This window comes from Bidens hawaiensis, unplaced genomic scaffold (genome assembly GCF_021521415.1).
Source record: "Bidens hawaiensis isolate Kalapana, Puna unplaced genomic scaffold, B.hawaiensis_p1.1 tig00041714_1, whole genome shotgun sequence".
NCBI classification, from domain to species: Eukaryota; Viridiplantae; Streptophyta; class Magnoliopsida; order Asterales; family Asteraceae; genus Bidens; species Bidens hawaiensis.
Window position 1 is genome coordinate 90,716 of NW_027497387.1, and position 72,089 is coordinate 162,804.

At 37.5% G+C, this 72,089-nt stretch overlaps 2 protein-coding genes and 1 pseudogene across 3 annotated transcripts; all 3 read left to right on the plus strand.

The window, feature by feature from the left end:
* The first annotated feature begins 24,536 nt into the window (after positions 1 to 24,536).
* LOC143593134 (uncharacterized) lies at positions 24,537 to 35,069 on the plus strand. The gene is made up of 14 exons (XM_077072853.1): positions 24,537 to 26,843; positions 26,933 to 27,061; positions 27,132 to 27,281; positions 27,372 to 27,424; positions 27,963 to 28,179; positions 28,267 to 28,330; positions 28,443 to 28,550; positions 29,473 to 29,672; positions 29,762 to 29,977; positions 31,626 to 31,901; positions 31,998 to 32,145; positions 34,083 to 34,216; positions 34,288 to 34,374; positions 34,461 to 35,069. Exons 1-14 carry the CDS (start codon positions 24,714 to 24,716, stop codon positions 34,545 to 34,547), a joined length of 3,999 nt encoding a protein of 1,332 aa, XP_076928968.1. The 5' UTR covers positions 24,537 to 24,713; the 3' UTR covers positions 34,548 to 35,069.
* A 2,106-nt stretch (positions 35,070 to 37,175) lies between these two features.
* On the plus strand, positions 37,176 to 46,560 carry LOC143593133 (HIPL1 protein-like). The gene is made up of 6 exons (XM_077072852.1): positions 37,176 to 37,840; positions 38,135 to 38,351; positions 38,868 to 39,046; positions 39,513 to 39,542; positions 40,590 to 40,801; positions 46,181 to 46,560. The coding sequence occupies exons 1-6, from the start codon at positions 37,286 to 37,288 to the stop codon at positions 46,554 to 46,556; spliced, it is 1,569 nt and encodes a 522-aa protein (XP_076928967.1). The 5' UTR covers positions 37,176 to 37,285; the 3' UTR covers positions 46,557 to 46,560.
* A 1,735-nt stretch (positions 46,561 to 48,295) lies between these two features.
* On the plus strand, positions 48,296 to 55,047 carry LOC143593129 (transcription factor MYB92-like; annotated as a pseudogene). The gene is made up of 4 exons (XR_013146049.1): positions 48,296 to 48,427; positions 48,531 to 48,657; positions 49,213 to 49,355; positions 54,430 to 55,047. The product of XR_013146049.1 is annotated as a transcription factor MYB92-like (transcript).
* The last annotated feature ends 17,042 nt before the right edge of the window (positions 55,048 to 72,089 follow it).

The window sequence follows — 72,089 nt, forward strand, 5'->3', positions numbered from 1 at the left end:
CCCATCTGAAATTCCCACTTACCATCCTTCCGAGGAACAGGAAGTGCAGAGTAAGATCAAACAGAAGAATGGATCCGAATCATCTAGTTGGATGAATTGTCACTCTGATCAGAGGAGACGGCAATTTGGATCACCACCATCAAACTATCAATACCAAATCCCACCAACCACAATAGAACCAAGCCGTAAACCAAGGATGAGAGTCATCCTACCATACAAAAAGAGATTTGTTCATTCACCAATCAAGAATCCATATGAATCAGAGGAAGAACCCGAGGAAGAGGAGGATCCCGAGGAAGAAAATGAGGAAAACGAAAATCCTTATTCTCCTCCGTATAATGAACAAGCTAATGAGATCCGTGAAGAGGCAAACCTGATCGAGGAATTTTATACAACTAATATCCCCGATGAGGAAATGAATACATACGTTGCAAATCCACACCTTTATCCACAAGAGAACGCTTATTTATTCCCAGCTGCATCCGCACCAACGGGATACCCGAACTCGCCAAATTCAGTGATGGATGAGCTAAGGAATGAGAAAGTGGACAAAAAGAGAATAGGAAAGAAAATAGTTAAGAAATGTGACAAGAGGAAAAATCTTGTTAAAAAGTGGATTAAAGATTACGAATCATTATCATGTACTGTGTATACTGTTATGTTTCCTGTGTAAGATAAATAATGTAAAAGTTTGTCTTTTCTCTGAATCTTGTTTTATTCATGTAACAGCATGTCTAAAGCCAACAGTAATCAAGAAATGCAAATAAATAATAAAGAAAAGACAATAGCAGAAAACATTCAAGCGATACCGAAAGACTATGTGCTCGGTATTCGCGATTTAATCAAATAAGCTGTAACTCTGCTTTATGACTTAATGAAAAATGATCCAAGTCGAACCGCCTCTCATAAGAGGGCAAGTCAAAGAAAAAGCGAATCTGCTACTTCAAAAAGAGAATCAAAGAAAGAATCTAAAAAGGAATCGGAAAAGAAAGAAAGTAAGAAAAAGAAAGAAGCAAGTGATGAGAGTTCAACTGCTGAAAACGACCTCCGTGATAAAACCAAGAAGTTAAAAATACACGAGGGTTGTGATTTTAATGTGTTTAAAGTTTATAACCCCAAAGAGTTCCATGGGGATAAGGGAGCAATAAACACCCTCCGATGGTTGGAGGAAATGGAATCAATCGTATTGATTAGCAAATGTACAGAAAGTGAAAAAGTGCAATATACCTCCCAGATGTTCAAGGGGGAGGCATTAGTGTGGTGGAATACCCTGATCGGAATTAAGGGTAGAGAAAGTTTATACAATCTGGACTGGGCAACGTTTAAAGCTATGATACTAAAGAAGTTTTGCCCAATCAACGAAATAGAACAAATACAAACCAAGTTGTGTAACCACAAGGTTGTGGGAACCAATCTCAAGGAATATAACGCCAAGTTTCTTGAGTATTGTAGAATCGTACCTCACTTGGTCACTCCTGAAATCAATAAAGTGACGCGCTATATCTACGGGATACCAATAGAAATCCGTGAATTAGTCTGTTTACATATGCCGTCTTCGACGTAATCTGCCATGGAGTTGGCCGGGTATTTGATGGATGGAATGATAAGGAACCGTGATGAGAAGAAGAAGGATGATGGAAAAACAAGTGCGGGTGGAAAGATGAAAAAGACAGAAAAGAAAAGAGAGGGGGGATTTGTGTATAGTCGCCCCATTTGCAAGTCATACGGTAGGAGACATTTCGGTACATGTCTTCGACCAACTAACACCGTTATATGTGGATTTTGCAAGAAACCGGGTCATTCGGAAACAGATTGCATGAAAAAGACAACAGTATGTTTTGAGTGTGGTGAGAAGGGACACTTTAATACTGAGTCCCCAAAGAAGAAGCCGATGACAAATACGGTAGGTGCAAGTGGCAGCGGTGCCAAGACCGATGCCAAGAAAGGAAACACACGTGTTTTCATGCTAGACATTCAAAAGGCAGCCGACATATCGGACGTGATAACCGGTACGTTTCCTATAAATAATGTTTATGCTAGAATTTTATTTGACTCGGGTGTAAACCAAATCTTTATAGATTATAAATTTTCTAGTCTATTAAATGAACCCTTAGTTAAACTAGATAAACATTATGAAGTAGAAACTGCCGATGGAAGAATAAGTAGAATAACCGAGGCTTTAGATAATGACACGATTTCTTTAGCCAATCACTTCATACCTGTACGATTGTTACCCATGACATTAGCAGGTTTTGATGTAGTTTTAGGTATGGACTAGTTATCGTTTAATCAAGCCCGTATCCTATGTAACGATAAAGCCATCGACATTCGAACACCTAATAACAAAACCATTCGTATAACCGGAGATAAAGAATAAGGAAAGGTAGGAATCATTTCCAAGATTAAAGCAAGTCATTGCATAGGTAAGGGATGCCTCGCATTCATGGCCTATGTCACTAAGGAACCCGAACCAAAGAAAATGGAAGAAGTAACGATCGTGTCTGAATTTCAAGATGTATTTCCTGAAGAGTTACTTGGAGCCCCGCCTGATAGAGAAGTAGAATTTAGAATCGACCTCATGCCAGGAACTTCACCGATAGCAAAATCCCCATATCGTCTAGCACCTACAGAAATTAAAGAACTAAAGAAACAATTAGATGAACTTCTGGAGAAATGATTCATACGACCGAGTTCGTCACTGTGGGGAGCTCCAATTTTGTTCGTAAAGAAGAAGGAAGGATCGATGAGGATGTGTATAGATTATAGAGAGCTAAACAAGGTTACGATAAAGAACAAATACCCATTACCAAGAATTGATGATTTGTTCGACCAGCTCCAAGGAGCAAGTTGGTTTTCAAAGATTGATCTTAGATCGGGTTACCATCAGTTGAAAGTACAAGAAGAAGATATACCAAAGACAGCCTTTAGAACCCTATATGGACATTATGAGTTCACCGTGATGCCTTTCGGACTCACTAATGCTCCAGCAACTTTTATGGACATGATGAATCGAATTTGCAAACCGTACTTAGACAAGTTTGTTATCATTTTCATAGATGACATTCTCGTTTATTCAAAATCCAAAGACGATCATCAAGTTCATCTCAAGATCATACTTGAAACCTTAGAAACGAATATTTGTACGCCAAATTCTCTAAGTGTGAATTTTGGTTGTCCGAAGTTCAATTTCTTGGTTATGTTATAAATGAAAAGGGTATTCAAGTAGACCCGGCAAAGATAGAAGCCATCACCAAGTGGGAGAAACCCAAGACACCGACTCAAGTCAGAAGTTTCCTAGGCTTAGCCGGATATTACCGAAGATTTATTCATAACTTTTCTCGAATAGCCATTCCATTAACTTCACTCACAAGAAAGGCAATTAAATTTGAATGGGGACCGAAGCAAGATGAAGCATTAGAAACAGTCAAACAAAAGTTAACCAATGCACCTATCCTGGCTTTGCCAGAAGGACTAGAAAACTTTATCATTTATTGTGATGCTTCGCACACATGAATGGGATGTGCTTTAATGCAAGGAAAGAAAGTAATTGCTTATGCTTCGAGACAATTAAAAGTTCATGAAAAGAATTACACCACACACGACCTTGAATTAGGCGCTATAATCTTCGCATTGAAATTATGGCGACATTACTTGTATAGTATTAAGTTCATTGTATACACTGATCACAAAAATTTGAAACATATATTCGATCAAAAGGAATTGAATATGAGGAAAAGGTGATGGATGGAAACACTTAATGATTATGACTGTGAGATCATATATCATGAAGGAAAGGCGAATGTTGTGGCTGACGCCTTAAGTAGAAAAGAACATGAGAAACCAAAAAGAGTTCGAGCTCTTAGATTGGAACTCAAAGTTGATTTAGCTAGCCAAATCAAAGAAGCTCAGAAGTTGGCACTGGAAGAAGGAAACATTAAAGCTGAAAAAGAGAATGGTACAATCGACCAATTAGTCAAAGGTAGTGACGATATACTAAGACTTGGTACAAGAATTTGGGTACCAATGGTCGGGAGTTTGAGAGATAAGATTCTAGAAGAAGCACACAAGTCAAAGTATATTATGCATCCGGGAAGTGACAAGATGTATCACAATTTAAAAGATGATTAATGGTGGATCGGTATGAAGAAAGATACTGCTTTGTATGTAGCTAAATGCCTGACGTGTTCTAAAGTGAAAGCTGAACATCAAAAGCCGTTAGGATTACTACAACAACCGGAAATCCAGATATGGAAATGGGATATGATAACTATGGATTTCATCATGAAGCTACCTAAAACTCCTCACCAAAATGATGCGATCTGGGTTATTGTAGATAGACTTACCAAGTCTGCCCATTTTATTCCAATACAAGAAATGTTTAGCATGGATAAGTTAGCATACTTATATGTCGAAAACATAGTATCCTTACATGGTGTGCCGTTATCCATCATTTCGGATAGAGATAGTCGTTTTACTTCAAATTTTTGGTCAAGCATTCAAAAAGAAATGGGGACTCGATTAAACTTAAGTACCGCATACCATCCCCAAACTGATGGCCAAAGTGAACGTACAATTCAAACCATAGAAGACATGCTTCGAGCCTGTGTTATTGATTTAAGAGGAAGTTGGGATACCCATCTTGCCCTTATGGAATTCTCATACAACAATAGTTATCATACGAGTATTCGAATGGCACCATTTGAAGCATTGTATGGACGTAAGTGTAGAACACCTGTATGTTGGTCTGAAACAGGTGATAGTCAGTTGTCAGGACCGGAAATTGTTCAAAGAACCACTGACCAAGTCATACAAATCCGTGAACGATTGAAGGCAGCAAGGGATAGACAAAAGAGCTATGCGGACGTTCGTCGCAAGCCTTTGGAATTTAAAGAAGGCGATAGAGTATTATTGAAAGTATCGCCTTGGAAAGGTGTAGTACGATTTGGAAAGAAAGGAAAATTGAGTCCAAGATTCGTTGGACCATTTAAGATACTTGATAGAATCGGACCAGTTGCTTACCGTCTATAGTTACCCGATGAAATGAAAGGTATTCACGACGTGTTTCATGTATCCAATCTACGCAAGTGTTTAGCTGACGAAACTCTTGCCATGCCATTAAAAGATGTTAAGGTGGAACAACCGATACAAATAGAAGATAACATGATCAAGTTTCTCAAGCACAAACGACTAAAGCTCGTGAATGTCAAATGGGATTCAAGACGAGGACCCGAGTATACGCGGGAGCTCGAATCAGAAATGAAAAAGAAGTATCCCTATCTATTCCAATAAATCTCGAGGACGAGATTATTCAAAAGGTGGGGAGGATGTAACACCACGTCTCAAACCCTATAAGTTTTATTTTAAAATACTAACTTTTATAAGTATAGGGACCAAATTGTAAATTCTAAAAATCTTCTCCCATCGCGATACGCGACAGGGTAACATTTAACCCATCGCGTAGTGCGATGGACTTGCACAACAACCGAGACATGGGCGGCGTAGCGAAACGCTACGACCCAAATCACAACGGTCATCGCGTATCACGATGACCTTGTTGAGTCATTGGACACGTGTCCAACAACGTGTCAACACGTGGCACGATATGACAGGCCACGTGTCATCATCTGGTAAGGCGGCGACGAATTGTGGCGTCGCTATACGCGACGGGGTAAAAGGAACCTAACGCGTATCGCGACAGGGTACGATATCTGCCAATAAATAGAGGGTAACGGGATTGAACCATTTTTATCCCAAACACACCTCCATTTACACACACTTAACTTGAAAGGCGTGCCCCATTGCCTTAACAAGCCGACGTGATGTTTTCTAGAAGTTCGTGCAAGAAACAAAGTTATAATCATGTAGCAATCACATAAGCAAGTAGATCAAGATCCTGCCTTTTTCTTATCTATCTAAGTATCCGCATAAAGGTAGGAGTTATGTTTAAGTTATTTGAATTATAGCTTAGACTATAAATCAAGGCTTTGGCCTTTAACCTTGATCGTATTTTATAAACATTCACAATCAAGTTTTCATAAAAGTTACTTCATAGCAAAGTAATGTCAACAAAAGATATATTTTGACGGGAATGTAGTAACTGTAAGGGGGATATCACTAGTAGTAAGTTTCTTGCCTAAGGAAAAGTAATTCGTATAAATCCCAATCAACCGAGGGACCCGTTTACTTACCTGGAGAAACTTACCAACTTGTTATAACCTATTAAGCCAAAGCATGCTACATCAAACGTCACATAAAAACTAAGTGTTTTCATTCACAATCAAAGATAAATGATTTCAGGGTTAAGCTTAGCAATCATAGCTTAATCGAAACACCATCCATGTATTTATATGAACCTATTTATGTATAGGTTAAATATCATTCACAATCAATCAATCAGTCAAGGTTTTCCAACACCGACGGTACAGGTGAATACGTTAAACTTTTCAATCAGTCAAAACATATTTATACTCAATGAGACGAACGGGTGTTGGTCTTAACGACTCAATCAATGTCTACATGAGATCATGTAATCTCTAAAACGTTATAATACAAAGTAGAAAATAAAATCAACTCAGACCGAATACGCATGTGTCTGGATCCAAACATAACTGTTAAAGCTCAATCAATCAATCAAAGGCAAGATAGCCACGGTCTTAAACGGTCATGACCAGTTCTCTGTTCAGGGCCGCTTGGCTCGGAGAATACCTTTATGTGTGTAGGGCAGTGGTACATATACTGGAAGTAGTAATGCTTCCGCTGAGGTTGTCAAGAAAACTATGTTTGTATTGTAATCGTCATTCAAAATGTTTTATTGAGTCATACGTGTTCACCAGAATATAGCTGACGTATTTTTCCAACCTATTGCAGGTAATTAAGCATAAGTAGAATTAGCAAGGATTGAAGTCTTAATGAAGATAGAAGTTCGTACAAGATGGCTCCGTTTTGATAAACTAAATCCTTGTAATATGAAATGTATCTTTTGTAAACCAATACTCGGGTATTTAATTCCCGAGTAAATTTTCAATGTAAATTAATATTATATTCAAACCTAAAGTCTTCTGCTAAAATTAACCCATAAACTCTGATATATTTACAAATCAGGTACCAACTTGTGGTCACACGCCTGGGCCCTAAGCCGGGGTGTGACAGTTGGTTTGATCTAAACAAGTCAAGTTCTTGATATTGGTGTAACTATTTTTTTTTACCTTGTGTGTATTTCATTTCTCAAAATTATCAATTTTTTTTGCATATTTCATTTGTGAATATCGTTGCTCATATGTAATATATAAGTTTTAATTTTTATTTGCTTGCTATGCTTTTGAGTTCTTTGATTTTGAATTATTAAGGATAAAAAGGTGAGTTCTCTAATGATAAGGATATGTGTTTATCAAACTTTTTGGTGTATGCATTGATTTTGAATAATAGCCGGGATATAATTATGTTATATTGTCCGTTTCATAAATTGTGTTTGATTTCAAATACCTTTACAAAGAACACTGAAAACCAAAAAATCCGTTAATCGAACCGCATACATAACAAAAACTCCAAAGTACCAATTCGAATTGCAAATTCGGTTTTCGGTTATGTTTATTAATCGACCCCGAATTGCAAATCCTCACCTAAGGATATTCATAACTTATTTTCTTAGCCTCTTTACCATGATACATAGATTTATCATTAAAAATATTCTAACTTTCCTAATATTAGGTAAACATATACGGATTAAGGTAATTATTGAATTACATGAAATATTCTTACCTTTGGACATATAATTATTGAATTATATGAAATACTATTTAATTTGAGATGAGATAATGTAGGCACTTTTTTATGTAGGTTGATTTTCTTTAATTTGTTTGGTGAAGAGGTAAATTGATACGTTAAAAATTAGAGATTTAGTTGCCGGTTAAATTTAGATTTCGGATGAATTTTGACTACACGTTTTAGCTACATAACATGCACATATACGATGTCTTTTAGAATTTTTCATATGTTAAGTGAAAATGGCTAACTGTTGTCTTAATATTATATAAGATTGTTTAATACTCTTTACACTTTAAGGCCATATAATAACATGTTTTACCTGATTATGATATATGATCTTCAGTTACGGTCAATAATATTTTAATGACTTTTAACATTTTAAAAGTAAAAAAATTGGCTCAGAATTTGATACTGCAGTTTTTTATTTATTAAGTGCTACTCTAATTATAAAACAAAATTTAAGAAATTTGAAATTAAAATCTTTTCGTAACGTTCCCTTGAATTCGTGACATTATACAATTTGACATATGTTATTTTAAATTTGAATAGTATTTACTATTATTATTTCCATTAATTAATGAAATGGAATAATTTGTGGGAAAATATTAAAATCAAATCAATTAATTTTCCATTATCCATATAGTTACCAACTTTCAAGCGATAAATTTTATCTTCATGATAACTCGGTATTAACCATGAAGAATATAAAAAATAAGTGCAACTTATATTAAGTAATATTGATGGTCGGGTTTTTTTTATATAACTGGTTTGACACCTTCGAACAAAAAACTCCTTTCAAATTTCAATAAACACAATTTCTATTAGCATCATGTTTTGCAATGATGATAAATAAGAATCAATGCAGTCACAAACCATAGTAGATTTATTTTGAATCAACTAGTTTTACGCATGATCAAATGGACGTATCATTGTCTAGGGTAAAAACTATAGACCGACTCAAACTATTAAATGTATCATTGTCTAGGGTAAAAACTATAGACCGACTCAAACTATTAAATTTTGATAAGAACAATATGGTTACCAATAGAACTACAAATGTTGTATACAATGAGGTATTCATGAAGCAATAAATTATATACTAATATTACTTTTAAAAAATTAAATTTTAAAGTTGTACGGGCTTTTTGTTCGTGTTTAGTTGTAATTTGGTCATGATCAACAAACTTTTGAATTCTAAATTTATGTTACTAATGTAATATGCATTGATACGGTTCGGTATGACACTAGTATTTTCCCAATTTATTCCTTCGAAACTGGTATTGTACCATACCAAGTATTTTAGGTACTGATACCTATATTTGGGTACTTTCAGTACCAATATTGAGCTCATCCCTATTGATATGTTATATATATATATATATATATATATATATTTGTTAGACATCTTTTAATTTTTTTTATTAAACCCCGAGTAGTATAATAGTTTATCTTATTTAGTATTAATAAATAAAAATTTTCTTTGTGCTACATGACATCTAATTGTATCATATTTGTGTTACTTGATAAGTTTTTTGTTCAATCATTAAAACCATTTTTTTTATTTAAAGTAATCGGAGATCATGCTTTTATTTCAGTTATGCTTCTTAGAAATGTGGATAAAAAATTTGGTCTATGAAATGAAACAAGACTACATGTAAAAAAACTTTTTAATCATGTTATCGAAACTAAAGTCATTTATGAAGATGGTAAACTTTCAAACAACACTACATGTAAAATGAGTTTTTAATCATGTTGTGGTCAGCTGTATATTGCAGTACCCAAAGTTAAAACAAAGACAAATTGGAAATACTATTTTTTTTTGGAAATGATAAACTATCAAATAAGACAACAAATTATATATATATATTGTAAATGTAGTCAGTGTTTATGAATCACTATTCATTGTTTTTAATGCATACATAGGTTGTATAACATGCTACATGAGTTGTAAATTTGCATCACTCTCTGATATTTGACACGTATGTCTTACTCATTTTCTGGTTTTTGACACGTATATTACTGAGTTTTTGATTTTTGCCACAAATGGCAATTTACAGCTCATAAAAACTACAAAACATATTCTCACATTCACACACATACACTACGCTCACATATTCAGAGGGAGAGAGAGAGAGATGGGGGGTTGCCCATTTCCGGCAAGCCTCCGCATCTGAAGATGACGGCGATCGCAACCAATGCATGGTAGTGAAGACGCCTTTTATAACTTTAATGGCTTTCTTGACTTTAACAACAGGCACCCGTGAAGAAGAACGATGGGCGGTTGTCAAACGCTATATCTATGAAGAAGGACGGTGGCGGTGGTGGTGAAGACATAGAGAGATCAAGTAAAGAGGGACGGTGGCGGCAGGTGTGGCGGCAGAGTATGATCATGTTAAAGATCTTTTGTGGTTGATCATCGTTTTGTTTAGTAACCAGTTAATTGAACAATATTAATTGTTGATTGATTTAGGGTTTCGTGGTGGTGCGACGGCGGTTACCATCGCATGTGTTTGTTTTTGTTGGTTTGATCATCACCGGTTGTTCACCCCTGCTTAAGGGTTTATAAAAACCCAGCACCGGTTACATGCATGTGGCTATTTATGGTGTTATCTTGGTGTTGTCCACGGCCAATTCTGGCCGTCTATTGCGGCGGAAAAGGTACAACGATTACGGTGTAGACCTTGATCTGTACTTTTCCGGTAACCGACCTTGATTAATGTTGTTGCTAGGTTCTGTATCGGAACCTACGTGACGGTGGTGTGATGTTTGGCGGTGATATGGCGTTTAGAAAGTAAGAATAGACTATGTTGTGTGGTGTTATCATAGTGTTGCGGCGGCCATTTCCGGCCGTTTATGGTGGTGGAAATGCTACTACTGTTACGGTTACGACCTCGATTTCTACTTAACAAACAAATGAAGATTCTACAGAAAATTTACTTAGTCTATGTTGTTCGTTACTATTCAGTTCATTACGTTTGTCTGCATTTACTTTAACAAACCTTGAATGGTAATTCCTAGCATAAATATGTTTCTCAAATATGATTTTCACCTTAATTTGATTTGAGACTGCACTTGGAATTGGACACTGATGGCTTAGAAATGACTTCAAAATGGTTGAATATCTTTGTTGCTTTTGCATGACAATTTAATAGCAATCACAACAAGTTATTCTAGGAATTTCTTTGAACGAGTCACAACAAGCTATTCTAGGAATTTCTTTGAAGGAATCGGGTTTCACACCCCCGCATTTACTTTAACAAACCTTCAAGTTGTTGATGATAATCTTGTTGCTTGATTCTGCTTGACCATTGGCTTGCGGGTGAACTGGTGTAGAAGTGATCATGTTGATGCCCCAACTGTCACAAAAGTTAGTGGTTCTTTTCCCGATAAACTGGGAACCATTGTCACAAATAATTTCTGAAGAAATATCAAATCTAGTAATAATGTTTCTTTTAATGAAGGATATCACCTCTTTCTTGCGGACTTGTACAAAAGACTCTGCTTCTATCCATTTCGAGAAGTAATCAGTCATGACAAGCATGAGCACTTTTCCTCCTGGCGCTTTAGGTAGCTTACCCCAATATCCATACCCAACTTCATGAAAGGCCATGATGAGGATATAGGATACATAGGTTCCGCTGGTTGGCGCAGAATGTTGCTGTGTCTTTGACAAGCATCACACTTCTTTGAATACTCCATGGCATCCTTCTTCGTGGTTGGCCAGAAGTATCCTGTTCTTAGAATCCTAGAGAATTGGGCTCTGCCTCCAGTGTGATTACCACAATCACCTTCGTGAAAGTCTTTGAGCACCTCTTGGATTTCAGGTTCCTCAATACACCTCAAGTATGAACCTGCAAGAGATTTCCTATTTAGAATATCATGTAATAAGATGTATTGTGATACCTTAAGTTTGAAGGTTTTAGTATTTTCTGTGGCGGGGATCTCTCCGTCTTGAATGAATTTCTTGATCGGGAGGATCCAAGATCCTTGATTATTTGAGGATAATGGATCCCAAAGCACAATCTCTTTGTTAGTTATTATCTCCACAACTTCTTGTTATCCTCTTGCTGGTGAGAATATATGGATGATCGGGATTTTCGTAGCTTCCAGGACCTTCAAAGATGATGTTGGATTTTCTAAGGCGTCTGCCCCAACATTATCTTCCCTTGGTACCTGTATAATACTAAAAGAATCGAAGAATTTTGACAGTTCTTTCACAATGTCTAGATATTTAATTAGTTTTTTTCCTTTAACATCATATGATCCATTAAAGTGGTTAGCTATTAATAACGAATCTATATACACCTGAAGATACCTGATCCTCATGTGTTTTGCTAGTTGCAAACCTGCAATTAAAGCTTCGTATTCCGCTTCATTATTTGTGGCTTGAAACTCATAGGCTATAGACTGGGGTATTATGTCCCCCCATGTGGCGATTTCAGTAGAATGCCTAATCCTGTTCCTCTAAGGTTGGATGCTCCGTCCATGAATAAGATCCAAAGATCCTTGGTTTCCTCTAATTGTTGTACCTCAAATTCAGCTTTCTTTTGCAAGTCACTACTGAAATCAGCCACAAAGTCAGCTAGTGCTTGAGATTTGATAGCTGTCCTTAGCTCGTCTTGGATATCATATGCACTTAGCTTCATAGCCCACTTAGCCATCCTGGCTTCAGCATCTAGAAGACTTTTACTTACATAATAAACATGATGTTGTTCCCTTCATGATCCTTTACAAGGACAACACTTACTACATCACTGGAGACAGCTAAGTATAAGGATAGGGGCTCCCCATCTGTTGGCTTCATTAAAAGTGGTGATGAGGATAAGTAATCCTTCAAGGCTCTAAGCGCAGCCTCATGTTTCTCCTTCCACTCGAACTTTTTATTCTTTCTAAGGATATTATAGAAATCCTTGCACTTCTTCGAAGATCGGGAGATGAACCTATTCAAGGCTGCGATCCTGCTGGTCAACCTTTGAACATCTTTTGCATTCACGGGTGACTTCAAGTTGATGATGGCCTTTATTTGTTCCGGGCTAGCCTCTATACCCCTTTTAGTGACCATATAACCAAGGAACTTCCCAACTTTAACACCAAAATGGCATTTGGATGGGTTGAGTTTCATGTTATACTGGTCGAGGATGTTAAAGGCTACTTCCAAATCTTTGAGGTGATCTTCAGCCTTCTGGGATTTGACTACCATATCATCTATATAGACCTCCATGGTCTTCCTTGTTGATCTTTGAACATCATGTTGACTAAGCGTTGATAGGTCACACCAACATTTCTTAGTCCAAAAGGCATGGCAATATTGCAATATATTCCAGTAGGAGTCATGAATGTTGTGTCTTCTTGATCAGGTGGTTCCATCTGAATTTGTTGAAATCTAGAGGAAGCATCCATAAAAGTAAGCATCTCATGTCCTGCTGCATCCACCATGGAGTCAATGTGTGGTAATGGGAAAGGATCATTGGGACATGCCTTGTTTAAATCTGTGAAATCGACACATACCCTCGACTTTCCATTCTTTTTTAAACAACCAAAACATTAGTCAACCATCGAGGATACTTAACCTCTCTGATCGCACCGGCCTTAAGAAGTTTTTCAACTTCTTCTTATATGATCGCATTCCTCTCAGGAGCGAATTTCCTTCACTTCTTGTGAATGGGTTTTATAGAATTATCAAGGCCTGGTTTATTAGTAATTACCTCTTTTGATATACCTGTCATGTCAAAGCGCTTGAAGGAAAATGTAGATTTTCGTTGTTTAAGGAAGGATACTAGATCCTCTTCAATGTTAGTAGGGATACTGGATCCTAGGAAAAATTTTACGTCTGGATCCTCGGGGTCCAAGGATACTTCTTTAAGGTCTTATTTTCGAGCCTCCGGCAAGTTCCTAAGATGTTGCTGTAGTTGCTATGCTACCGTGTGCTTAGCCGTCGGTTTCATGGACGAGGAATAGTAGTTCTTAGCTTCCACTTGGTCACAGTCTATTCTCACTACCCCCAAAATTTGATACACTGGTGGTAAGTAGACGCTACAGCTTTCATTCCGTGTATCCATGGACTTCCAAGAATTATATTGCAACAAGATAAGTTATCTATAACACAAAATACTTTTTAAGAGTTCACTCCTTCAATGTATATAGGAAGCTTGATGTCCCCCATTGTGTTCTTAGTTTCGCCACTGAAACCAACGAGTACGGATGCTCAGGGAACGATGTCTGATTCTGGGATATTCATCTTCTTGAGTACATCATCTTGAATGATGTTAAACGAACTTCCTTCATCAACTAGGATCCCGTGCACATAATTATTAGCAATAAATAGAGTTATAATCAAAACATCGTGATGAGGATCCTGGATGCTCTTTCTATCTTCTTCGTCAAAGAAGATTCCCTTGTCATTGGTTAGGGTAGTGGATATGACAGGTCGCTCTCTGTTTTCCAACTTAGTCTCTTTAGCATGTCTCTTGGCCGAGTAGAAGGAGGCTCCACATATATCTGAACAATCGAAGATGAAATTGATGACTTGTGCATAAGGCGGTGGTGGAGCTGCTTTCTGCGAAACATCTTCAGGATCCTGAATCCTTGACTTCTTTCTTCCTAGGAGCTCCTTGAAGTGGACCTTTCTTAGAAGATACCCAGTTTTCCTTCTTAGACCGATGCAGTCATCGGTTAAATGGCCAAAATCTTCATGGAATGCACACCACTTGGATTTATCCTTGAAAGACGTTGACTTCTCATTTTTTCCGATGCCACCTTTCTTTTTCTCCAAGATCCTTCATAGCACAAATTAAGCCATGAGTATCAACAGAGAAGCAATACTCGGAAATACTTGGATAATCCTCATCATCATCGTCTTCTTCTTCGACCGCGCGGACTGATTGATTGTTGAACTTTGAATAAGACTTGGGTTGATGTTTTTGAATGAGGATCCTTGTTTCTTGTCAGGTGACTCCTGTTTTGTTGGAGTTCCCAATCGTTCTTGGATCTTCTTATCATCCTCTAGCCTTATAAACATGAGTTCCCTGTTTCTGACTTCATATAACGTCCTGCATGGGGTCATAACCAGATCATCATAAACTGGGGAGCCCTTATGTAACCCCATCTTGAATGCCTCAACAGCCGTAGCCATATCAAGATTAGGGAATCGTAAGGTCCAAGACAGATCTTTCAATATGAAATCAACTGATCTTGATATTGGTGCGGAAATCCAATATAAGATGATTCTAGATAATGAATAATAACACGTAAGAACACACGGGAATGCTTCAAAACACACGTTATATTAAACATCGGGTGCTTAAGCACAATACAATAATGTTCACTATGACAAGGTGAACGGCCAAAAGCTGCATAAACGAACTCAACAAACAACACGAAACCCTATACAATAAGTTCTATATATATATAGAGTACCTAACATGCTAGACCAACAATAGCCCAAAGCCCGCCGAGATCCATAAGGATCTCGGTTTACATACATATCCCAACAACTAAGTACAAACTAATTAGTCTAGGCCCAACAATATCCCTCTTGGTTTGTAGCTTCGTTCTTAATCATGCTCCATGTAATCAATGTCAGCATCCTTCAAAGCACCTGCCCAAAACCTAGTCCTAATAATGGAGGCTTCCATGCTTGTATATTCTTTTGTAGCCGCTTCAAAGACCGGGTCAGCTATTATCTGAAAAGTACTGAGGGTCTTGATATCTTTCTCCACAAACTTTAGCAAATCTCTTGGATCAACGAATCTGAACTGGCCCTTGCCCTTCTGTTAACGTATAACAACGGTGGCAGTCTCGCTATCATACATCCAGAACCTCATGTTATCCAGAGTACCATCTGGAATAGCTTTAGGCACAAGAATATGAGTAGCCTTATTTGTGGCAGGCCACATAACGTTGACCATGGTCTTTCCTGTCCTTGGATCCTTGACCCCCTTTGCTTTCTTCAAAAAGGATTCTGTAGTTGTCATGTTCGGAAAGCCTGTATCAACTTGGTTCCTCAGGAAGTTCCAGAAATCAATACCTCGTTTTTCATTAGTTGGGTTGTGGAATGGAGCGTTTATCAGGTCACTGAGATCCACCTTAGTCCAAGATCCAAAATCTTTCATCTTCTTATAGTACTCAGTAGCCCCGGACTTACGTTTAACCCACCACATGTTCTTTTCAGCATCAAAACCCCATTACACAACTCTAGAGGATGACCATATTTATCTGAAAATCCCTTTGGAAAAGTGACAACGAACCTGTCTGGATGATCGGATGATTCAATGTTTTGATTGGAGTTCTTCATCACGAGAAGCCTTTTCTGAATGTGATACGATTTCTCTTTTGGCATTGGAGGAGCAGACATATATTGTTCCAGCGTCTCAGATTCATCTATGTTGATAGTTGGACGACCGTTGAAACTGCCACCTTGATTCACGTCGGATACCTTTAAAGTTACATCATCACTTCTCTGGAATTCATCTCCAAACTTCTGAACAATATTTTGTTGGAGGTCTAGATGTATAGCAGTTAATTCTCCCATACTAGACTGAAGCTCTTTAATCTTCGAATCTTTATCAGTGTTACTAGCTTCCAGTTCTTGAATGCATACATCTTTGATGACAGAGTCTTGTTCGAGTTCAAAGACTCGACGTTGAAGAGCTTGTACATCAACGAGAGCATCCTCAAGCACAACTCCCTTACCTTTGTTCTGTAGATATTTTTCTTACATGGCAAGAATCTGAACAAGCTTCTCGGAGGCACTAGAACTTGACTAACCCTAATTGGTTGGGTCAGATGATCCAGAGGGAGCATCAATATATGGAATATAGGCCTCATTAGTATGTGGAATGTCTGCCTCAAAATCAAACTCACGAGAAATGTCATCAAAAATTTGATATTGAGTATAAGGCTCTGCGGTGGATGGGCTTGGATCAACATGAGTCTCAGGAACATTCGACTCAGGTTGATGAGGTTGTTGTTGTAGGCTAGTTGTTATTGGTGTTGTTGTTGTTGTTGTTGCAGCTTCATTTACAGCAATTGCTTGAGGAGGCTTCAGTGCAGTTGACTATAGTAATTCTTTAAAGGTCTCAAAATCTTTTAGTTGCTCAGCAGTCGGAGCACTCTTTGTGTCACGGTGTTCTGTCTCTTCATCTTCATCGTCAGAAATCTCAAGTGCAGCAACACGCCTTTGAGTTGGTGCTACATGTTCTTCAGCCACTTGAGCTATAACAGGGACAGCTTCTGTTACGGCAAACCGGCCAAATTTAACCAAATCATGAAGGCCTAGATAAAAAATATTTGATCCATTACTGGATTGCTTCAACCCAAAAGTGTTGGGTCCCATCGACTTCATATCTAATGTTTCAACATATTTGACAATGTCAGTGTAATGTGAGTCAAAAATCATTTGTAAAAATCGAGGATACATGAAAAACATCTGTTTCTTCTTTCCTTTCAAGTTGCTCATCATCTCATCGAAAACAAACTTGGAATAATTATAATTCCAATCCATGATCAGAGCAACTATGACCGACATCTGAGTGTGGCTTATTTCATCGGAACCTCCCTTTCTTCCCGACACACATGAGAAGAACGTGTGTATCAAGATCTCTAGTACGGGTGAATATAATCCTAACACCGTGGTGATTCAAGAACAATATAAATGAAGAACAAGATGAACACGATGTAATATGGTTTCAATGCATACGATTCTATTATCAATAAATCGTCTAATACATAAACCGATTCACACAGAATCTTAAGCTCTCTAGATGGTGGCTATAAAAGTGTTCAACAACTAGCGAGATTTCTTGTTCTGCTCACCAACCACTTAAACCCTATACATATATTCTCTATATGTAGGGAAGCTAAAAATAAAGCCCAAAGTAAAACCCAAAGCCCACTGAGATCTCTAATGGATCTTGGGGATTTCGGTACTACATCGTCATAACCATAATGCAATTCTTCAACTCGTCTTTTTTTATGTCATTTTAGTCTTGATCATGTCATGGCCTTTTGATATGCGCCAGTCTTCGTTGGAGATCTCGGTGGGTTGAAGAAGACTGCACAATTTCAAAGGAGAAACCCAAGGGGTTCTCTGTCCATAGCTGTCAAGGAGTTCTCGGTTGACTTTCGTTGACTGAGAACCCCTTGCCCTGACCGAGAACTCCCGTTAGTTCTCGGTTAATTTTGACCGAAATCATCCGTTCTCGGTTGACCTTAGCTGACTTTCATTGACTTTCGTTGACTGTTGACCGAGAACTCACCTCGTTGACCGAGATCTCTCCTGTTGGGCCTAGGGCTCACTGATTGGGCTTGACCTTTACTGTTATTATTTTTAATGGGCCATATGTTGATTGTTGGGCTATATGTTGAATTTTGGGCTATATGTTGATCTTCTTTGGGCAAATTCTTAAATCTTAAAGCCCAAATCAACTAATGATTTTATTTTTACTAACTTGATTCGTTTGATGCAGTAATGGCCGATCAGACTCCATTAAAGTTTGTTGATACGCACAATATAGCAGGACATTTATATGATCCACCACTGGCCCACAAAGAATTCAAGTCCATGACTGTCCGTCTCAACATGTGAAGGATTTATCACGTACTACGAGAAAATCCTGTTATATGCAAGAAGATGATCACGGAGTTTTGGAACAATGCCTCAATCAACCTACGAGGGCAATATGGAGTCGTGTCTATAGACTCCAAAATTCAAAAGAAGCCAGTTTGTATCACCGAGATGAAGTTAGACGTTCATAACAATCACTTTCATTTGTTTAACAATATACATAAATTAAGTTATTGGGAAAATAATAGCTTAAACTTTAATTAAACATCTCCAAAATGATGATTCATTACCATAAGTGACTTGAAATATTACTTGTTTATCAATGATGATTATATGTCACATATATTTTTAAAAACACTTGATTAATCATCTTAAGTCGTATAATTAAGTATTATAAAGACACCAAAGAGCTTAGAAGAAGATTTGGATAAAGGATTAAGGTGCTAGAACATAAATATGATGTGAATCAAGAGAGCTTAAAATCTTCAATATAAACTAACAAAATAAAGAGTTATCAAACAAGAGGTTTTTATATATTTAAAAGGGTATTTATAAAATCAAATAAACAAACTATTAAAATTGAAAAACAGATTTAAACAACAATTTGAAATTCAAAATACACTTAGAAGAATAAATCAAGATCAAAGAAGAGCAGACCCATATCTCTCTTGATTCTAACATTATTTAAGCATTCAATTAAAGAAAAGTCAAATCAAATATGAAAAGAAGAAGAAGCTTTACAACATCTTTTATACATTCTTGTAATTTTGAGGGATATCAGTAGAGTTTGTTCTAGTGATTTGTTAGATAAGTGGTTCGTCATTTTGTTGATGATTTAAGAGGAGAATACTATCTTGACGTAATGTTGTATTGTTGATCTGGGTTGGGAACACTATCTTGACATATTGTTGTGAGGCTTTGTAATCTTGACATGGTGAATGTTAGATGACTTGTAAAAATACATTATCTTGACATAGTGGGTTAAATAAGGTGATCTCTACCTGCAAGACGTTGTATTGGTGATCCCTATAGCTTATATAAATGATTACTGGAGAGAGTTCTCTGTCGGAGAATCGAGGGAGATAGCTAAAATGAATTGGTTAAGATTCACTTGAAATTCTATAAATACTGGTCAACTCTATCCATAAACTATTTACTTATTGCATACATCATCATTGACTTTTGAAAAGAGTTTAACAAAGCCATTAACATTTTTAATTAAGCTAAAATTTAAGAAAACCTGTTTACCCCTTTTGTTTCTTTTTACATAAACGACATTCACCAACTACTCGTGGAATGGAGATGTAACATTCTAGAACTTAAAATGACTTTATAGTATAACTTATTGCGGGAAACATGGCACCGACGGTTTTCTTTCAATAACTATGACGAAATTCAACTTTAGACACTTACATAAATGGCACATTCATAATAAAATATTATTATATAGTTATTCATAAGACACTAGTACACCGCTTCATAAAACAACTTTACACACCTTTACAAGTAATAGTAAAATTTCAACTTGATGATGTGTATCCTTGATTCGTTCCAAGCACTTGATCATCGTCTAACACCTTGTCCTCGATCTTTACCTACCGCAAAACAACACAACTGTTAGTATAAGTACATATAGTAATGTATTTAACTTATATACAACTCCCAAACTAGCCAACTTAAAAAATGAAAATCATAACATTCTAACGTTCCAACATAGGCTACATCAAGGTCAGCGTAAGCTCCGCTGGGTCAACATAACCCCCCCCCCCCCCCCAACTTAAATGTGTTATGAACTTGTGATTATAAACATAAACAAAACTAAGTATTTCATAAAGTAAAAGCTTGTAAAGTGTACTAATACATTATTTATTTATTTAATTAAAAGTAATATAAGATATTAATTCAAAATACTTGAAAATTCACATATTTGCTTGGTTATTTAAACTTTCATAACATGATTCTTTAGATATGTAAATTTATTGTGCTAAAAATATAAAAAAAAAGTGCACTCTGTATTATGAAAATTTTTGAGTAAATTTCTATTTAGGTTTATGTGATTTAACCAATGTTGTAAAAGTAAGTCTCCAAAGCTGAGTATTTTCCGAGTAATCGCTACAAGGCATGTTACCGAGAAGAGTTTCTTTAACGCCGCCTAGTTACTAAGAATCGATCAGATGTTGTTAACCTCAACCGGAATCAAATCTAGTCGGTCAACTTGGGTGGGTTTTGACTTAAAAAATAAAACATCATTCATATTTCTATAATATTAGAAAAAGAATATAACTTTTTTAGTCGACGATTAACAAATTTTAGAACAATTTAGTATTTGAAAATGTATTTATCTTATTTATATTGTATTCACTTATTTTGCTATATTTAATATTAGTGTACTTATAATTTTTGACATGCATATAATATACAAAAATTAATTTTCTCTAGATTTACCATTTTTGAGTAGTCTCCGAATACTCCCCGGGTACTCCAAGTATATCCAACTCTCCAGTCGGCCGCCTAGAATCCGCCTATCGACTTTTACAATTTAACTCATATGACCTATTATAGATTTTTTGAACTGCATTAGCCCTGACGTTTAATGCTAATAACGATTTTGGTCCCGTAGTCAAACAACGTTTATTTAAACCAGGAGGGGCAAAACTATCTCTTCATATCATAATATTACTTGGTTATGTGTATATATGATGATACTCATGAACTATATTATAATATTATAATAATATATTATAATACTAACTTTAGATTTAGAACCCGTGTGATACATGATATGCTTAAAGAAAATATAATTAAGCTATAAAAATTAAATGATTAGATTTTTAGAAAAAATATATATTTCATTAAACTATAATATCAAATTATATTTTCTAATGGAATATTCATACGAGGGTCAAGTTATTCTACAAAGGGGAACAAAAATGAGAATGATTTATAGCCACAAAAAAAAACCTTCAAAAAAATTAAAAAATAATAAATTAAAAATCATAACTCAAAATTTAAATAAAAAACAAAAAAGTAAAAACACAAAAATGTTTCCACCGTCATTCTCGTTCTCATAAAAACAACAACGGTAAGTGAAAAAAGTCGTTGTCTTGTTGTTTATCATTGTGTTTTGTATTTATTTTGTTCGTTGATTATGTCATTTTTCCTTGACATTGTGTCTTTTTTTCTTTATATTGTTTATATTACTCAACATTTTGTTATATTTTGCGATCTATTGTGTGTTTTTTAGTTATAATTGTGTCTTTTGTTCATTTTCGTCATTGTGTCTTTGATCTTGGTATTGTGTCTTTTCGTTAATTTTTTTTTTATTTTTTTTCGTATATTTTCTTTGAATATGATGAGGACGGAGACATTTCAATTTTTTTAATTTTTTTCGTTTTTTATTTATATTTTGAGTTATGATTTTTTTTATTTTTTTTAATCTATTTTAATGGTTTTTTGTGTGGTCACAAATTATTCTCACACTTCTCATTTTTGTCTCCCTTTGTTTTTTTTTAATTTTACCCATTCATACGAATATGTGGTGTATTCTTACACAATTTATTGATAATTATGAGAAAGATGCACATAATGATTTTATATGTAGTAATTATAATTTGTTTAATTGAACAACGAATTCTAACAAAAGATGATAAGATATGTCACTATAAATGACATTAAAAAAGAACAATCATATATAAAATTACCAGAATAAAACACGCTTTTATATTACATTTTCGAAAGAGATGGATGGAAACTCCTTGGATCCATGGAGGTTGAATGAATACGTGAGAATAGAATTGTTATTCGTTCATAAATTCTTCTTTATTATCTTAGATCTATAAAATATCCTTTATTGAATTGTACCACATTCATCTCATACACTAAACAATAATATATAAATTGATTTAATACAAGAAAGGTAGATACGATTTTCTAAATATATAAATATTGTGATTATATTTACATAACTACCTGCACATTTTTAATCTCTATAATTTATATAATTAGTTATTTGATTAAAGGATAAATTAATATGTTTCGATTTCATTGACACGTGTATTTTTATTAAAAATATAATAATAGTTTGAGCAGAAAATTTATGTGTGAATGAATCTTCAAGTAACATATATCCTTGAAATAAATAACTAATATCATGTACTAAATCAGATTGAACATTTATAACTATCAAGCTGTGAAAACCAAACCCCGACTTAAATATTTTGAATCTCAAACTGGCCAAATAGACTGACTTACTTCAACAAGTTTTAACAATTTGTAAATGATACCTCTCACCAAAAGTTAACTTTAATTTTTTTTGACGACCAATTAAGTAACGTTGGGTACTTCGTACGCGGCCCCAATTGGCTAAAGGTAGCCTGAGCCGGCTACGAGTCCGGACAGACGGAGCCCCTAGCGATCCACCTATCGAGGGATTCCCCGGATAAAACCCGACCCCCACACCCGCCAAACGGCACGACAGCGAGAAGCCGGTAAAACCAGGTGAGATCAGGACTCGAACCCTAGCAAGCCAGGGTCATCCCTCATATCTCTCATATAAATTGGTGATAGTGAGGTTTGAACCCCCTACCTCTCACTAGTAAAATGAGTGCTCTACCATTGAACCACATCCAATTCATCTCACCAAAAGTTAATAGCCAATCAAATAAAAATATACGGTTGCATTAAGATTTTCAGAGTTATAATAATTTATTATTATCACTCTTACAACAAGTTCTCTATCCACAACATTCTATCCACAACATGTCTCTAAATTTTAGTGAAATTTGTAAATTGTCACATATGCCAGCAAGTGGGTACTGTCTATTTAAGGGTCAAGTTATTCTACAAAAGGTTATAAAAATGATAAGTGTGAGAAGCCATAAATAATTGACATTTGTCAAGTGGGAACCAAAAGAAAAAGGGTATAGAGGTAATTATACACATTTTCTCTCTCCACATGTAATGCACATGCTAATACCCCTATTATTTTAGAATTTTTATAACTTTTTCGTATGATAATTTTTTTTTAAAAAAAATCATCATAATAACAACCGTTTTTTTATATTTAATTTGAGTATGATTTTTGTTATATAAAATTTAAGACAAAAATCACGTCATTGTGTCTTTTCACACACTATTGTGTCTTTTCGCTTATCATTGTGTCTTTTTTTGTCATTGTGTCTTTGTTCGTCATTGTGTCTTTTCGCACACCATTGTGTCTTTTCACTTATCATTATGTCTTTTTTCGTCATTGTGTCTTTTCGCACACCATTGTGTCTTTTTATCTAATACATAAAACACAATGCGTAATACATGTTACACAATAACTTGAAACGTAAAACACAATGGTGAATACAAATAACACAATGACCTAAAACGTAAGACACAATGGTGAATACGTATAACACAATGACCTAAAACATAAGACACAATGGTGAAAACGTATAACAAAATGACTTGAAACGTAAAACACAATGGAAATAATATATTACACAATGACACAATGAACAACAAAAAAACACAATTAAAAAAACCCATTATTTTTTTATTTTTATATAACAATATGATACTCATATTAAAGATAAAAAAACGCGTATTATTATGGTGAATTTTTTTTAAAAAAATAATGTAGCATGAAAAAGTTATGGACATTTTAAAATGATGGGGGAATTGACATGTGCCTTGCATGTGTAGAGAGAAAGTAAACAAAGATGGGTTATTACCTTCATGCCCTTTTCATCAATTTTTTTATTAAATTAATCTCAGTCATTCAAATCTAAGATCAATGGACTAGATTCCTTCTCACCGTTTGCATTTTTATTATCCTTTGTATTTTAACTTTACCTTCTATTTAATATATGATAAGACCTGTTAATTACAAAAATGAGATATGATTATTTTTTTTTAGTTTCTTAAATAATTGAAATTAGTAGGCTAGACTCCATCATTTTCTCTTATTTCAAACTACCTTATTGGAACACCACCACCGTCGGATTCCAACTCTCACTGTATCTATCAATAATCAGCAACAACAGTAAGTAAGTAAGTAAGTATTAATCATCTATCTATAACTATATCATCTATTCACTTCATGTATGTGAAATTAGGCGTCACTTGTACTCTCAATTGAACTGCAATGGGCCGTAAAAAGCGAAACACCGATAATCGCTCTAAACCTCCTCCTCCTCAGCCTCAGCCTCTCGACGGCGATGATGCTGATGTTACTTCACTCGATTCGACTGCGAATTATCCCTCCCTGCAACAATTAGCCCTAGAAAATGAGGTTTCTTTAGCCATTGACTCCGAGGGCTACTCGCTGTTAAAATCCGACTGCGAGAAGGCTTTAGTTGCACTTAGACGCGGGAATCACACTAAATCCCTAAGGTTAATGAAGGAATTGTGTTCGAAACACGAGAACACGGCTTACTTAGCGTTGATTCATCGGGTGCAAGGGGCCGTGTGTGTGAAGGTTGCGAATATTATGGATGATGTGAATGCGAAACAGCGGTACGTGAAGAGTGCGGTCGAGTCAGCGAAGAAGGCGGTCACGTTGTCGCCGAATTCGATTGAGTTTGTGCATTTTTACGCGAATTTGCTTTGTGAGACGGCTGCTGACGGGAAGGATTATGATGATTCGGTCAGGGAGTGTGAGCGGGCGTTGACGGTTAAGAATCCAGTGGATCCGGGGAAGGAGGGGTTGCAGGATGAGAGCCAGCAGAAGCTATCTACACCGGATGCGCGGATTGAGCATGTGCAGAATGAGCTTCGTGCGTTGTCACAGAGGGCGAATATTGGTTCTATTTCGAGCTGGATGAGGAGTTTGAATAATGGAGAGGATAAGTTTAGGATTATTCCTATTAACAGGGCTCCTGATGATCCGATGGATGTGACAGTGGTGCAAGCCAGACGGCCGAATGATATTAAGAAAGCAAGTAAAACAGTTGAGGAGAGAAAGAAGGAGATTGAAGTTAAAGTGGCTGCAGCACGGTTGTTGCAGCAGAAGATGGAGCCTTCTAAATCCCAAACCGAAGGGGACAAGGGTCTAGAGTCATCTTCTGGGCCTAGTCAGCGAACAGGTCAGCAAAGGAAAAGTGGGAAGGCGAAGAAGAATACATATAGTTCTCAAAGAAAAGACTTTGTTCTTCCTTATTGGAAGTCAATGGGTGCAGATATGAAGAAAGACTTGTTTAAAATAAGGGTAACGGATATCAAAAACCATTTTAAATCACTAAAAGATGGGTTAGCGTATGAAGTCATTACCGAAGCTTTGTTGTTTGGTGCGAGTCATAATAGTTGGAGGTACTGGATGTGTTGTAAATGCAATGAGAAATTTGCCGACCCTAAATTGCACCAGCAGCATGTTCATGAACACATGGAAAGTTTATCACCAAAGTTGCAGACAGTGTTGCCTCTTAATGTTGACCATGAGTGGACTGAAATGCTTCTGACTCATCCTTGGAGACCATTGGATGTCGATGCTGCAGTTAGAATGATTGAGTTGCAATCGGGTCCCTCAGTTTCTAACTCAGAGTTAGTTAACAACCATATCAGTGACAGTTATGGTTATCAGGATATGTGGGATTTATCATATGGACAAAAAAAGTATGAGGATGGTTTCAATCATGACAGCTGGCCATTATCTAATGACATTGAGCGAATAAAGCTACTAGAAAAGATAGGAACTTTATTCCATTTGCTTATTAAACATAAATGCCTTGCATCTAGTCATCTTACAAAGGTTATTCAGTTTGCAGTTGAGGAGTTGCATCCTCAACTTGTCAACTGCAATTTGGACCAATCACCATTTTGTATATGCTTACTTGGAGCAACAGAGCTTAGAAAAGTTCTCATGTTCTTACAAGAATTAACTCATTCTTGTGGATTAGGTAGATACTTAGAAAAGAGTAACAATTTAGAAGAATTAAACAGTGTCGTTCACGTGAACGAAATGGCTGAAAAATTAGTTTTTGATCAAGATGGCTCAAGTCTCTTGTTGAATGCAAACACTTGCCAAGATGATGATGATGATTCTTTCTTGTCATGGATATTTTCGGGCCCCACAAGTCGAGAGGAGTTGACTTTCTGGACAGGGACTAGAACTGAGAAGATGTATAAAGGGATGGAGATTCTAGAAACAATCAGTAAAGAATTTTCACATTTGCAGAGCTTATGTGATAGAAAGTTGGAGCTTATAACCTATGAGGAAGCATTGCAGCTAATTGAAGATCTTTGTCTAGAAGAAGATAAGAGAAGAGAGCACGCTTTAGAATTTGTTCGCCAAAGCTACGAATCTATTTTGATTAAACGAAGAGAAGAAGTTAGTCGATTCGACAATGATGTTACACATGTTAACAGGTTTGAATTGGAGGTCTTAACAAATGTCCTTAAAGAAACAGATTTTATGAATGTGAATTCTCACGAATGTGACTTAGAATCTGGTGAATATGACTATATCGGGCAATTGGATTCTTGCATAAAAACTGGAATCCAGAAACAGAAAGAACAGTTGTCTGTTGAGGTTTGTTTGATTAATCTATACATATTATGCAAAATTCTTATGTGCAGTCTTCCCAGTTTCCACTTTATCTCACTTTCTCAGAAATGCAGTTTAACAAAGTTGACGCACGGATCATGCGAAATCTCTCTGAAATGGCTAACTTGGAAGCCAAGCTGGGTCTTTTATGTGGTCATGATTTTGGACTCATAGTTGTGCCTCTTGTAAAGTCATATTTGCGGGTTCGTGTACATATTGCTATAAACTCCTCTCAAAATGTGAATATATTTGTTGACTTTTTTCATTTTTTAGGCACTCATAGAGAATTTAGCAGAGAAAGATGCCACAAAGAAGTCAGATGCTGCCAGAGAAGCTTTTTTGGCAGAACTTGCTCTAGATTCTAAAAAAAAGGGAAAGGATAAAAGAAAGAACAAAGAATCCAGAAAGACAAAGGATTCCAAGGTTTGAAATAGATTCTTACAACTTTATATGTTCTGTTATATTATAAATTGAGAATACAATGTAAGGTGATAATTATTGTTGCATGTGCAGCATACAAGCGGTGGTGAATTACATCTTTTACCCAATGACGATGCAGAAAATATGTATGTGCTTTCTTACCATTATGCTTGTAAACGAACAAACTATTGAACCCGAACATTTAAGTGTTAAATGAATGGAGTTTTCTTGTTCGTGTTCGTTAAGAACATTTTCGTTTATGTTTGTTTTTAATGAACATGACTGAACACAAGTGAATTAGCATAGATGGACGCACATAACTGACCGAACACCAGTTAAAAATAAACGTGAACATCAATTACTTGTGCTAAAATTAATAAAGTTTAAACTAAATTGTAAGAAGTGATATTTTAGTCTTATAGATTGTCGTCAACATAAATATTATAAACAAATATATAAACGAACAAACTAAAACAAATGTAGATAACAAACATTCACGAACACAAATGAACAAACCACTTGTGTTCATGTTTGTTCGTTTATCAAAATAAACAACATAAACAAACTTATTGTCGAGTGTTCGGTTCCTTCACAGGATTACTTACCATGAATGAATGTTGAACATAAGACTGCTCTTTATTATCCATCATGCTCTAATGTTGTGATGATGACTGTTTTCCTCAGTTCCTCAAGTCCACACGTGACAGATGAACAACCAAATGGAAGTGTTGCTTTTCATGAACAAGAAGATGAAGTAAGGCGTTTAAAGATTGAGCTTGAAGCTGAGGAAAGGAAGCTTGAAGCAACATTAGAATATCAGAGAAGAATTGAGGATGAAACGAAACAAAGATATCTTGCAGAACAACATAAAAATAGCTCAAGAATGACACCAATGAGCATGGTGAGCATATTCATGATGTAAAACAGATTTATAAGAAAAAAGCATCAAAATGCTTACCTTTTGCACTTGCTGATTTTTATCTTGTAGGAACCTATCAACCAAAGCAACGGGCTTTTGATCAATAGGGAAGATGGACTCACAGAGAGGACTGGTATTGATAATGATTGTGCATTTGTGCTTATAACTCATAATGGAAATGAGAACTAAAAAAACATTGATGTACACAAAGCATCTTTTTAACGGAATCTTTTAATTATTTGCAGCTACTTCTTCCAGAGATAATGAAACAAGAATCTTGATGTTGCAATCACAAGAAGATGATGAAAAAAGGTTCCAAGCTGACCTGTCAAAAGCTGTCCGCCAAAGCCTTGGTATATATTTATTTGCTTATCTCAAACAAGATATGGTATTGTGATGTAAAGTTCACTCTGTAGTAATGGAGTAGAAAATTGAAATATATGAACTTGGTAAGTAGTTGCAAAGACAGATTAAACCTAAAAGTTCTTAGCAAAGAATACGAAATCAAGATACAAAATAAAAAGGTTTAATCTTTTCACCTCTAAGTCTTGCATGTTAATCTACTAACATAGTTAGATCAGTTTGTGTGCCTTTAGGTATGCTAAATTTTGGGGCAATTTTATATTTACCCTTACAAATATGGAAAATATCATATATACCCATGCAAAATAATATCATATATGCCCTTACAAAGTAGTTAAAACATTGAATATACCCAATTCATCAAAAACAAATTAATAAGTGACCATAATACCATACTACCTTTATTTATCTAAAACTATAAAATTTCATACATGCCCCCATCTTTAACTTCAAACTTATTTATTTTCCCAGTTTTAGCTTAATTTTTAACCCATGTTTAACTTTAAAATTTTTATTTTTTATTCATAAACAATAGTTCAAAGTATTAGATTGCTTATTGTTTGATTATACCTGGTTTCGTTGTCTGATTCGAACAAACAGATTCAATTGTCATATTATAACAAAACAGGGGAGACCATGGTTCAGGTTGCTTGCTTATCAAAAATGTCATCAAAATCCAAATAAATAATATTGTTTAAACAAGTATAATGGAAGGGGGGTAACATGGTATATACGTTAAAATTCATTTTACTTGGGTGTACTTGAAATTCTTCAAGTCTGTAAGGGTCTATATCAAATTCATCCAAACCTTAAAGGACGCACTCTGCTGTGCAAACATGTGCTACAATCTCTAGTTATGTTCATGCAAAAATTTCTAAATATTTAATTTTGCTATTTTATATAATATTTCAGATGCATTTCATTCACACAAACAATATTCTTCAGTATCTGAATTAATGATGCCTGAAGAAAATATTTTTCTAGAAGGTCCCGACTCTATTGTTACATCTATTGAAGCCCCTTCAGACAAAGTAAACGGAAGTGAAGTATATGGTACAGGCCTGAGGAATGAAGTTGGTGAATACAACTGTTTTTTAAATGTTATCATACAGGTTACAACAAAAAAATGGTTTCTACACTTCTACCAACTTTTTTTATCATCTCAAGCATAAATTCTAAATCTTTGTAATTGAAATTGCAGTCTTTATGGCATTTGAGACGGTTCCGGGAGGAATTTTTGAGCACATCCACTTCTTTTCATTTTCATGTTGGCGATCCATGTGTTACATGTGCTTTATATGATATATTTAGTGCTTTAAATTCTGCTTCCATTGATTCAAAAGTTCAAGCTGTGGCCCCCACTCCTCTTCGGGTTGCTCTTAGCAAATTGTATCCAGAAAGTTGTTTCTTTCAGGAGGTATGCCTATTCGCACTGATTATAAATCTTATCTGGATATTACAAGGTTTTCTTATTGTGGTTACAAATGAATAGGGTTGTAAATACCTATCGAACATAAACGAGGGCTTGTACGTGATTGTTGTTGAGTTTAACCGAACACTTAAAGAACTGTTTTCTGTGTTCCTGTTCGTTGGTATAAGAAAATATGTTTGTTTCATGTCCGTTCATTTAATAAGCGAACAAACTTACATGAAAAACGTTTACATAGTCTTCATTTTTTTATATAATTGTTCATGCTTATTCGTTTAGGTATGAATATATTATTAGGTCATATAATACAATTTTTTTATTTCTTTATGAATTAGGGTGTGTTCTGGATCGTTTGTTAGTTTGATCGAACACTTAAAAGATTTGATTTATTTGTTCGTGTTTGTTTGTTAAGAAATTATGTTTGTTTCATGTTCGTTCATTTAATAAAGGAACACTCATACTTGAAAGAAGTTTACTTACTATATGTTTTGTTATATAATTGTTCATGTTCATTCGCTTAAGTATAAATATATCTATAAATTTTTTGCACACGAACACATATATATGTAGATAGAATGAGCTTGGAAGCTTGTTTGTGTTTGTTCATTTATCTAAACATGCATGATCTTTAGTCCATTTTTGTTTGTCTTGTAAATAAACGAACTTTCTGCCTTGGTTTAAAAAAGCGTTAGGCGAGGCGTTTTGGTTCAAAAAGCCGAAGCGCTAGGCGCGAAGCGAGAGCTTCACGTATGTGAGGCGCTCAATTTAAAAATTACTAAAATTAGTTATACATGACATATTCTACTTGAAAATCAATCATAAGGATAAAACATATTTGTAAAACTAAACATGAATACTTAATACGCAGGTTAAACATTATAAAAACATACTTAGAAGTTGCAAAACACTTAAATTCTTAGAGTAAAAAGTAAAAAGTATAGTAAAAAGTAATAATGAAGAAAAATACCACTTTAGTCATAAAGATATTTGTAATAATTAGGTGAGTTTGAACTGATTTAAAAGATGGGAGTATTAACTGAGGAGAAGATAAACTTGAAACGTCTAGAAGTTTGACATTTGGAGAAGATAAACTTTGAATATGAAAATTAAAGAGTGGTTTGAATTGAAGATAGAGTGATAAATATATATAATACGGCTGGGTAATGTTTTATGGATGAGCCCCAACGTAAATATTTTAAGCAGATGGGCCCAAACAGTTGCATTTTCAATCTAATTTAGACTGCATCACATGAGGCGCTGCCTCAAACGCTAACGCGCCGCCTCGGGGCGCCTCATGTATTTTATCGCCTTACGTAAAATAAGGCATTTTCAAAAACGCCTCGAGCGCCTCATGCCTGAGGCGCGCCTTTTTAAACCAAGCTTTCTGCCGATCGGTTCGTTTAACGTTTGGTTCATTTATAGCCCTACAAACAAAATCAAACTATGTGTGCATCTGCTCAGTCATGTCATGAAGGATTATATGTGTTAGCTTTATGTACATTACCTGTTAGATTGTTGGGTAACAAGATAAGTTGGTTAGACAGTTGGGTAATTGGTTAAAACAGGTCAATTCAGGTTGTATTGACGCAAAACACTTTTTGTCCAAATATTTTATATATGTGCTATGATTTTACAGGCACAAATGAATGATGCCTCTGAAGTATTAGGAGTAATTTTTGATTGCTTACATAAGTCATTTACTTCTGTTACCGACAATTCTGATACTGAACGAGTGGAAAACAATATCACGGGCTATTGGGAGTGTATAAACAAAGCTTGTACAGCTCATTCTCTTTTCGGTTTGAATATATACGAACGTATGGACTGTTATAATTGCGGGTTGGAAACAAGGTGTTTAAAGTACACTTCTTTCTTTCATCAGATTAATGCCAACGCCCTCCGTACCATGAAGGCATGTTTTTGTTTCACCTAGTGCTCAATTTCCATTGGTAAACCTTAAACAATATGCCCTGATGGATTTTGTGATTTAATGGTTTTACCCCTGCAGGTCATGTGTCCGGAAGGTTCTTTTGATGAGCTGTTAAATCAAGTTGAGATGAATCACCAATTAGCATGTGATCTTGATGATGGTGGTTGTGGGAAGCTCAATTACATCCATCACATTCTTTCTACTCCGCCTCATGTATTCACAACAGGTGTTTCTAGAAACCATGATAACTCGAGTCGTAACAGGTCAAACGGTTAATATTTTAGTGATGGTTCTGGACTGACCCTGACCCACACACACTTTTAAATCTTTCTTTTTGATTCAAAAGTATTTAGGAGAGTTTCGTATATATGTACCCTTACAAATTTGCAGAATATCATATATGGGTGGCAAATGGGTTGGGTTGGGTCGAAACGGGTTAGGGTCGGAACGGGTCAATTAAAAAGAGGGTTGTTTTAGTTCGGGTCGGAACGGGTTAGGGTCAACAAGTTCGGGTCAAAATGGGTTTCGGTCGTGTTTTTTTGGTTGAACGAGGACAACGGAGGAAACGCTTTAGTTTTTTACTTTTTTTGTTTTTTTATTTATATTTTGAGTTATGATTTTTTTATAAATTTTTTTGAATTTTTTTGAGGGTTTTTATTAAGATCAGAAACCCCTAAAAAATTCAAAAAAATTAATAAAAAAATCATAACTCGAATTATAAATTCATTTTAAATTGGGTATATATTAGATATTATCATATATATCATCATCATCATCATCGTACTCAGTATATCCCACCAATAGCAAAGCTATAGTAGGGTCTGAGGAGGGTAAGATGTAGACAGCCTTACCTCTACCCCATAAGGATAGAGAGGCTGCTTCCGGTGAGACCCCCGGCTCGATAGTAGTTTTGCATCAAGCCTTGGACATAAGGCACATAGCACTCAATTATCGGGACACCGGCTGATCGGTGCATGTACCCTTGTCTTTCGGCTATCAACGCCACTACATGATGTCTGATTAACCGTCCGTCACTTTTAACGTTATTTTCACGAGATTAGTAAAATAACGTCAAAATTAGTGCAATTTCACTTTTGCCCACCCGAGGGTTCACACATATATACATCATATGTGCGCACCGCAAGCAAGGCTAGAGATATTATCATATATATGGTATACCTAATCTATAACTATCATGCATACCCAATTTAAAATGAATTTTATGTTGGGTTCGTAGGCCTTGTTGGCCCGGTTTATTATATGAAGTCAAAAGAGGAGACGGGTGTGGGCGGTCGGGCCCAAGCCCGGCCCGGTTTAGATTTCTTGCATAATAATTTACTAACCCTAGTTCAGTCTCTATATAAACAACATTATGTACTTGTAATATTTGTCACTCAATAAAGATATACCTAGTTGCCACCCGTGGACGTAGGTCAGTTTAGACCGAACCACGTTAAATCCTCGTGTTCGTTTACTGCTTTCGTGTGTGTGTTCAGTTTCGTGTGTGCGTTTAATCCTAACATTTTAGTTTATGACCATTTTAGCCTTATCATGTATATGTTTTTAACCCATCAAACATATATGTGACTGGGTTATTACACATATGTAAACTTGTGATTACGTATATGTAATCACAAAGTTACATATAATAAGTGATAAAACTACCTAAAACTATCCTCAAATAATATTAAGTTTAAAAATAATTAAAAAAATGATTGGCTGTTCTTAAAGTTCATAAGATTTTTGAGTTCTGTTGGGAACCTAACTCTATCTATGTATGTATTGTATTTATGTATGCACATGAAAATGAGAAGGTTAAAAGCAACTTTATCTTTTATGAAATTGGTAAATCTCATATTTTAAGTTAAATATTGTTAAAAATGTAATTATAAAGTCACTTCTTGAATTATTTTTAATGGAATGGGTAAATTTGATATTTCAACTAGTTTTTAAGGACATATATGATATTTTAAATTTGGCTTGGTTATATATGATATTTCACAAGTTTGTATGGGTACATATGGAATTTAACCAAAATAGTGAATATATATTAGGAGGTTTTATGCATTTGAATACACTTTGGATGACTTTCAAAATGTTTGACCTAGGTCAACCGATTGGCACCTTTTTTGTCAACTAACTTACACTTGTTCGGTTTTCTAGTCATTGGTTGGCAAAACACATGTGAAAGTGTTGAAGACATAAAGGCGACTTTGACAGCATTATCTACTGAAATTGATTTAAGTGTTCTTTATCGTGGTCTTGACCCAAATAATGCACGTCGTCTGGTTTCAGTGGTACGATCTTTAACGTATTAACATGTTGGTGTTTATAACGTATTAACGTTTGTCCTTGCTGGTTACTTAAGGTATGCTATTATGGACAACATTATCATTGCTTTGCATACAGCCATGTTCATCATCGATGGGTGATGTATGATGACAAAACAGTGAAGGTAACGCATTTACTCAATTCGCTTTAATCGCTTATGATTTTATGACGTGTGATGATATATTTGATTAATAATATTTAATTTAATAGGTAATTGGTAGATGGGACGACGTAGTTTTAGCGTGTGAAAAAGGGCATTTACAACCTCAGGTTCTTTTTTATGAAGCTGTAAATTAGCCAGTGTACCAGCTTTATTGCCCCGGGATTTATATAAAAATGGTGGTCTGTGGATTGGCTCGCAAGTTATATAGTCGTGGAAGCTTGTATTATAAGGAAATTTTGTAGGAGTTGACCATCTTAGAAGTTTAATCCAGAAAAGTCAGGTGGTCAAAGGTGTAAGTCAAAAAAAGTCAAGTAAATCAGAAACGGAAAATGGGTTTTTGTTATTGTCATGGTTTGTATAGATCCGTGACGTGCCTGTCGCTATACGGTGCGGCCTTCAGTTGTGTACTTTGGGACTGGGGTTGGACCATTATGAGATTTAACCAATGGAAGTGGTGGAGAACCAAGACGAAAAGAGAGCGTGTGCTCGTTTTTTATGTTGCTAAAGTAGGACTACAAATTTAAACGTGTTATATGGGTCCCACCTTAACGGATATCATATAGTTCGAACTTACAATTGCTTGGTGTTATAGATGTAGTCATTGACTTTTACATTTACATTTGTGTAAGAAGACAGCCTACTCCGTGGCTTGTCCCTACATTGGGCATGTTTAGTTGGTCTAGATTGGTTACGGGCATGAAGTTAGTCTAGATTGACAAAACCATAAGCAGCCTGTGATTTGCAACTCCTTTAAATTTAGCTTGAGCTAATAGTTTTTGAGACGTGCTTTGGAGTTGTGTTAGAATGATATATGCTCATTCGGATAAACACCCTTTATTAAGAAGCCTCTGTATTGTTTATTAGAAGATCCTACATAAGTTAAGAAAGCACATAAAAACATAAAAATATGAGACCGGGAATGATACTCATTTTTTATTTATACTAATATAGAATGGCGAACTCGACATATGATTTGCCATGGGGCTTTAGCTTTCCATATACCCTTTTATTTGACTTAGCCTAAGTCTTGCCTTACTGTTAGTGTATTAGCCATTCTTTGGGGCGTGGTTAGGTATTGACATGAGGGTTAGTGCTTTCTTTTCTTGGACGTATGTTTCTTTTTTCTGTAGTTGTGTCTTTGATACTTTACTATTCACTCATTGTTTTTTCTCAGTAGTTTATAACTTTATTATTATTATTATTATTATTATTATTATTATTATTATATTAGTTTAGTATGGTTGTTTCACTAATTGTCTTAGTAAATTAAATGTTACACGAATGTTTATATATCTCACTTAAGAAAAAAATAATTTTTTTGGAGCCGAGGGTCATAGCTAGAGCAACCTCTCTCTCTATCTCTTGTGTTGCCCTCATCATACGCACGAATAGTTAATGCTTCGAGTGGTGAGATTATAGTTGGTAAGTTTGTCTTGTTCATAAAAAGTTTATAACTAAAGTGTATATAATATGGTATGATATGATATAACTAATAACAGCCAATGAAAAGCGTTGCTTTCATTTGGGGAAAACATGGCTGTGTCTGGAAATTTGGATGCAGAAAATCCTCGTATTTTGCCGAAATCCAGACATAAGGGTTTTTCTGTGTGTAGGGTCAATTGTATGCACTGGAATTTAGGTGAAAATATGGTTGAGATTGCTGCCTTTGCACATCTTAAACCTTGTGTTTGTGAAATGGTTGACTTGAGATTTGAGATTGATGAACACATCGAGAAAAGGGTGCTTGGAAGTGCATTTAATCTGAATCTGATGATGAATGTTTGTGATCATAAAATTTATTTAATCTTTAATTAGTGTGGATAACAATGGAAATTGAATACCTTCAAAATACACACCCGAACACTCCCTTTGATCAAATAAAAAGGTTTCTAAACCCAAACCTAACCGCTCCAAAAATTGGTTGGAGACAACCGAACTATCGGTTTGAGATCCTCTTCGTTAAAGTCGGGTTGTGCACCTTCACTCACTTCGTTTGTTTTTAGTCCTACCTAGGCTCCTTTGTGAATGTGACAGTTTTAGCTCAATTTCTTGAAAATGATTTGATATGGTTTGAAATTTGAACATTACATAATTATACTAACTCATATGATAATCACGCAACTTGTATTTAAAAATAAACACATATGTAATTACCCAACTTATATAAATAAATACCCAACTTATATGATAATCACACAATCTATTTTCATAATTATATATATTAAAAACCATTATTTGATTCCTCTCACATTTCAACTATTCATCGATGCACAAAATGTACTGCGCAGTCATGTACATTATATGCACAACACATCGACTTTTTTTTTAAACATTTTTTTAATAAGTAAATCAATATTATTCTCAAATATTATGCTTGATTTTATAGTGTAATTAAAAAAAACGTCATATAAAAAATTATTATTGTTTAAACAAATTGCATGAACCTGAAAAAAATCAACCATGGAAAGTACACTTTCTCTCTCCTTGTGTGGAAATTGATGAGGCGACGTCTTTCCATCATTCCATGTAGGGGTTCAAAAATCTTTCTTGCAATTTGTATGATGTATTTAAACCTTTACCCTAAAAAAATAAAGATTTAAAAAAACTTTGTTGATGAGTTAATTACCTGGCCTAAATAAAAAGTTCATGCTTTGACCCGTCACCCAACCTACCCGACCCATTTTACCACTTCTGTGGAAACTTTTTTAACACACGTTTTTCTTGAATTTTGTCACTATATATAACCTGTGACTGAATCCCATAACTTTGTAAACATAAAGTAGCAACTTTGCAGTACTCAAAATCCAAATTTGAACTTACCTACCTGATATGAAACTTAAGAACAACTCTAACATATCATTGTTCAACTGTCATGATTGGAATCACTGACATCCTTTGCATCATTATACTCTTACAGCTTCATTCATCATCCTCATCAGCTAATGTGACAAATGACAGAAACACCCTTCAACCGCCAACAGGCCTTTGTCTAGAAAAGCTTGGCAACAGCTCCTACCTCTGCATGGTCCCGCACCCAGACGGGTCCAACCGAGTCTTTGTATGCAACCAACAAGGTAAGATATGGTTAGCCGTGGTCCCTGAGGTGGCCTCTTCACAACCTTTGACGGTAGATGAATCCGACCCCCCGTTTCTTGATTTGAGTGATCAAGTTCAGTTTGCAACCGAAATGGGACTTACTAGCATTGCTCTTCATCCAAACTTCACTCAGAATGGGAGATTGTTTGTTGTGTTTAATTGTGATAAGTTTAAACAGCCCGGATGTGAAGGCAGATGTTCGTGTAATACTGACGTCGGTTGTGATCCTTCGAATGTTGAATCTATTCAAGAATCTTATCCGTGCCAGTTTCATGTTGTGATCGCTGAGTTTACCGCCAATGGGACTACCCGTTCTTCAAAAGTTTCATGGGTAGTTACTAGTTAGTTAATATAGTTGCCTTTTGAGTTCTTAAAGTTTTTCCCAAATTACCCTCCAATTTTCAAAGTTTTTGATTGAAATTTAAAAACTTCGATGGTTTTTAAGAGTAAAGAAAGTTGGCTACTTAAAATGAAAATTTGACCCTTGTTGACCACCTTTCATGCTTCTGAAAATAGATTTGACTTTTAAAGTCAAACCTAGTACATTGCTATATTTAAATTAGACACATTTTATGTTTTTTGATTCTAGAATCATTGAACATATTTTTTTGATCATATTTTACAGACGGGCCATGCTAATTCGGTTGAGGTGAGGAGGATATTCACAATGGGCCTCCCGTTTGAACCATATCATGCGGGCCAGATTCTTTTCGGCCCGACTGATGGTTACTTATATGTCATGATTGGAGACGCTTCACACGTTGCTGACCCGTACAATTTTGCACAAAACAAGAAGTCATTGCTCGGAAAGATATTAAGGCTTGATGTTGACATCATACCGAGTACGCATGAAGTCTATTGTAGATTCATACAATGTTCTAAGCAGCTTTGTCAATGATTTAGAATATTGTTGTAATGCATTAGTGTTATTTTTTTTATAATACATATATAGGTGAAGAGGACGCCCTGCTTGCGGTGCACGCATATAATGTATATATGTGTGAACCCTCGGGTGGGCAAAAGCGAAATTGCACTAATTTTGACGTTATTTTACCAATATCGTGAAAATAACGTTAAAAGTGGCGGAAGGTTAATCAGGCATCATGTGGTGGCGTTGATAGCCGAAAGACAAGGGTACATGCACCAATCGGTCGGTGTCCCGATGGTTGAGTGTTATGTGCCTTATGTCCAAGGCTTGATGCAAAACTACTATCGAGCCGAGGGTCTCACCGGAAGCAGCCTCTCTATCCCTATGGGGTAGAGGTAAGGCTGTCTACATCTTACCCTCCTCAGACCCTACTATAGCTTTGCTATTGGTGGGATATACTGAGTACGATGATGATGATGATGATATATAGGTGAAGAGGAAATAAGTAGGCTTGGGTTATGGGGAAACTATTCAATACCAAAAGATAATCCATATGCGAATGATAAGGAATTTGGGCCCGAGATTTGGGCCTTGGGCTTTAGTAATCCGTGGCGTTGCAGTTTTGACTCGGGCAGACCTTCTCGCTTCATATGTGGAGATGTCGGTAAGGTATGTCTTTTTAATCAATTTTCAAGGCGGGGAAATGGCATGTTGGATAATGGGTAAAAATGGGCCCGGGCCTAGAGACGGTAATTCTTGACATGGCCAGAACACAACACGAAAATAATCAGGTGTTTTGGGTTGCCAAGTATAGCCCATTTTTTAAAAGGGGCCATGTTTGGGCCGACCCGTTTTAAAAACGTGTCGGGGTTGGCACGCTTAAAAACCGGCCGTGTTCGGGTCGGTTCGTTTAAAAACAGATCGTGTTAGGGTTGACCTGTTTAATTGTAGGTAATATTACTAATCACTTCTTTATTTTACAAAAAATATTTATTGTGTTATTAGAGTTATATTTATGTTAGCTAATTTAAATGTGATTTTGTAGACTGTATGCATTAAAATTACATATTGGACCAGAAAATAGTTAACAAAGAATTTGTCTACAAACTTATGATGCTAGATTTATTATTTATAGGATCAATACGAAGAGATTAATATAATTAAGGTGCTGTTTGTTTTTGCAGACATAAACTGTCTGCAAGCTGATTTCATCTGTTTTCATGTCTGCAACTGAAGATGTGGTCTGAAGATCTGCAAGCTGAAAATATAAGACTGTTTGTTTTTATAAGCTGATACTGTCTGCATAACTGTCAAACTTATCTCACAAGATAGAAGTCATTTATTCAAGTTACATCTAGTTTTTAGTCTTTGCTTGCCATGCCGATTTGGTTTTGGTGGGTGGTGGAAGGTGGTGGTGGTGGATGGTGGTAGTGGCGGCGGACGGTGGGTAGTGGCGGTGGATGGTGGTGGTGGACAATGGGTGGTGGTGATGGATGGTTTTGGTTGGTGGTGGACGGTGGTGGTGATGGATGGTGGTGGTGGTGGGTGATGGATGGTGGTGGTGGCGGTGATGGATGGTGGTGGTGGTGATGGATGGTGGTGGTGATGGATGGTGGGTGGTGGACGGTGGTGGTGATGGATGGTGGTGGTGGTGGCGGACGGTGGTGGTGATGGATGGTGGGTGGTGGACGGTGGTGGTGATGGATGGTGGGTGGTGGACGGTGGTGGTGGCGGTGATGGATGGTGGTGGTGGTGGCGGTGATGGATGGTGGTGGTGGTGGGTGATGGATGGTGGTGGTGGCGGTGATGGATGGTGGTGGTGGTGGCGGACGGTGGTGGTGATGGATGGTGGGTGGTGGACGGTGGTGGTGATGGATGGTGGGTGGTGGACGGTGGTGGTGGTGGTGGCGGTGGATGGTGGTGGACGGTGGCGGCGGGGTACGGGGGTGGTGGTGGCGGCGTACGGTGGGTGGTGGTGTTGGCGGACGGTGGTAGGAGCAGTGGATGAGAGGGTGGCTGCAAAGGGAGAAGAGTAGGGTTTTTTTGTGAAGATGTTTTAAGCAAGATTTCCTTGCTTTTCTTTTAAGATGAAAGAAGATAACTTCAGATCTGTTTTAAGAAAAAAAACAAACAGTCTTCAAGGGTAATGTCTGCGCGCCTGCAGACATTAGCTCCTTGAAGATGTTTGAAGAAAAAACAAACACCCCCTAAGAAGGGCGGAAACTACGGGTGGCGCGTATACGAGGGGCCATATCTCACTCACCCGTCATATGCTCCCGGGGGGTACACTCAACCAACCGCCATAACTACCATATTTCCTGTGACGGGATACAAACATGACAATATTGATGCAAGCAAAGGCCCCACCTCGATAGTGGGTGGCTATTTCTACCGGGCCAATGCTGACCCGTGCTTGAATGGCTGGTTAGTATATACTTACATTATGATTTTTGTGTTTTGACAAAAATTAACAGGTTTAGTATATGTGGTTTTCAGTTTGTAACATGTTTGCACCCACGCTAACTTTTGTTAAAACTTATGTTAAATGTTAAAAAATGATAAGTTTGCCATTTTAATTGATATATTAATAGTCCTTAAGTTTTACTTTTGTAACATATTTGGGTCTGACGTAAGGACTATTTGTAATCATACAAATAGTGCTGGAACATAAATATGTTACAATATTAAAGCGTAAATATTATGTATGCACTTAGATATGTTTAACCTTAATCAATCCTTAATCTATAAACAGATCTCAGATCTGTATGTATACGGTTAATTCTTAACTCGGATCTAGCTCATTGTTACGTTTGATTGTATGTTATATATATATATATATATATAGATTATCAGTAGTAGTATGTGTATGTATGTATAAAATTAAGATGAAGATTGAGAGAGATTGGACAGGGTTTCGTTAATTAACTCTCAAAACTTAAATAACTTGTGAACAGTGTTCACATATAAATAGACGATGGAGTAATTCGTTAACATCCCCTAACGAACTAATCTCCAATTCGTCATATACATTAAACAAACATAATCTACCTAACGAATCACCCCCTGATTCGTTAAACATCCTTAACGAATCAGGAGGGAATAAACTTAAGTCTTAGTTCGCTAAACAACCTTAGCGAACTAGACATTACTAATAACGAATTACAATATAACTTAATTGTTTATTACATTAAACATAAACGACAAATACGTTAACAATAAATACAAAGACTCGAGAAGCAAAACCGTGCACTAACAAACACCCCCTCGTCTTGAGCTCTTTGTCTTTAAATTACTTGAAGCGCTTGGCTTGCCAGTCTCTGCAACTATGAATTCCGTTTTCATAACACACACGCACAACGCGTTGGAATTGCATAGCCAGGTCATAGTCTTCATTGCGCTCAATAAGAATCCTGTTCTTGTGTAGCACATCATTGTTGGTCTCGGTTAAATTCACCAACCACATCGGGTCAATGATCTTTATTAGCTCAGTCTTCAACCCTGTACCAAGAACAATGACGGCCTCGCCAGTACGATTATCGTAGTACCAACGGTTGAAGGATAAATGCATGTGTTGGTTTAGTGTCTTCACCGGCACCCGCTTCATCGTCTTCGACGGCTTTACTTAAAAAACCAACTTCTTCCAACCCGTTTTTGGATCAATCTCATTGAGACGCTTGCGGATAGGAATTTGTGGTTTAAAAAATTTGAACCCGTGATCCACTTCAAACAACAGATGTTGGTGAAACCAACTTGCATGTTTATTCCCACCTCTATTAATGAATGGACGGTATGCTAGAGTACGTACGTCCCATCTCGGTAATGAAAGAACATCAGACATCCTTTGTTAGTGCACGATTTTTGACTGGTGATTTGCAGTTAAAATATTCAAGATTAAAGTATTCGATAGCTACGGAAAACTATTTCGTGCACTAACAGATTCGTTATCCATAAATATTCACTCCATTCGTTACATTAGTTCGTGCTATCCTTTCGTCAACCAATAACTCATTCTTTACACACTTAACGAATCAACTCAATTCGTTATAAATTACCATTCTTAATTCGTTATAACAATCCTCATTCGTTATAACAGTTACACGCCATTCGTTAAGAATTCCAATTCGTCATACACATAACCTTAATTCGTTACCAATACCTTAACGAATCACCTTAACGAAATAACTTAACTAATTGCTTTAATTCATTATCTTTAACTTCACAAATCAGCTTCACGAATTGCCTTAATTCGTTCCATTTTCCTTAACGAATTAACTTAATTCGTTAAATTCCCATAACGAATTGCTACAGTAGATTCGTTAAACTTCCTTAACGAATTAGCTACAGTAATCATAACGAATTAGGATCTGAACTGTTCGACGGAAAAACGAATTTTGCCGGAAAAATCAGTTACAGTGGCCGGAAAAGGTAGATCTGGCCGGAATCTGGAAATTTGAACTTTAAATACATCGATTATACAATATGATATGAATACTTTAAATACATAGTTTATTGATAAATAATGAATAATTACATAATAAGTTATATGGAGAGTATTAACTTAGATCTAGATTTCTCTCTAAATATGTACATCTACAAATGAGCATGGATATGCCTATTTATAGGCCAAAGCACCAATTCGTTAAGTTAACTCTAATTCGTTATGCCTCCATAACGAATTAGACTCCATTCGTCAACATTCCATGACGAATGGTAATAACTTAACGAACTAGCCCTCATTCGTTATGCTTCCATAACGAATGGACTTATACATTAACGAACTAGCCTAGATCACTAACGAATGGACCTTATTCGCTATACAAACCATAGCGAATGGGCCATTTACAATAAATATTCAATCTAGACTATGTATAAATTATTCGAATGCTACGGACAACAATTTCGTGCACTAACAGACACCCCCTTTTCGTAGCTATCGAATACTTTAATCTTGAATACTTTAACTGCAAATCACCAGTCACAAATCGTGCACTAACAGACACCCCCTTGACTGATGATTTTCGGGCTTGTGCAGACGGACAATCTTTAAATCTTTTCAGCAAACCAATAACTTGTAGCTTTTCATATCAGATCCCCCCCTCAAAGTGAGCAACTCTTGGAGATCATCCCGATCATCCACTGGCGTATGATATGGTTCAATCTTTCAACAATCAGCAGCGAGTCATCAGCTATCCGTCAACACCGGTAAAGAAAAACATATCTTTACGTTTAACCTCGTTACACATCTTCGTGAACAACTCGATCATTCAGCATCTTTCACTTCGGTTTTCCCTCTCTTGATAACGTATATTCCAAATATACCCTTTGAAGCTCTTCCACATCCCATTCGCAAAGATGCACTAATGTTTGGGCATAAGATTCAGAGTTCCAACCTCCATTAATAAACTCCAAATGATCAAATTCTTCAATCAAATGACAAGACTCGTATATTCTTCAATAAGATCAACCCATTCGAGAATCGTCCCCTTCAACAGAAGTAATCCGCTGTATACTCGTAGCCAACATAGTCAGGATCAAAGTCCCTCAGAAAGAAGTAAACGAACAGACACTCGTATCCCACATAGTCAGGTTTCAATCTTTGAACAAATCAATCACCAATCGAAAAACAATTACAGTCTTGAACTCAGTCAAACGTAGCTTTGCAAGCATGAATTACCACCCGAAATGCAGTAATTTTTCTAGAAACCATGCAAATGTAGGAAGAGACATGCTTAAATAAACTCAAATGAAAGTTTTTATCTCCCCCTTTTCTTGACAAATTCAGCAAGGTCTTGAATAATATTCAAGGTTCACAAACAAACATTCTCCTTCTTAAATTACACGAGATCTCCCCCTCGCCCAGCCGAAACACGTAAACAGTCGGCCGGAAAATATATTACCAAAATTTACACGAAGAGTCTCCAATACCTTAGGAACATCCCAGAAAAATTTCAATTAAGAAAATTTTTCCTGATTTTCCCGCCAAATATTCACCGAAAGTTCTCGAAAAATAAATATTATCGACAAAATTTTCGAGAATGAAATCTCAATCACGAGAAGTATTCAGGAAAAAATTCGCGCAATAAAATTTTTCCCGCCAAATAATTTTTTTTTACGAATCAACTCTCCATTCGTTATACATATCCACCATTCGTTACACACTTAACGAATCTATTCAATTCGTTATAAATTACCAACTGTAATTCGTGATAACATTTACACGAATGGCTTCCCATTCGTTAAGATGTCCACACTTTATCAAACATAACGAATTAGTCTTAATTCGTTACCCATACCTTAACAAATTCACTTCACGAATCACCTTATTTCGTTACATTTACCTTAACGAATTAACTTAACGAATTGCCTTAATTTGTTACCTTTAACTTAACGAATTACACTAACGAAGTACCTTAATTCGTTATCATAACCTTAACGAATTAACTTAATTCGTTAAATTTTCCATAACGAATTGCTACAGTAGATTCGTTAAACTTCCTTAACGAATTAGCTACAGTAACTAACGAATCAGGTGGTTGAATCTGAACTGTTCGCCGGAAAAACGAATCTCGCCGGAAAAATCAGTTATAGTGGCCGGAAAAAATATATCTGACCGGAATCTAGATTTTTTGAACTTCATCAATGGTGAAATCATCTAAACACCATAATTACCCATGAAAATCACCACGAACACTCGGTTTTTCATGCTAATCACGAATATATCAACCATTTAACTTAACAACCACTGATTTATCACCAAATAAATCAACCCGAAACCATGCTCTTTCATGGCAAAACCTTAAATATACCATAATTAATCACCAGAATCCACAGAAACATGCGGATTTCAATCATAAACACAAATCCATCATCCAATTAACTTTACCATCACTGAATCATCATAAACCGAATCAAAAGTTAACATGCTCTTCCATGGTGAATTCTTCAATACACCATAACTTAACACCAAATTACACAGGAAGTTCCCTCTTCCATCAATAAACACGAATTCACCAACAAATCCACCAATAACACACTAAATTACTCCAGATCTGACCAAAACCCGACGAACACGAAGAACACGAAAAACTCAGATGCATACCTTAATGTTGATGCATCGAGAGCAGCTCCTGCTCTGATACCAATTGTAGAAACCTTCCAAGATCTAGCCGCGTCGATACATCGATTATACAATATGATATGAATACTTTAAATACATAGTTTATTGATAAATAATGAATAATTACATAATAAGTTATATGGAGAGTATTAACTTAGATCTAGATCTCTCTCTAAATATGTACATCTACAAATGAGCATGGATATGCCTATTTATAGGCCAAAGCACCAATTCGTTAAGTTAACTCTAATTCGTTATGCCTCCATAACGAATTAGACTCCATTCGTCAACATTCCATGACGAATGGTAATAACTTAACGAACTAGCCCTCATTCGTTATGCTTCCATAACGAATGGACTTATACATTAACGAACTAGCCTAGATCACTAACGAATGGACCTCATTCGCTATACAAACCATAATGAATGGGTCATTTACAATAAATATTCAATCTAGACTATGTATAAATTATTTTGAATGCTACGGACAACAATTTCGTGCACTAACAAGATACAAGGTTAAATTTGTCATTTTTTATGTTTTTAACTGAAGTTAGTGTTGGACACTAAGCATGTCACAAACCGGAAACCACATATCAAACATGTTTCTTTTGAAAATTAGACCCCAAATTAAGTTGTCAAATCACATGAACTGTTTTTGTAATAACTCTATATATTTTGTGCAGGTACATATACACAAACTTGTACAGTTATGACATATGGGCAGCTATTGAGACCACTGAAACCAGTGAAAACTTAACCGCTTTCAGTGTCCCTTTCGGTTGTGCTCATGACTCACCAATGGAATGTGGGTTCAAATCGGGGGCTAACAATGTGCCTGACCTTGGCTACGTGTTGTCATTAAGTGAAGATAATAATAAAGACGTGTACTTGTTGACAAGCAGTGGTGCGTATAGAGTTGCAGCCCCGAGTCGGTGCGGGTACCATTGTGCCACAGAAAGGTATTCAAACGTGACTAGAGTTGCATCATCTGGAAATTTATTGGAGATTGCATCTTTAGGAGCATGTTTCATCTCTTTTATGGTGGTTCTTTTTCTTTAGTTCTTGAGGTAAAATGATTTACATATCCACAAGACCAAAATATGGTGGCATTTAAACTTCGACATGAGTCTGTAAGAAAGGATACTGAGAGAGCGTTCTGCATGCGTCCTCAAGCTAAAGGGGAACAACATGAGCTAGGTCGAGCAAGAGCTTAGAAGTTGAAAGTAGTAAGCAATTTAATGTATGCATAGCATACATTATATTATACTACGTAATAAGATTATAGGGGATGAATGTCAATTCATATCATATCCAATTGGTATGGTGATGATGAAGTTTAAGAGGATCAACCAAGTTACAAACATTGAGTCAACAAAACTTCAACGTTATTCGAAATGGTTTAGTGAACATGTGTAATTTGTTAAACATTAGGTGCCAAAAGTTTATTCTTGTGATTCCCACTTTCTTTACCTTTCCTTTCTTGCATGTAAAAATAATTATCAGAGGCTAAAATGAAATTTTCACATCTTCTTTTTATTCATTTAGTCTTATTATTAATTATTTACGGTTTTGTTGGGTGTTTGATCTAGTGAAAAATGGTGTATTAGCAAACGAAATTTTATCGTTTATTAACCAATCATATAACTTTATAGTATTATTTTGCGTTACCAATCTTCACATAAGAACTAAAAGGTAGCACAAAATCAAGATTGTTGGTTGTCAAGTTGGTTGGACTCTTCATATATAAACTTCTTTTTATTAGAACAAGTTGAAAAGATTAGGATTGATTCAACCATAGCTAACCCCATATCATGGGTTTTCCGTTACTAATTATTAGGGTATGCAATTAGTTTAATCTAACATCAATAATTTAGGTATGCAATTAGTTTAATCTAGTGTTTAACCAAATAATCCACCAAATATAAACCTATTCCTAGACTCTTTTGTTAGTGATTTTAGTGTAATTGGAGATTATGTTGATCAAGTTAATTATAATATAATTCTTAATAAGTCTGGTGCGGAGTGCACACTTATTTAATCTTATTATAATTGGAACTTAGGGGCGAAACCCTTAAGTCATGGGGATTCCAAAGGGGCAACGCCCCCTTGGCGGGGGGTCCGGGGGCAGCGCACCTGGTAGCAGGGTTTAATGGGTGGTAGCCCCTGACAGGGTCCAAATAATGAGCGTATGTTGTTATATTTTCTACCCTTCCAAATAATGAGCGTATTTTTATTTTGACATATGCTGTTATATTAAAAATGCATTAGATATTTAATTATTATTAAATTTCGTAATTATTTTTCATGTCAAGATAATGAGCGTATTTTATTTTGAAATTCAAAATCTGATAACTGCTTATGATAACTGTAAAACAGTTATCATGAATTCTAACCCTAAAACCATCGTTTGATCACACGATGAAAACTTCTGGTTCAATAAACTCTCTCATTCTTCATACTGATTCTTGCACTCAATATGAGTTTTATCCGGTCAAAACATTTGGGAACCAACAATTAGTTTTGATCTGAAAGCGTTTCACGACTCTCAGATTTTCCTAAGATATATGATTACAGAAATTCCCAACATCTTTAATCCAAATAGTTTTAAATCCATAATAGTTTTTGAAGAAGATGTCATATTATCATGAACTTTAAGTTAATTAGAGCATGCTTTTTACGCCTTATCTTCTACCCTTCCATTAACTTTCTTTTAAGTTCATCATCTTTGAGCATTTCTATTATTAGAATGCATAACCCATAATGCAATATTTTTCTTTTCCGGTGACTTGTAATCTATCATACGGCCTCCGTGTTGTGACAAGATCAATATGAGAAATGGACCATGGAACGAAGAGGGGGATGAACATACTAGGCCTTTGTAAACAAACTAACAACAAGTAATTGGCAAGTTGGGGCTCCTAGAAAACTAAGTTATTTGTTTTTAACTTTTGACTATATATGAACTAATATCCTACATTGCGTGCAATAATCGGTCCTTTGGTTCTAATATTTGTGCTTTTTTAATACTAAAAGGTTTACGAATATGTGGGAAGAGTTGTAGGTTAAAGAAAACAACCACTACGAGGAATGTTAACAACAAGCTCGAAAACTTTACGTCTCAAGAAGAGGAGTTGATCGTCAAGCTCCATTCCGCTATAGGCAGCATACTTTTCCCTTTTTCTTCAACATTTTTTTTCTTGTTACTTAAGTTAAATAGGATGGTTATTTTGGTATTTGATCTAGATGTTAAAACATATGACATAAACAAGTCAATAATCATTGAAAATGAACACATTCATAGGAATTTTGATAAAACCACAAAAAACTTCTAATGCAAAAAAAAGAAAAAAGAAAAAATACAATATTAAAATACAAAATGTAAATATCTGTTAGTAATCCTTAGTGATTACAGAGGTCTAAACCAGAGAAAACTCTGTAAAATATGTTGGTGAACCACTGGTAAATTCTTTACCCACATATTTTCCGATATACCACTTTCATCAAGAGATTCCAACAGATGTTTCCCTCGTGGAAACCCCTACTTGTTTGTAGGTAGTGTAGGAAATGAAATAATTACTCGCAGTAGCTCCATATACAATTATACATTTGATCCCATTGAAGTCAATTGCTCAGTACAAGTTGTGTTTCACTTGATTCTGTAGGGATCGGTTTTTTGGTAACGAGTTCTTACAGTTATTGATGTTGTATGTTTCTTTTCTAGGTGGCCAATTATAGCCCAACAACTTCCAGGAAGGACGGAAAATGATGTGAAGAACTATTGAAATACTAAACTAAAGAAGAAGTTATCATCATTGGGAATTGATCCAGTCACTCATAGGCCATTCTCTCAGATGCTATGTTACGGTTTATTCGAGACAACCGTCAATCTCCCAAGAACACAAGAGAAGAAGAGAAAAGAGACCCAAAATAATATTTCTTTCTTATTCTTTTTCTCAAACAATCAGTCAATCAATCAATCATACCCAGTGAAGTCCCACCAACAGCAAAGCTATAGGTAGGGTCTGGGGAGGGTGGGATGTAGGCACACCGTACCTCTATCCAAAGGGATAAAGAGGTGGCTTCCAGAGAGACCCTCAGCTCTAAAAAATATATGTATGAAACAATACAAAGGAAATCAAAGTTTAACAGTAATAATAATAATAATAAAATAATAATAATAATAATAATATATATATTTATGAAAAGAATATACTATTATGGTGTGAGACCAAAATAAGTTAAATAGAAACCCTAAGTTATTCCTTTCTCCCTAAAAATCCTTAACTTTAATTCTACTTCTCCACGAATTCCTATCCTCAACCATGTCCTCGGAGAGGTTTAGGTCTATCAAATCATGCTTAATACTCTCCTCCCACGTCAATTTAAGTCATCCTCTACCCCTCCTCCCTTCTATAGTAATGTTTTCTACGGATCTAACATGATTCGTCGTTTGTATTCTCTTCACATGTCCAAACCATCTCAATCTCCACTCTCTTATTTTATCTGCTATGTTCGCTACCCCTAATCTCTCCCGAAACACAACGTTTCTTATTCGGTCTAACCTTGTGTGCCCACACATCCAACGTAGCATTCTCATTTCTGCTACCTCTATCTTCCGTACTTGTGCCTTCTTGACTGCCCAGCAGTCTGTTCCATATAGCATTGCAGGTCTAACTGCAACCCTATAAAATTTTCCCTTTAGTTTAGTTGGGAAACTCTTGTTGCACAATATACCTGTGGCTGCTTTCCATCTACACCATCCTACCTGAACTCGGTGTGTCACATCACTGTCTAATTCCCCATCGCTCTGAATAAATGATCCTAGATACTTGAACTTCGTTACCTGCGGCACCACCCGGCCTTCAATGGTGATCTGTACGTCCTCATTGTCAATTCCCCCACCAAAATCACAGTGGAGGTACTCCCTCTTAGAGCGACTAATCCTTAAACCTTTTGTCTCTAAGGTTGTTCGCCACTCCTCAAGCTTCATGTTTAGATCTTGTGTTCTCTCAGCAAGTAAGACAATATCGTCTGCGAACATCATGCACCACAGAAGCGTCCCCTGGATCGACTTTGACAACTCATCCAAGACTACTGCAAAAAGAAACTGACTCAGCGCTGGCCCCTGGTGAAGACCTACCTCTACCGAGAAGAAATCAGTGTCCCCCACTGGCGCACGGACACTTGTTGCACTTTTGGTATACATATCCATAATTATCTCTATGTATTTCCTGGGTACTCCTCTACCCTCCAAGCACTCCCAAAGCACATGTCGTGGCACACTATCGTAGGCCTTTTCTAGGTCAATAAACACCATATGAAGGTCACGCTTTTTCTCTCTATATTTTTCCATCAATCTTCTTATAAGGTGTATTGCCTCTGTGGTGGAACGCCCCGGCATGAAACCAAATTGGTTCATCGTAACCTGAGTTTCCCGTCTAAGTCTAACCTCAATCACTCTTTCCCATAACTTCATAGTATGGCTTAGTAGTTTGATTCCTCGGTAGTTACCACAACATTGGGCGTCTCCTTTGTTCTTATAGATAGGAACTACAACGCTGCTCCTCCACTGGTCTGGCATCTTGCCAGATTTGAGGATGATATTGAACAGAGTAGTTAACCACATGACTCCTTCCTCACCCAGACACTTCCATACCTCGATGGGTATGTTGTCTGGGCCAACCGCCTTAGCCCTTCCCATCCTCTTAAGTGCAGTCTGCACCTCTTCTCGTGTGATCAGTCTGCAGTAGCAGTTATTCGGTTGTTTTCGTTGGACGGTTGTGTTGTCATGTTCTTCTTGGTAAGCTCTCCCATTGTTAAAAAGATTGTGGAAGTAGGTTTGCCATCTTAGCTTGATGTCCTGCTCCTTGACCAATACATGGCCATCAGTATCCTTTATGAACTTCACAGTCCCTAGATCTTGCCTTCTACGCTCCCTAGCTTTGGAAATCTTAGACATAGCATGTTCACCATCTTTTGTTTCTAAACGTTCATACATCCGTTTATAAGCCGCGTTCTTTGCTTCCGCCACTGCCTTCTTCGCCTCTCTCTTGGCCGTTTTGTAGATTTCCCTCAATTCTACTCGCTCCTCATCATTCGTGCACCTTGTAAGCTCCCTAAAGCATCCTTGTTTGTCTCTTATCTTATCTTGTACGACCTCATTCCACCACCAAGACTCCTTATGCCCACCTACCTTTCCTGTTGTGACCCCGAGAGTCTCCTTTGATACTTGAATGATATTTGTCGCCATATCTTCCCATATATGAGTTGATTCCCCATTTAGTCTAGCCCGCGTCTGCAGTATGATTTTATCCTTAAACAGTAGGATATTTTCGTCCTTCAAATTTCCCCATCGAATTCTAGGTGTACCTTTCTTCTCTCAAACAGTCAGCTTATTTCTGAAGCCTATATCTGTCACTAGCAGTCGATGTTGAGCCACAACTGTCTCCCCAGGTATGACTTTGCAGTCCTTCCACCAACGTTGGTCTCCTTGCCTCATCAAAAGGTAGTCAATTTGCGTGTCGCGTCCGCCACTGCTAAAAGTGATCAAATGAGAATCTTTTTTCCTAAAATAAGAATTTATAATACCTAGATCATGGGCCACCGCAAACTCTAGGAGGTCTGTTCCGGTCTCATTCCTATCACCAAAACCGAAACCCCCATGTACGGTTTGAAAACCATCGTTAGCCTTACCAATGTGTCCATTAAAATCACCTCCTATACAAATCCTCTCACCCCTAGGTATGCCCCCTACCACTACGTCTAGGCAATCCCAAAATTTTCTCTTTTCCTGGTCCCCTAAGCCTACATGAGGCGCGTAGGCGCAAACTACTGCCACTACTTCCTCTCCTAGTACCAATCTCAGCACAATAATTATGTCATTATGTCTTATCACCTCCACCACACTAGTGTGTAGTTCCTTAGCCACTAGAAACCCCACTCCATTCCTAGCTCCATCCAACCCCGAGTACCACAACTTATACCCATTACACTCAACCCCTCTATTCCTTTTCCACTTAGTCTCCTGGAGGCATGCTATTTGAACCCTACGTCTTTTAAGCACATCTACCAATTCTAGCAACTTACTATTTGATGTTCCTACATTCCAAGAAGCCAAACGCAATATATACTCCCTATCTTTACCCTTTCCTACACCCCTCGTTTCAGGACATGGTCTCAGGTAATAGTCATGGTTCCTACGCTCTATGATTGCAACTAATCACACAAACGCAAACAATGGAACACCCAATCAAAATGATGATAGTAAAATTAATAATAATAATAATAATTGGTAGCAATAATAATAATAATAATGTCAGTGGAGAAAGTTAATGATTCTGAAAGTTCAAAGTTGGAACGGCCTACCTGGTTGGGAGTTCGTTGACCGGAAAAGGGAGAGCCTATGGAAGAAAAAGATCATAAAAAAAATCTCTCGAACGGTGACAAAAAAGCAAAAATAACGTTCTCCTTTTAGAGCAACAATTGGTTCTTGCCGGTTCGAACTTGATCCAGCTTGTCCGTTCAACTGAGATGTTCCGCCGGAAAGAGACCTGCACAAACAAGAGCGCACCTACCTTTTGCCGTGTGGAGCTTATGGCCGAAGCAAGCTCCCGTCGGAGAATATGGCCGTATCAAGCTCTAGCCGGAGAAGATGACCAGAGAGGGATTTGACAATTTGTAATGGAGCGGCTGTGATGGAGCGGCGTGGTGAGGTCCCAGGTGGTGGAGTGACGGTGGTGAGGAGCTGCGGCTCGGTGTATAGATCGGTGGCCTGATGGCCGGAAACTGTTTGTCCGGCGGGATAGTGTTTGTGTCTTTTTTTCTCAAAGACATAATAACTGGAAAAGATAAACAAAAGGAAACCTAATTATAATACAATAAGGAAACTAAATAAAAGATAAACTTAAATAATAATAATAATAAAATAATAATAATAATAATAATAATAATAATAATAATAGTAATAATACTTTTATTATAGGATCGTATCAATTCCTGACCCCTTGAAAACGTCCTTGTCCTCAAGGACAGAATCACGTTGCCATGGTGGTCGCCACTCGAGTCGTACAACGACAAGTGGGGCGGTCTCAACGTAGCACCACGGTGGCCGCCATTCGAGTCTTCCGGTGTTATTCGGGTCAATGTCAACGGACCACCACAAGGGGTGCAACACGGGTCGCCTTGTTGTACCTTTTATTGGTGTTGGCGCCAACAAGCTAATTTTATTGTTGTAGATTTGATTGACATCTTTATTAACCATCAAATTACAACTTTGTTGCTTATATTTACCAGTTTCATGCCCACCTAATGTCACATCCCCCAATCCTTGAGTAACTTCCTCATTAACAATGGTTTTGTGATCAGACTTTGCAATTGCATTGACGGAACTAGCGTGAAATTGAGTATGCATTGTTGTAGTGAAACCATCCCAGGTGAGGAAGTCTGAACTACGAAGCCAACTATTGAACCACCAGAATGGTTCATTATCGAAGGATTCAATGACATAGGGAACCGCTCGTCGCCATAGATCGCGTAAAAAAAATATCGCTCTGCTTGAGAGATCCATAGGGCGGGATTAGATCCAGTAAAACGAGGTTGTTGTGGATGCTCCCACAAGAGTTTTTCCAAAGCCATCTAGGCTAAGGCTCAATGAAAGCACCAATTGATACGGTTTATTCGAGACAACCGTCAATCTCCCAAGAACACAAGAGAATAAGAGAAAAGAGACCCAAAATAATATTTCTTTCTTATTCTTTTTCTCAAACAAGATTACAATATATAGGAAAACCAAAGACATAATAACTGGAAAAGATAAACAAAAGGAAAACTAATTATAATACAATAAGGAAACTAAATAAAAGATAAACTTAAATAATAATAATAATAATAATAATAATAATAATACTTTTATTATAGGATCATATCATGCTAGCCGATTATGGCAACATAAGTGGACTTACAAGAACCCAAACTGGAATGTGTTCACTTGGTAAAGACAACAAGAACACATTATTCACATAGGATCAAGAAATCCAACAAGTCACTTTGGATACATTAATGTTTCCTAGTTTCAACAACAATATTGTCAAACTCGAACTACTGGAAATCATCAAAACAACCGATTCGCTAGATCTTTTAACTCAACTCCAAGCTATCACATATGCCAAGGACTCATCAACGAACCAAGAAATCTCTAACCCATTCCATGTTTCTGTAGCATCATCTTCTTCTAGCACTTGTTCAACCTTGAATGAAACTATTCCACAACAAACATTTAATTGGCGTGATTATTTAACTGATAATGCACAAGATGGAAATGGAAATGATGAAAACCTCAACCTAGAAGTAGTTGAAGGATTTGAGGTAGTTAAAGGTAACAGCCACACTATATTGTTAAATGGTGTTAAAGAAACTATGGAAGAAGCTTGTGATGGGTCATTTGTCGAGGCCATGCTAGACGCAGATCACGACATGCTCTTGGACTTTCCCGGGCTTATGAGTGAACCATCTTATTATTAAAATTCGGCTTGGTTCGAATACTAAAGGGTTAAAATAATGATTTGTTTAATTTATTAAGGTACATGAACCTTTTACAAAACCCTTTTGGAAAGCAATAGCGAGTAAATGGAATCATTTTTCGAAGCGATTTAATTCAAAGTAAAGAAGGCAGAGCAAAATGTACGTACTTGATATGCATATATATTACTATAGATGTAACAAGTTCAAATTTGGAAAAGAGACCATTATATATTACTAGTATGTTGATGATAAACAAATACAGTTAATGCTTCACTATTGATGAAAGTTAATGTTTGGAGTTAACTTAAAAGCGATCACACACTCCTCTAAAAGTTACCTCTAAAATCATCTATTGTTTATTTTACGGAACTTTACCTTCACCACTTTGGTGGTGATAAACAGTACACACCATATGCTAGATTGCTAGTTGGAAAAGGGACAATTGGCTAATTTTGATTTACTTAACTTCTAAAATATCACTCTTTGAGAACATCCATTTTGTAACATATTTCCCTATGGCTAATGAAAAAAAACAATTGTGCATATTTCAAGTCTTGATGATCATATCACTTGAACTTCCTGAGTACACACATCTTAATAATAAACCAACTTTTTAAACGTTGATATAGAAAGTGCCTTAGTTAATAAATCTACCAACTCGTTAAACAACAATACCTAAACTGTTCAGCAATCTAATAGTGAAATAAAGTTTGACAGATATGCTTGGTTTTTACGCTTTTGATTACGTACCTTTCCTTAAGTTTGAGCAATGCATGTTGCATTATTTTTAGTTTAGTGGTATGATGTCCCTTTCATTGATGTGAGGTTGCGAGTTCAAATCCTTAAAGTACAAGATTCGAACGATTTTATTTATATGGAAAAATTTGCAGTTTTAAAAACTAAATTATTGGTGGCTTGGTGTCACTTTGCCAAAAGAAATTCCAAATAAGCAAAAGGTCCACAAATGTGTCGTATTAGATTTGTCAACAAAACAAATTCTCTACTTGCTTCACGGATTGCCATAATCGATCTAGATTATTAATTAAGTAAAGCAGGAGGGGGGGGGGTAGTGAACGAGTAGTGTTACCGCAAATCGCACAGCCCTGGTTGTTCTAACCAAACAACTTCGAGTATCAACATCTCCTTCATCATAGCTCCGTGTGGACATGATTTGGTTTGTTGTGAAGATTTCACACAATAGAACACAAACCCATAAATAGTTATATATCACTGCATACATAAATACAATTATATAAGTCCAAAGTTAGTGAAAACTTAATTCACTAACATTTTTTCTAGCATGATCAACAAAGGAAACCTTAACTTTGAGAATCCCCAAATTTGAAGAACTTCTAGTGTAAATGCCAACAAGAATCCCCAAATCTAGAGAGAACTTTTAGTGTGGCCGGTGTACAAAACAAAATCACCCAAAATCCCAAATATGGGTTTTGTGAGATCAATGCAAAACCAAATTACCCTAAATTCCCTAAAACCAAATGAACCTTAAGTCCCTTTGGTTGGAACTGAAATTTGAAAATGATATTATTAATTAGCTCCACATTGTTGAGCGACAGTTCTTGCGACACTAGAAGTGTCGCCTTGACACTTGTGACACTTCATGAATTCTAGCAACACTAGAAGTGCCACTGAGACATATAGTACACTTCCTAGCTAGTGTTGCTGAGACAATTGGTGAATTGCGACATTAATGGGTTCTTCAGCTAGAGGAGACATGGGTCGGAGAACAAGGCTCAAGGGCCTATAAATAGAGTATTAGGGCCTCATTTGTGAAGGTTGGTCATTGTGTGAGGAACCACCTCGGAAGAACTCATCGGGGTGGAAAGAAAGTTATGTAATATTTGTTTAAGTTTAATGAAAATCATAATTTTTATCTTCTATTTGTTCATCTATCTTCATGCTTATGATTGTTTGTTTGGCTCGCAGCCACTACCCACCCTTCTCTATAAAAAATGTGTTTGAAATCTAATAACAATCAAAATATGAATGAGAGAAGAACAAAAGAGTTTGAATCTTTGATATATTGATCAGTTGTGTTTTTCATTACAAACAAAAATAGACTAAAAAAGAAGATTTGTAACCTTTACAAGGAAATAATCAAAATATGGAAAAATTGCTCCATGATTTAATCTTCCAACGGTCCATAGGAGCTGTACACAAGTTATCAAAGTCCAAATTGGGAAATAAGGTTAAAGCATATATCTTTGACATTTTTATTTTTATAATGGTTTTCTAACACTCCCCCTCAAGTTGAGCAGTCGGGTCTCCAATGCTCCACTTGCTAAGACAATTGCTGAAAATTCTCCAATTCACGGCTTTGGTTAATATATCTGCTAACTGGTCTTCTGATCGGACGAATGGTAGCTGTATAATTCCTTCTTCAAGTTTTTCTTTGATGATATTCCTATCAACCTCTATATGCTTTGTTCGATCGTGTTGAACCGGATTTTCTGAAATTTGTATAGCGGCCTTGTTGTCACACATAATCTTGCTTGCTTCGGTTTGGAGAAAGCCAATTTCTGTCATAAGTTTATGTATCCATAGAACTTCTGTTACGCCTCGTGCAATTCCTCGAAATTCTGCTTCAGCACTAGATAAAGCTACCACCTTCTGTTTTTTGCTTCGCCATGTGACAAGATTTCCGCCAACTAAGGTGAAGTATCCCGTTGTCGATCTTCTATCATCTTTATCTCCTGCCCAGTCTGCATCCGTATAAAGTTGAACTTTTAGGTGATTATTTGGTTGAAAGAGAACCCATGTCCCTGTGTGCCTTTGAGATATCTAATAATTCTCCATACTGCTTCCATGTGAGATTCTTGTGGTTGATGCATAAACTTTCTAACTACCCCCCACTGCATATGAGATGTTTGGACGTGTATGAGAGAGGTATATCAGCTTTCCTACCAAGTGTTGGTATAATTCTTTGTTTGCTAACTTCCCTTTTTTTTCCATATGTAGTTTATGATTAACCATTATTGGTGTGTCGGCTGGCTTGCAGTCAATCATTCATGTTTCGGCAAGGAGGTCAAGAATATATTTCTTTTGACATATAAAAATACCCCTTTTAGATATTAGTACTTCAATTCCAAGAAAGTACTTAAGCCTTCCCAGGTCCTTCATCTCGAACTCTGTGAGTAGATTTGCTTTCAACTTCTTCATTTCTTCTTCATCGTTTCCTGTAATGATCATATCATCAACATATATAATTAAACAAGTCACAAGGTTACCTCTGTTTTTAAGGAAGAGTGTATGAATGAGTTGGTTTGTCGAAATCCATATCTTTTCATTGCTAGAGTAAACTTGCTGAACCAAGCTCTAGGAGATTGTTTAAGCCCGTAGATAGTTTTTTTAATCGACATATCTCCTTTCCTTTGAAATTATCTGTGAATCCAGGTGGAGCTTCCATATATACTTCTTCTTTTAATTCTCCATGGAGGAAGGCATTCTTGACATCAAATTGATGAAGATGCCATCCTTTATTTGCAGTGATTGAGAAAAGAACCCTAATTGTGTTAATCTTGGCTACGGGAGAGAAGGTCTCTTGGTAGTCAATACCGTATGTTTGGGTATACCTTTTAGCGACCAACCGAGCTTTATATCGTTCAATGGTTCCGTCAGGTTTATGCTTAACTGTAAATACCCATTGACACCCTACTGGGTTCTTTCCTGGTGGCCGATCACATTTTTCCCATGTATCATTTTTAATCAATGCCTTCATTTCTGTTTCCATGGCATCCTTCCAGTTTTTTGATCTTAAGGCTAGTTCAACAGAATTTGGGATTTGTTCAGCATAGAGGGAAGCATTAAAGGCTTTGACTTCTTTGGATAGGTTTGCTTCGCCTATATTGCTATGGGGTATCTGGAGGATTTAGATTGTATTTCCGGAGAGTATCTTCTTGCTGTAATCCGTCTATTAACTCTTGGTGGGAGGACATATTTCTCGGTCGTTTCTTCTTGTATTTCTTCCTCTTGTTCCACATGTACTGATTCTTCCTCTTCTTCCACATGTACCGATTCTTCCTCTTCTTCCACCTGTACTGGTTTCTCTATTTCTATTTCATGATCGTTAGATACATCAATATTTTTATGAGTGTCTTTATCAAGAGAATTTTTAGGTATTTGAGATATACTTACTCAGAAGGTTAGGTCGGAAGTATTTGGATTTGGAACACTTATAGGCGGCCTATCAGATTGTTGTGTGGTTGGTGACCCATCTTTGGTATTATCGTTGATTTCTTCGGAGGATGAGACCCATTTAGGGACCCATTTAACCAACTCAGTGTGTCATGATCTTTCTCCCCCTCACCATTGTGGTGGGAGGCATAAAAGAACTCAGTTTCAAGGAAGTCACAGTTCATGGTAGTGTATATGTGATGTTTTGTTGGACTGTAACATCGATAGCCTTTTTGATTAACACCATAGCCAACAAATACACATTTTTCAACACATGGGTCGAGCTTACTTCGATTAATTTTGGGTATATGGACAAAGATAGAGCAACCAAATATTCGAGGTTGTAAAGTAAGAGGTGGAGGAAGTTTGGTGAATTCCGAAAGGGCTTGAAGTGGGGTTTTAAGATCGAGTGATTTTGTTGGCAACCGGTTGATAAGGTATGTAGCAGTGACAAGAGCTTCAGGCCAAAAGGTTTTTTGAACTTGGGATTCGATTAGAAGATCCCTGGTTATTTCTAATAGAATACGTTTTTTCGCTCAACGGTACCGTTTTGTTCAGGAGTGTGGGAACATGATGTTTGGTGAATTATTCCTGTAGTTTGACAAAATTGTTTTATTGAAACATTTATGAATTCACCACCGTTGTCAGATCGAATAATTTGAATGTTGGTTTTAAATTGTGTTTGTATCATTGTATAAACCATAGTAAATTTATCAAAAACTTCAGATTTATGTGTTAAAAAATAAATCCATGTCATACGAGTGCAATCATCAACAAATAAGACAAAATAACGAAATTTTTGTCCTCCGATAACTTTTGCTGGTCCCCAAACATCCGAATGAATAAGAGAAAATGGGGAATTAACCCGAGAGTTATTAGGTTTAAAGGTATGTCTATGGCTTTTGGCCAAGGCACACGTTTCACAAACTGAAGTTTCGTTAGTAGGAAAAAGTTTTAGGAATAAAATATGCAAATAACTGATAGATGGGTGACCTAATCTTCTGTGCCATAACTAGGCTTCTCTATTTATTGATCCGTGGGCTAACAACACAGTACCATGATGAGTCACCTCTTCCACATAATATAATCCATGACGTTCAGTCCCACGCCCAATAATCTTTCCCGTCCTAATATCTTGTAAGATACAGAAGGTCGGGTGCATTAAAACAGTGCAGTTTAATTCCTTTGTGACATGACTAATGGACAATAGTTTATGTGACAAGGAAGGGACATAAAGACAATTTGAAAGTTTTAATGTAGGCGATATTTTAATAATCCCCCCTCCCTTTACGGGAACAACCCCGCCGTTGGCAGTTTTAATGTGATTAATTTTAGGTTCCGAATTTGAAATAATGTCAGATAATTCAAAGGTCATGGTGTCGGTAGCACCACAATAAAAAATCCAAGATTTATCTCGATTTTCATATGTCTTAACAATATTAGCTCCCCCCCCCCACATTTTTATCTCTTTTGGAAAAAACACAATCTTGTCGGTCTTTATAAAAATTAACATTTTGGTTCGTACCGGAAAAAACTGTTTTTTTCGTTATTATTAACATTAACAATTTTTTGAGGTTTTGTGTGGAAATTATTATTTTGTTTGACAGTTGATGTCATTTCTGAAAGGATCAGTAGTTTTTGTTGTGCAAATTTGGGTTTCTGGACTAGAAATTCATTGAACTCGTGCGTGCCCGCGGACACAAATGCAACTCCGAAAACCCGAGCCCGCGTCAAACGACAATACCATTAATAATCATAATGATTATTTCATCTTCTTCCTACGGTTTACTGCTTCGTTTATTTTCGGCATTTTATAATACAAGATTTCCAACAATAAACTCATATATAGGTGTACAAAAACTCGATTTATTGTAATTCGAAGTGTCTATATTGGTTAAATTGTCCCAACTTAAGTCCCAAAGGATAGTGTATGGTTGTAATACTTTAACGTGATTAAGGAGCGTAGTATTTACGGAGCACAACATTAAAAGTGTGGCTTTTCTATTTTCTTTTAGAAATTAATAATGGAATAAATTCACAAACACAGATTGTTAAATCCTTGATTTTGTTTTTTTTAACGGCCAACTAAGTAACACCGGATACTCCGTACGCGGCCCCCATTGGCTAAAGGTAGCCGGAGCCGGCCACTAGTCCGGATGGACGGAGCCCCTAGCGGTCCACCTGTTGAGGGATTCACCGGATAAAACCCGACCCCCACGCCCGCCAAACGGCACGACAGCAAGGAGCCGGTAAAACCGGGTGAGATCAGGACTCGAACTTTGGCAAGCCAAGGTCGTTCTTCATATCTCCCATATAAGTTGGTGATAGTGAGGTTTGAACCCCCTACCTCTCACTAGTAAAGTGAGTGCTCTACCATTGAGCCACATCCAACTTATTAAAATCCTTGATTTTGTTTACCTTAACGTTTAAGTTCAAGAAAATCAGTTGATTAGTTTTAACATTAACCCATAAATACATGGTTTCACTTTCCTTTTTAATAGTAAAAGTTGCCTTTCTTATTAAAGTAGTTGAGAACCTTGAACTTTAAATTTGTGGATTTCCGTTTTAGGAAACTTTTGATAAGGCATTTTCAACATTTTTATGAGGGCCAATAAATTTTTGATATAAAAAAAAACACATATAATAGAAGTTATAATTCACCACTCACAATGGACTTTATTCACTAAAGAAAAGGGTGATATTCCATGTGTGATGTTATGGTATATGATGATGGTGAGAGTGACCATGATAGTAACATTAAAGTCGGCACATACACTACCTAAAAGTCCCAAGTTTGGAACGTGTCATTAAACAACATGTTTTCAAACGTTATAAATAATATCATAAGAGCATTAATAGTCAATCCTCCATAGCCATATCTCTAATTTAACTAAAATACATCATTTTTTAAATTTCTCTCTTTTTATCTAAAAAAAACTTTCACATTCCATCCCGTATATATTTACCTATTTAATTAAATTATATATTGTATTCTCATTTTAATTATTATTAGTTTTTCTTCCATCCACACCCACTCACAAATATTAAAAACTAGTATTAAAAAACCCCGCGTTGGGGGGTGGTCCAACCATCAAAGACCATGATGCCAATAGTAAGTAAAATCGTTGCCCAGATGAGCCGAGGCCTATCATCATAGCTCAAATCGTAGGGAATAAAACTGCGGCTCAGATTAGATGAGGCAAGTCATCATAGCCCAAAACATAGTGTAGTAAATTGCGGCTCAGATGAGCTGAAGCTCGCCATCATAGCCGAAACCATAGCGAACAGAATCACGGTTCAAATTAGCCGAGGCCATAGTGAATAAAATATCGGCTCACTAACATAGCCTTGAACATCTGAAAATACCTACGAAAAACCCATCGAATCTATATTTGGAGAAATCTCAAATGACCTTGCGCTCACCATCATTGAGAAGTTTTTGAGTACCGTCAACAATTGTCAACCACAAAAGACAATTGCCACAACAACTCCACTGCCAAGCTGCTAAATACAATTTCAAAGAGCAAATTAAGCATCCACACCCAAAAAAATGAGTAGCGCCTAGAGCAGGAATCATAGCCATGCTTACGACTCCGATAATATAGACCCTTAAAACACACATAATCCTAGCATATGCAAACTGCACCGAAGTAACACATTACAAAGAAGTAATCCTAGCATATGCATATGCAAACAATATGATATCAGTAAAATATTACAAAGAAGTAACATATTACAAAGATAAAATGGAAGTTCAAACAAAAAAAAAACCCCAAATAATCAATAATTAGGGTCTCTTCATATGAGAAGTAATGTTCCAAGCTACAATAAGATAATGAGTTTTATTGTAATGTTCAACCACTGCCATCCCAAAGCCCACAGAGTTCATTCCATCGGTTAAGTGCACCCATTGGACCACCTTATGACACATGCAAGGTGAAGACAAAGGTTTCGTTGACCGTCACCTTGAAACCCGGAAACACCGGTTGTCTCCATCGCCACCACCGCCATACCATAGTCGCGTATGGTTCCGAAATGGAATCCGGCAACCATAGAAGTCGCCGATCGTTGTCGTTGATAGATCGTCGTCGCCTATGGTTCCTAAATGGAACTCGCCAACAATATCACCCTACCAGACCACCGACGTCCCCCAACGTACAACATCACCGCCATCAACACATACAGCAATAGCCGTTGGCAGGGCAACAATGGTTACCAGCGGATTGCGGCGGTTTGGCTGAAAGTAACAGTCGGAGAGAAATGAGAGCACCATAGGAACACAACCAGAGAAGATTAAGCAGAGAAAAAAATGTAAACCCATTTGTTTTGTCTCTTGTGGTGGAAGTTAGTGTTAGTGGACATTGTGGTCCAATGATGAGACAGTACAGTTTTCACTCCATGATGAACAACTTCACTGCACCACCGACCTTCAAAAATGTAGATATATAAATAGATATGAATTGAATAGTAGTAACACATCAAATATGAGAGAGACATTTGTTTTCCTCTAAAAATATGGGGTGTGAGGTATGAAGATGGGTGGGATGGAGTTAGTTAGAGCATTCTCATCTCATTCTCTATAATTATGTGAGGGAAGTTTGCAAATCATAAGGTGAGATTGTGAGTGATTCTGAGTGTAAATTATAGGATGGCGAGAGAAGTGTAGTGATTTTTTATAAATTATAGGTGAGGTTGTGAGGTTGTGAGTGATTGTGAGTGTAAATTATATGATGGAGAGAGAAATGTAGTGATTTTTTTGTAAATTTGGGGAAAAATTTGAGAAAACATTGTTTCCCCTATTTATTTTTCAATATTTGTTGGATTGGTTGTTAGTAGAGGAGAGAGAAAACTGTAATGTAATTCCCATAATAGCCCATTTAAAGAATGTGTTTCCAAAATTGGCCTCAATAATTCAAGTTTCCAACTTTGTCCCTTTGTTATCTCGTCGCCGACGACATGATAGCGAACACCGACGATGCGTTACTGAAACAAATAGGATAACGACACGTGGCCGGAATCTAACCGGAATAGGGCGTCGACGATGCGTTAGTGGATAACGCATCGCTGCTACCCTACGTTAGCAACATAACGCATCGCTGCTACCCTACGTTACGTTAGCAACATAACGCATCGGTGCTACCCTACGTTACGTATAACATAGGGTTGACGATGCGTTATGTTGCTAACGTAGGGTAGCGGCGATGCGTTATGTTGCTGCTACCTTGTTATGACAACACAAGGGTTCCACAATGCGTTAGTGTTAACGCATCGTCGCTACCATACGTTAGCAACATAACGCATCACCGCTACCCTACGTTAGCAACATAACGCATCGTCAACACAAATTCCGGCCACGTGTCGTTATCCTTTTTGTTTCAGTAACGCATCGTCGGTGTTCGTTATCATGTCGTCCGCGACGAGATACCAAAGGGATAAAATTGAAAACTTGAATTAGTGGGGATAAACTTGGAAACACATTCTATGAATGAGTCATTTTGAGAATTTTCCCTAAAAATATTATTTAATTAAACATGAGAGAGAAATGTAGTGTCTTTTAGTGTAATTATAGAGATAGAGATGAAAAACGGATTGAGAATGCTCTTATTAAGGCATATACTGTTAAAATATGAAGGGGTAGAAGATAAGGATGGGTGGGAATGCTTAAGTTAAAAACTACATCTATGGCTGCATGTAATATGGATATCACTATCTTAGTTATCTGTTTTACACACGGGTGAAAATAATGAAAACGAAATATATATGTGTATGCTATATATTTTAATGAATCGTAAATGTTATATATATAAAAACCGATAAACGTTTGAATAAAACATAATAATTATTTGATTTTTGGTCAATAAGAATATGAAAAAAAATAAAAATCATTTGAATATTATACAATTTTTATATTATGAATTATAAAGAGGTCAACAATTAAATACAACAAGACAAGCATGATGTGACTTTTTAATAAAACAAAACAATACTACTACTCATAAAAATATTATTTTCCTTCCATATAATAATGAAAAAAGAACACTTCATTTTTATAAATTACTAGTAAAATTTACCCACGCGTTGCGCGTCGAATTCGGTCGTTAAAATTTAGACATTCTAGTGGCGGGTCAATGCAAATTAGGTAGGTATTGACTACGTTTGTTATGGTACCGAAACTAAATCTAAACAAAATTCGTCAAATTAACATATTGATAATAAAAAAAAACAAAAAAAAAACATTGGCTCTATGTTGTTTATTTGGTCAGTAAAACCCACGCGTTGAGATCCGGGCATGGGTACCCGACGCATTTCTACAGGTTCTAGTTGTGGCTAAACACGTAAAGAGTATTAGCGATGGTTAATTAGTATTGCGACGGTTTATGATGTCTCAACATTAATTAGTGCCAAAAATTTATGATGTCTCAACATTAGTCGCAACATGTCTCAACACGTAAAGAGTATTAGCGATGGTTAATCTGAGGTGTGAACATGTGAGAGAACAAATATTAAATGGTCCAATAAAAAGATAGGAAATTGAAGTAAATATGTGTAGCAACTTAGGGGCTGTTTGTTTACATCTGAATGGAACCATTTAGATGTAAACATCTGATTCATTCAGACTTCAAACTGTTTGGTTCCAAACAGAAAAACATCTGAATGGTTAAAATTAGGTCTGAATCATTCAGACTTGTTGTTGTTGCTGAATGAGATAGAGGTTCATTAAGATCTGACTCATTCAGATCTGAATGAACCAAACAGCCCCTTAGAGTATCCACAACAAGCATCATTTTCTGAGGTTTGGATGAGGTGGCACTGCAACAAACAACAACATCACAAACTCCACCATTGTGAAGCCAAGTTTGTCTTAAAAAGTTTGTTGCTACAAACATGCAACAAACGAATGATGTGGTAACCTCCCTCACATACACCCATACATATATACTATATATATATACATGTTTAATATTATTTAATGGAGTGTGGAGGTTTGTTGTTGTGGGAGAAGGTTGGGTTTTTAAGAAAAGTTTGGAATGTGATGTGGCTATATGGAAGTTTGTGTTAGTTTGTTGTTGTAGATGCTCTAAGCAGTAGCACCACGTGTTAGGCAGGAGAAAAATGTAAAATGTGACACCCGGTAAATTCCCAATCCCTTAAACCAAGTAATCAACCTAAATATTAGGTAATTATGTTATATGCGCCTTGCGCGAGCGCGCTATGTTAGAATCAGCGCGTGCATTTGTTATGTGCGCCCTGCGCGAGCGCGCCATGTTAGTCAGCGCGTGCATTTGTTATGTGCGCCCTGCGCGAGCGCGCCATGTTAGTCAGCGCGTGCATTTGTTATGTGAGCCCTGCGCGAGCGCGCCATGTTAGTAACCTGCGTGGGCATATGTTATATGCGCCATGCGCGAGTGTATTGGTTTTATGTTTCTATAACTTAATGTTGTCTAATGGGCTGAACGTCTCGCATGATGCTAAGGCGGGTGCATCCCAAATCGTCTATGCGCGTGTGGAAGGGGAACTAACCTCCCCGCATGGCGGGAACATTGAGAGCTAGTTTGTCTGAAGCTCCAAGATGGAATTGACTTCAACATAACTGATCACTATGTTGAAATACCAAGACCACCTGGAGAATCTACAAATGAAACTCAATGTCCCTAACTGCGAGAAGGTTACGCACCTACCCGCAGCAAAGAAATGTCCTTCACGCAGAAAGCTATGCGCACAAAGTGATACGCACAGAACACTTAGTCTATTCTCCAGACGTAAGGAGATTACTCCCGCCCAAAAGGAAACAGTAGCGTGTTTCAGAGATTTTCCACTTTTTACTGTACACTGACAAAAGTACCTGAAAAAGCACACTGTAACATGAAAAGTCAACTGTCAGCCACCCTATTCTCACCAACCCCAGACCTGCATGTCCTGACCAAATCAAATCAAATCAAAATCTTTTATCCACTACTCCACTTTTAAATAAATAATAATAATTTCCATACTTTATCATCATTACACCTAGATATGAAAAGATTACAATCCCCTAAAGCAAGGGATTGTGTTCCCTTGAGTTTGCCTATAAATATGTAACCTAAGTTATCACCCAAACACACTTCAAACTTCTCTCTTAAGAACTGCAAACTTGCACTAATCATCTCCCAAGCATCCGTTGTTTTCATTTCCGATCCTGTTACTAGGTAAGCCGAGAATATAACCTTGAGATCTACTTTCCAACCCTTATATTCTCCTATTTCTTGATCTTAATATATATACTTCTTGTTATTTAATCGTATTCTAGACCTTCAATTCAAAGGCCAAAACCAAGAAAACCCGAATCTCGATTAATCCCTTAACAAGAACCACAGGTGAGTCTCACAGCCCCTATTTTCACTGTTTTCACTATTTTTAAACTGTTTTCGGGGCGAGGGACACGTACTTAAATTACGATTTATCATGGTATACTTACAAGTTGAAGAAACGTTGATCTACTCACTGGTAGCAGATCTACTTTCCTCGGGTGTGATTATACTATTTCACCGATGGTTCTTCTGGGTCTGTGTTCTTCCACCTACAAAATGAACAGCGCCGTTACTTACCCCTCAGAAAGGGACAGAGGGGTCCTCTTTGGGGTAACCCTCCGGCGTGAGAATCAGTATATTTGTGGAGAAGATAATAATGTGTGTAAGAGAGTCTCAAGAGTATTGCTGAATAGCTTAATACCCCCTGATTGTGAGACTGTCTGTTTTGTATGTAACTGACTGTGAGTGAATGTGATTCAATATGATTGAATGTGTTATCACTGCTTGTAACTGTCAATGATTGAGTATGAATCCGTCATCAAAGTGGAGTTGATGCTGTATTTATAGTGCTAGGGTTACCACCGGTTGGGCTCAACCTCGTTGGCTTCCTCCAATCGCACTGTGCCACGTGTCCTCTGGGACACCTGGCGCTTTCTCGTTGGTTGTAATCACGTGGTAACACATGTGTCATGCTGAGTTGTCGACCTTTCATTTGGCAGCTATCAACATCAGCATATTCTTTCTCCTTAAAAAGATGCCTTCTGGAAGGTTGTCTGTCGTGCACAATCAGGGTTGCCCTAATCCTGATTTGGATAAGGACGAGGTTGATTATGCGCACGTGTGATATGCGCCCATCCTGAGGATGCGCGAGGTCTTCTCTTTATTCTCACGCGCAGATATTTCATGCGCAGATGTGATATGCACGAGCATGTGATATGCGCCGCGCGCTGATGCGCTGCGCGCATATGTGATGCGCGAGCATGTGTGTTTGGGCAGATGTGATATGCACGAGCATGTGATATGCGCCGCGCGCTGATGCGCCGCGCGCATATGTGATGCGCGAGCATATGTGTGCCTGGGCATATGATGCCTGAGCATGTTGTGTATGCGCCATGCGCATAGGTTTTGGCTTTGTGCCTTCATAATGTCTTTATCTTGTGGGTTGACCCGCCTTGCTCGGTGTTGAGGCGGGTACATACCTCTTCAAGCCCCCCAGTCTAATGTGTGTCTTATCTCGCGCGAGCGCGGTAAGATGGATATTAGACTTACTGATTTTTGTCTTTTAATGGGGTTTTGTCGTTTTCCTGGTTGCTTCCATCGTTGCGCGAAGTTCTATCCATTTGGTTGAAAACGAAGGGTTGAAAACGAAGGGTCGAACACGTGGTTAGTTGGTGGTGACGTGCGCCGTAAACATGTCAGACGTTTCGTGTGCTCGAGGTGCTACAGTTGCCTTTCACGTCCCCTCACACAGCTGTCTTGAACACGTGTCGCGCTCGCATTGGTTAGCACCTGCGAGTGGGGGCGCGTCTCTGTTCCGTGGCAGGTCGGTTACATTTTTATGTCCCCTCAACAGTGTTAGGGACACGTGTCGCGCCCTCGTTGGCTTGCACCCGCGAGTGGGGGCGCGTGAAATCCGATCAGCTGCCACATTTCTCTCTCCTGGGCCTATAAAAGGAGGCCCTTAGGAAATTTTTTATCTTCATCTTCATTGTTGATAATTTTTGAGTTTCTGCCTTTCATATTCTGAATTGAGTATATTCATCTTTTCGATTTTTCGATTATCTGCTGGTGCAGTTGTATGTCTGATAGTTCAGACTCGTCTAGCCCCTCAATCACCTCTGTTGCCTCTCGAAGACGCCGTGTGAAGTCTGTGGTGATGTCGACATTGAAGCAAAAGGGGAAAGGGAAGAGGGTTGTTGAGACCACATCGGAGGAAGTAGGGAGGACCAAGGCCACCAAAAGGTGGAATGAAATCCTCTGCAAATTGAAGCAGGCCGATCTCGACAACCTCATCGCCTCTCAGGGCTTTCCCACCCTGTTTGGCTGCATGTTGCCTAGGTCCGGGCAAACGGCGGCGGACCCGCCTGCCGGCTATATATCCCTATATAGCCACTTTTTCACCCACTGCAACCTTCGTCTCCCGATGACAAGGTTTGTGGGTGCACTGCTGAAGTTCTATGGGATTCATATATCCCAAGTCCATCCGTTTGGACTCGTGCGCGTGACTCACTTTGAGTTCATGTGCAAATCCCAGCGCGAGGAACCCACTCCTCGGCGCTTTCAATATTTTTACAAGCCCAAGATCCAGGACAATTGGATCTCTTTCATTCCTCGCAGTCAGAAGGTGAAGTGCTCCACTGTTTCATTCAAGAGCCTTCATGACTGGTCTGAGAGGTTCTTTTACATAAGGGCTGGTGTGATCCCCATCCGTATGACCATGCGCTCTATCTCTTCTGCGCCTGCGGATGAGGGTGTCCTCAAGAACCCAACTGGCGCCTGGGTTAAGAAACTGACCGCCGAACCATCCCCCGCGAAGAAAATTTGCGAGGAGGCGCTGGTGGGGGTCGGCATGAGTAAGCTATGGGCCGACAGCGCGCTTGAGCCCGTTATCCAAGTCGACGGGTTGTGTAAGTTTATTTCATTGCTTTATTTATTTTTTCTGCGCGAACATAATTGTTTTGCTGATATCACTTGACTTGTTTTTGCGCAGTCACCAAGGATTATGTCCTTGCCGCTTATGATGAACAAGTGGAGGGTGGCTCCGTCGCGCTTGGCGCTGGGGAAGTTGTTTTCCCAGATCGCTTCGATGACATGTTCATCCCAGTGGATCTGGAATTTGACTTTGACAGTGACGCGCCTGGTAAGCCTTCGCACTTATGCTCATTCCTTTAGAATACCCAAGTTTATTAACAGTTCTGTTGGTTGTTTTTGCAGATGCGCTTGAAAACTACGAGCTGGAGCTCGGGGAAGAGGAGGAGGAGGAAGAGGAGGCGCCCCTACTAAAGCGCAAAGCTAAGGGGAAATCTGGCGCAGGGGCCAGTAAGAAACAGAAGAAAAATGACACCCCTGTTGCTTATCCCCATGCTCAAACGAAGGGACCTAAGGAAACCCAGGTGTTTACCACCAAGGTTTCTTTAGCTTCCCTGCCTGTGAAAGTGGGCAGACCTCCTGTCCACTTGAGGTATGGTGGCGTCACCTCCTCCGTTCGCGCGGCTGAAGAGAGAAGCAGTGCCGCGCCTGCAACAGGTATACTTTGTTTATCTTCATCTGGCTGAATTGTTATTAAACCTTTGCTCCTTTGAATGTTTGCAGAACCGGCGACGGTAGCAGATCAGCCACAGGCGCCACAAGGTGCTGAGGCTGCGCCGGGGGCTGCTTCGGAGTCCCCTGTTCTACCCTCTGAAAAGGGTAGAATGAACTTTATGGCGATGTTCGCCGCGCGAACAGAATTGCGCCAAGGTATGTTTTGCACACTTGTCTTCTTTATTTTTCTTTTGGATTCAGTCATAAACCATTTTTCCTTGTTGATTTGTTCATAGGAGTTGTAGCTGGCGTACAAGTTGCTGGCGACACTCCTGGCGCCGTTGGCGGCGCCGCTGGTTCTGGTCCTGCTCCTGCTAGTGCTGGTTCTCCCCTTATTGGGGTTACAAAGGAGCAGGAAGCCGTATTGCGCGCCGAACTGGCGGCGTCGAGACCTCCCTCGCCTCCTCCTACGCGCAGCCCTCTCCGCGAGGCTGGTTTGGAGCCCCCCAGGTCGCAGGAGAAGAGGCCTATTGAAGAAGATGAGGAGGATGAGGGGGCTCAAGCTGAGGACTCCTTGGGAGACCGCGCCAGCCCTGCGATGCCACAAGCCTTCACAGCGCATACTTCTGGTGGGGCTGGCGCTGACTTTTCTGCTTCATCCCCGCAGGTATGTTTTAATTTGTTGCTCCGCTGCGCGTACCTCCATATAAGTATGTTTATGACTTAGAACATTTCTTGTGTTTTGTAGGAAGGTGACCACGTTTATCGCCCGAGATGGAATATTAATGAAGACAGTTCCTTCCAATCCATGGGCGTATGCGAGGACTTCTGGGCTCATGCCGTGCCTCCTACTGAAAGGAGGTATCAGGAGGAGCGCACCCGCGCTGACTTGCTCAACGATCACATTTTCGCTGGGTCAGCTTTCTTTGCTGCCTCCCAAAAGCTTCATCGCGATTATATTAAAGTACGCGATGCTCTTGTGGCAGCCCAGCAAGAGGCTAAGGTGGCCGCCTGGAACCTTTCTGATGCTCGCGCACGAGCTGAGAAACTCCAGGCGGAGCTCAGCGAAAACCGAGCAAGTGCCAACACCGCCTATATTAAGCGCGGGCATGAGCTCCAAGCTGCGCGGGAGAAGCAGCAGTTGGCGGAGGCCGAAGTTGCCAAGTACGCGCGTAGAGTGCGTGTCTTGGAACAGCAGGCTGAGGCGCGTGACCAAGCTATCGTCCAGAGTATCACTGAAAAATCATCACTGGAGAGCGAGGTTGCGCGCCTGAAGAGGGAGTTGGCGGCCGCGCAGGCCGATAGAGATGAGGCCTTGGCGACGGCGGCGTCCAGCCAGGAAGCACTTGGT

Excerpts from the sequence above, each read along its gene's own strand:
- LOC143593133 (XM_077072852.1), top strand. The coding sequence starts at position 37,286 with ATGATTGGAATCACTGACATCCTTTGCATCATTATACTCTTACAGCTT. Across the intron at positions 38,352-38,867 it reads TGATGTTGACATCATACCGA|GTGAAGAGGAAATAAGTAGG; the intron begins GTACGCATGAAG and ends GATGATATATAG. Across the intron at positions 39,047-39,512 it reads TATGTGGAGATGTCGGTAAG|GATCAATACGAAGAGATTAA; the intron begins GTATGTCTTTTT and ends TATTATTTATAG.
- LOC143593134 (XM_077072853.1), top strand. The coding sequence starts at position 24,714 with ATGAAGGAATTGTGTTCGAAACACGAGAACACGGCTTACTTAGCGTTG. Across the intron at positions 26,844-26,932 it reads AAGAACAGTTGTCTGTTGAG|TTTAACAAAGTTGACGCACG; the intron begins GTTTGTTTGATT and ends TCAGAAATGCAG. Across the intron at positions 34,217-34,287 it reads CACGTCGTCTGGTTTCAGTG|GTATGCTATTATGGACAACA; the intron begins GTACGATCTTTA and ends TGGTTACTTAAG.